General features: G+C 35.7%; 2 protein-coding genes across 2 annotated transcripts in view; both read left to right on the plus strand.

Annotated features, from left to right (window-relative positions):
- Positions 1 to 977, plus strand: part of GJE1 (gap junction protein epsilon 1) — a 3,849-nt gene extending 2,872 nt beyond the window's left edge. Inside the window, 2 exon segments of the mRNA XM_054568650.1 lie at positions 1 to 35; positions 585 to 977. The exon segment at positions 1 to 35 is cut by the window's left edge and continues 148 nt beyond it. Coding sequence (XP_054424625.1) covers positions 1 to 35; positions 585 to 977 — 428 coding nt within the window.
- A 4,198-nt stretch (positions 978 to 5,175) lies between these two features.
- VTA1 (vesicle trafficking 1) lies at positions 5,176 to 51,934 on the plus strand. Its single transcript, XM_054570042.1, has 8 exons — positions 5,176 to 5,328; positions 23,344 to 23,438; positions 25,884 to 26,011; positions 26,619 to 26,694; positions 37,179 to 37,287; positions 39,416 to 39,589; positions 45,784 to 45,864; positions 50,607 to 51,934. The coding sequence occupies exons 1-8, from the start codon at positions 5,217 to 5,219 to the stop codon at positions 50,750 to 50,752; spliced, it is 921 nt and encodes a 306-aa protein (XP_054426017.1). The 5' UTR covers positions 5,176 to 5,216; the 3' UTR covers positions 50,753 to 51,934.
- Positions 51,935 to 72,089: the final 20,155 nt, after the last annotated feature.

A 72,089-nucleotide genomic window follows, 5' to 3' on the forward strand; every position in this document is an offset into this window, starting at 1 on the left:
TTTGTTACAACCAGTTCAGGCCAATCACTCCACAAGTAATTTTTTGTGTGTGCCCATAAACCTTACTTATCTACATCAGATAAAATTTTCTTTTAAATGTAAGCTAATATCATAATAAAATAAAGAATACTTTTAACAGGTATTATTTCTAGAATTATTACTATTTTTTAACTAGCTGTTTATTTCAGGTAAATTAATTTGAGCTGGCTGAGAGTTTCCTCCAACTCCAACACTCTATTATCTATTCATGTTATCAATATAATTATACCTCAGGCCTGTAATTAGAAAATGGAAATTAGGTAGCTACTAAAATAAAGTACTTCATCATTATTAGAAATTGGTAGGTGATAATAGTAAAATATGACTGCATTTTCACAATTACTAAGATGTTACTAAGATGTTTAAAGTTTTAATTAAGAGATATGCTAAGGATTACTATCTTCATTATATTATTTTTATTGCTTATAAGATCTACAAAACTTGGAATTTTTAAGTTGGATTCTCTTGAAAATCAGTGTTTTTTTTTAGTGTATTTTTGGTTTTATGTTGATTGACTTGACTTGGATATTTCTGACATACTTTAGGTGTTCTTGGTTTTACAACTAGTGACTGTCCTGTTTGTTGGTGCTACTTTCCATTTTAATGCTGCATGAAAAAACATCAGTCAAGAATGTGTTCTTCAAAAGCCCATCTACACTGTAATTTATATCCTGTCTGTTTTATTAAGAATTAGTCTAGAGGTGATATCATTTTGGCTTCAGATTCATCTTTTTGATTTCCAAGTCCAGCCTCTCTGCCTATGTGATGCTGGATCTCTTGGGGAAAAACTAATTATAAAATGCATGGTGCCAGAACAGTTTGAGAAGACCATCTTTCTCATTGCAATGTATACATTTACTGTAATTACAATGATATTATGTGCTGTCGTGATTTTTGACATCCTATTTAAAAGAGTATGCTTTCTAACTAGGCAATGACCCAAAGGTTGATTACCTACTTTCTTGTCACAGTTAATTATCCATCACTTTATTTTTACCTTATCCAGTGAGTATCTCAATCTCAAACATAAACATTCTTTAAACTTATCTCAGTGTGTCTAAAATTTATGTCTAATATAAAATGTAATGCTAAGTTCTAAGGCAGGGATTCTTGAACAAACATTTCATTCTATTTTAATTTTTTCATGCATTAGAAAATATACAGAGAACTAATGTTAACTCATGTTTAAATAGTACATTTATAGAGTTCTTTCACCTACTATATCTTAAAAGATCATAGTATTTTGTGGGCAGAGAAACTTTTACTATCCCTTTTATACAGAGTGGAATATTGAGACTCAGGGAGGTTAATTCATGGGCCCAAATTCATACAACCAGACTAGAATCCAGATCTCCTAGCTCTAAAGCCATTTCTCTTTCCACAAAACCAGGCAGCTTAAACTCTGAGAATGTTATTATATTTGCAGTCATGTAAAGTATAGCTTATTTAAGACACAAGTTGTAATTATTAAAAGAGTCATTCCACATGTGATCATTAACTTGAAGAAATGGAGCAATTACATTTTTAATATTTTACTTTACTGTTTCCTTGAAAATTTAAATATTAAATGATATGGTAATATAGTCTCCAAATAAATTTAAAAATACTATGAAAGATATTGTGCAAGATTTTCTTGTTTCTTGTGAAAAAACTAAAACCTCTGTTCATAGATATAACTATCTCTTCCATATTCAAAATTATTGAAATGGAAAATTATATTTACAATAAATTAGACTTTCGTAATAGCCATGAAATTATTTTGAAGACAATTTTATATGAATTCAGTGCACTTCTTTTTATCTTCCTGCATTACTAATAATCATCTTCACTTGATATCATTTAAAATCTTTACATATGACAGTCTTATACTGATGACTTAGGGAAATAAGTAGAGCCAGTCAAATACTGAGGTTTTCAATCTTTTTCTCAGTATTATTCAGCTTCTGTTTGATGTCCTGAATTTTTAGATTTAAGAGTTTTAAATTAGTGAGGCTTTCTCCACATGAGTACACAGGAGAAAAATCCAACTTACCTCACTGAAACAGGGTGGGTTGGTATTACAGTAACACTAGAAAGACCAGAAATAGTTCTACAACTACACAGTTGATTTGTTGTTGTTTTTTTTTAATTTACCAACATAGTTCAATGGTGTTGAAAAAACAAGATATTCATGTTGGAAACAATGAACTGTGATGTTCACCTCCAGCCCAGCCATGGATGTGTAAATAGGCCTGGCCAAATCATCAAGGTCTTCTCTTTCAGTTTTCTGCAGAAACTTTTAAGGCAAAACAATATTTTAGAGCATGCTAAATGAATAAAAAGCCTCATGATACTGGAACCCAAATTTCTACCATATACAGTGTACCAAAAGATACAGCAATAGATACATATTACCTGGATTACATTGTTTGAGCCCTGTCATTTGCCACCAAAATAGTTGTGACCACAACTGGGACAGAAAGTTCCGCTGTGAGATGATCACACATGCACTGGAGTCCAGGGAGTCGTGCAAAAGATTGAACTTTTTCCATCAAAACACTCATCAGTTCTGGTCTCTCTCCCTTTTCTTCTTTCTGTGATTGCCCCCAATCCCTGTCTCAGCCTTCCCCTCACTGGCTCTATCCTAAAGGTAATGTTAGATTTTTCAGCAATTAATTAGAGCTGGATGGAGGAGAGTTTAGGTCTTTCTTCATAGTAAAATATCATAGTAAATTCTTCATTGTGAAACATTAAGATATACTAACCTAATGTTCTTGATTCATAGCACAAACTCAATACACTGTTATGCTAACAGTATCTCTGTTACTTTTTTCCTTCATATCAATTACCCTCTACTGTTGGGAGTATTGTGCTTAAGAAAAAAAAAAGAGCATGTGTTAGCAGATGGAGTAAAATCCAATTCTAATAATTGAAATTAATTGGAAAGTTTGCCCCTCCACTCCTAGGATGTATGCAACTGAGACAGGAACCTTGAGCAACCTTTATTCCTGAAGGGAAAGATTAGGAAAATAACAAAACATGTAGCTTTTCCAGAAAGAAAGAACAGCTGTGTTTTGGGCAAAGGATGATGCAATATAGCAAAGACAAAACAAAAGAATATTTTGGTCTAGAGAGCCATTCAAGTCATGTAGTAGTGGTTAGGTTGACAGACTCTGAAACTAAAGTACCTGGATTTTAATATTGAACACTCATACTTACTGGCTGTGACCTGGTACAAGTCACATAAATTCTATGTCTCATTTTTCTCAACTGTAAAATAATGAAAATAATAATTCTACCTTCATCATAGGGTTGTAATAAAAGATTAAACAAGTTGATATACAGCACCTAGAAACATGCATGATTACATAATAGATGCTCAATAATTGCTGGTTAGTTATTATTACTTTTTGAGGAAGAAGTAAGGTGAAACAATTTCTATTTGGTAACCTTGTTCTCAAGGGCAGTGAGTACAGCCTTTGACCAAGGCAATCAGGGTAGAGGGTCTGGCTTGAAAAGAGTAGAGAAAGCTTGAAGAATCAGGTGCATACTGGTGATTCACTAGGGCACTTGTCCTTAACCCCAGATATGCCATTAAAATTTCTTGAAGACTTTTTCAAAGTACTGGTATCCAACCCAGATCAATTGAATTTGAATTCCTGGAGTTAGGACCTAGATATGAATGTTTTTAAAAAAAAACTTGAGATGATCTTTAAGGACAACTGCAGTTGAGAATCAGGAGATACAAGAGAATAAATAAGAAATCATAGGACAGATAAAAGACATTTGGGTTATCCCACTCTGCTTTGCTTCATTAATTTCTCTCTCAATTCAGCAACTTCTGACTGAAAGCCAGGATAGTGGGAGTGAGAGAAAGAAATCATAATGTCTTTGTTTGTTCAGTCTGCTATAACAAAATACCACAGACTGGATAGCTTATAAACAACAGAAATTTATCACCTCCCACAGGTCCCACCTCATAATGCTATGACATTGAGCATTAGGTTTCTACATATGAATTTGATGGTGGGGAGCACAAATATTCACTTCATAGCAAATACATCCTCAGGTGGCAGTAAACATGTTACTGAGATTGGGGGGAACACAGAACTCAGTTTCTTGCTGGGTGAAAAAAAAATGGTTCCAGAGTAAGGTGGTAGACCCTGTAAACAAGAATAGACAAAGGACATGGAGTGGGGGTAAAATAGGACATAAAGCAGCTCCTTAGGGGATTGGGAGAGTTTAATGTTGATGAGGGACGAGTAGATAGAAGAAAATTTCAGAGCTTGAGATCTTGTTTCTTGGAAATGGTGTGATTTCAATGAAAACAATTTTAAGATGAACTCTTAAAATGTGGACTAAAACAAAATAAAGAAATAATGAAGGTAAATCGTGGAGATAAATAAAGTGAAAGATGATAGTATGGGATAGTGAGGAAATTGAAGTCACTGATGATGGAAGGAAAAATTGATGCCTACAATATTATGAGTCAGTAGCACTGAGCAAGAAATATATCTGGACACCTTCTCTGTACATTGACAAAATAATTAAAGTTCAAATACTTCGCAAAATTGTCATCACTTTCCAAAAATAAATAATTTACAGATTATTTATTCACTAAAGTATACGCTATCCAATTCAGAACGAAAGTTCAATTTTCAAGTGGAAAAAATTTCTGGTTACTTTATCCAGTATGTCGATATAAAAGTAATTTAAAAGTTTAAACACATCATCTCTCATCTTATGCAAGAATTGAATGTACAGTTTCTAAGATTAGAAAAGGTTCTGGTGGACGCTATTAATATAATCTGAGGAATTGGAAGCGATAATTCTTGAATGATGCCAACGGCAATTCACGACTTTATCCTTTTTTCCCAATCAATAAACATTAGTCTCTTTTTGTTTTTCCCTTTTTATCCTTCCTTTTTCCACAAAAGAGGTGAGCCAATAAAAATTTTTAAAAAAAATTAAAACAAAACAAAACTTCCCTCCTTCCTACCAGCAGAGTGCGCTACTACCTCTCAGACCGTGAGCCAAGAACTCTGAGATTGTTCCTACTGGGAATCCGTAGTTGACTTGCTGTTGCTGAGCAACGGGAGAGTAGGCGGGATTTACCCTGCACGCTGGTTCGCGTGATCTCCCCGCGGAAGCGGAAGTGCTGGTTGCGCGCGAGTAGGAAGTGGTGAGGAGAAGTAGAGATGGCTACGCTTGCCCCGCTGCCTCCGCTCCCCCCACAGTTTAAGAGCATACAGCATCATCTGAGGACGGCTCAGGAGCATGACAAGCGGGACCCTGTTGTGGCCTATTACTGTGAGTCTTTCCGAGTCGCCGCGGCCTCCCTTACCTGCTGGGGCCCACCCACCACTCTCTGGTTCTTGGAGCAGGCCCCGCCCCCTGGCTCTAGACCTGGGCTCTACCCTCTGCCCCGCCCTCCTCGGAGGTCCTGACCAACTCTCTCTGCCCCATCGCAGATCCCAGAAAAACAAAACTCCTAAAGCACCAAGATGTCCACCGCCTCCACCGTCTCCTGTCTTGGGCTTAAATGTTCCCAAAATGACTACATAGTCTCAGGAGCACCGAAAAACGCTGACCTAAGGTGTTTGGTTTGGTTTGATTTCTCTGTGTACACGTAATAGCCTCTCGTCTCCCTCCACCAGGAAAACCTGAAAATAACATGGGTAATTGAGTTGGGCCATCCAAGGTGAATGTCCCAAAGACAGCAGTACTGTGGACAAAAAGACTACAGACTAAATTTGTAAACATAGTAATAAGGGCAGGTTAATTGTAAGTGCAAGCCTATTCCAAAACTCATAAATGGTTAAACGGGGTTAAATGGAGAGTATCCGCTACTTAAACAGACATTTGAATTTAACCATTCCTACTTCTGCGTCCAAACAGCTCTCCTTCCATTGAGAATTTTTAGTCTTAGTACCTGGGTTGAGATATTTGGTATCAGTGTTCTCACTTTGATTGATTTTTATAGTTATAATCTATAGTTGGCAGAAATCGCGGATTAAATTTGTTCAGAGTTTCTTTGTGGTGAAGAGAGTAGTTCCAGTAGAGTTATGTCAACTTTATTTTATATTCCGTACTTGAACCTGACTGCAAATAAGTAACCCAGAAACTAAATCTTCTGAAAAGGATTCTTAGAGTTAAAGCTCAATGTGTCCTCAGTTGTTACAAGATAAGCTAAAATCTAATCCACTGTCACCCCTGCGGTAGGTACTGCAGGTGTACCATCTTCATTTGTCACGTGTGCAAGGCCCTTTCAAACCTCGGTGGTCTTCACCTTCTTGGAACGTCTACCTCTTTTCCTCCGCTTGTCAAATTCCACATGATCCAAGTTCTAACTCAAATGTCCTCTTCTGCAATCAGTAACTTGAATACTGTCTAGGCTTTACCTCATTCTGTTCAAATCTGACATCGTCTTTTCTATTGTACTTGTTATTCAGGTTCATCAAGAAGGGGACATTAGTCATTCAGTGTGTATTTATTGAGCTGCTACCTACAGTTCCTGCATTAATGGCGTGTACATAAAATGGGGTGGGGAGATTAAACAATAAGATGAGTATATTACGTAGGGTATTAGAAAGTTATGGAGAAAAATAAAGCAGGGAAAGAAAATAGGGAATACCAGGAACAGGGGGGCAGGGAGTGAGGAGGGAATTTTACTTCCAGAGTGCTCTGGTGACTGCTTCACTGAGTTCACATCTGAGCAAAGCCTTGAAAAGAATGGAAAGTAGGCTTTGCTTCATCTGGGAAAGAGTATTATATTAACTTTTCTCCAAGGAGGGAATAACAAGTTCAGAAGTCCCGAGGCACGGGTTGCTTGAAGGAGGATCAAGGAAGCCATTGTAACGGGAGTGGTTAGAGCAAGGAGAAAAAAGAAATGATGTGGACAAAGAGGTAGTCTCTTATAACAATGTAGTAGGAACTGTTGTTCCTGCCTAAAACTAATCCCTATTCATGGGCTTTCTGTTATATTCTGTGACTGCCTAGGGACCCTTTATTTCCTTTGTCATTATCCTCTCCCTCTCTCTTTTGCCATTTCTTTCTAAACTTGACCCCGTTTCCTTTATTTAAAAAGTAAAAATAATAGTAATAATAATAAAAGCTCTCGCTTTGACATTCCACTAAAATTGCTGTCCTGTCTGCACAGCCTCAGAGATTAGCTTGAAATAGCTGTCTGTAATTGTTTTTATATCCTTATCCCATAGAATCTTTTCAGCCCATTGGAGTCTGGTTTTCATGCCCATTACTTCAGGGAAACAGCTCTCAGCAGGGTCATGAACAAACATTTTTATTGCTAAATCCAGGTGGCACTTAAAAAATATTTTGTTATGAAACATATGCATATTAAAAACCATATATAATGTGTGTATATAGTCTGAGGTATAATAAAATGAACATTAATGTACCTACCATGTTTGATGTTATTAGACTTTAATTTTTGCCAATCTGGTGGGCATGAAATGTGTGTCTCATTGGAGCAAAATTTGCAATTCATTGGGTCTTAATGAGATTGAGTATCTTTTCATATGTTAATTAACCATTTGCGATTCCCTGTTAAAATACTGTTTGCTTTTGACCATTCTTCTAGTTCACCATCTTTCTTAATAATCTAAAGACTATTCCTTTGTTGTACGCATTGCAAATGTCTTCTCCTAGTTTCTAGCTCAATTTTCCACTCTATGAAGTCCTTTTATGTTCAGAATTCTTAGCTTTAAAATCTAGCCAGTTTATCCAGCTCTTCCCTATGATTCATATTCTCATTTTCTAGACCCTGTTTTCCTTTTGTGTAAGTAATACCTTGTTTGGGACGTTGACGTATTGCTCTTCCTCTGTTACCCCTATTCTCTACTGAAATTTTGATTAGACATGTGTTGCACTTTTCTCCTTTATTTCTTTGTCTCTTAATGCTTTCATGGTTTGCATACCTTCGTCTCTCTGAGCTACATTTGGTGTAATCTCTTTAGGTCTGTGTTCATCTCCATGTAGATGTCCTGTTGTATAACCCATTTATCGAATTTCTGCCTTAATTTTTTTATTTCTAGATGTTCAGTTATTTTTGTTTTCAAATTGGCCTAGCCATTTCTATAGTCTTTTGTTACTGTATTTTTTAAATACTCTTACTTCTTTAAATGCTTTAAATATATTTATATTCGTATGTGCTGTCTGAGAATTCCTGGGGTATTGTATTTGTGGGTATGAACATGCTGATAAACAGAAGATGGCTCATGGTGACTTTTTCTTTGTAACTGGTGTTCTAGACATACTAAACTAGGGCTTTTCAAACTTCTGTATGTAAGTAACTCTACAAGAATCATTTTCCCAGTTCTCAACTTCCCTGTTTTTTTCCTGACAAGGCTCCTCCAGTCACAGTAGCAAAGTAGTATGCTGCTTCTCTTTTCCTTCATCTTGTTCACAATTGCCCTTCTCCTAGTTAAAGAAGAAGGGCCTGCTGTTATGCATCATGAGTATTCTTATGGGTGTATTGCCCTGGAAAAGAAGGTGGAAAACCTCCTGGGTTCAGAAAAACAGGACAATTCAAATTACTAGTATTAGTGAAGCCTCCACTATTTAAGGTATTAGGTAAAGCTTCCTGTCTTTCCCTGTGTTGTATGGAAGAAGATCAGAGCAAAGAATAATAAGCCTTTATTCAAAATTCTGGGCATGAGAAAGGATGTCAAAGGAACATTGTAATTTAGGGGAAGAGGGTGGTATGTTTTTATAAGAGGGATGGGGAAGTCACCTAGAGTTTGACTCCTTTCAGGAATAATTGGTCAGGAAAGAATCTTAGAAGATGGAGGAATTGTTGGTCAAGATTCGCAGCTATTATTTCATCATTTTGGATTTTATCCAGAGGGATGAGAAGGGGCAGTTTGGGACCAAGGTCCTGTGAAGGGGCCGGGGTCGGGGGGGTGGGGATTAACTGTAGGGACAAAGACAAGGAAGGACACAAAGGAAAATCCTCTCTTCAGAGTCTCTAACACTCATACACATGCCAGTTCATGGTTAGGAAAGAAAAGAGAAAGAGGGAGAGAGGGAGAGAGAGAGAGAGGGAGAGGAAGAGAGAAAGAAAGAAAGAGAGAGAGAGAGAGAGAAAGAAAGAAAAGAAAGAAAGAAAAAACTCGAGTGTTGTAGTGTGCTGAATTCCCAGAACAGCAAGAGTTTTTATGAAATGACCTTACCTTTTAATTCTCTCTTCATTATTAAAGAATGTCATTTTTGAGATAAGAGAAAAAATGGCAAAAGAGAAATGCTTAAGGGGCCAGTGTCTTTTACCATCCAAGTGACAAGCTCATGTAAGGGTTCGTGGCTTATCAAACTTTTAGAATTAGAGTTCAGATGACAAGAGGCATGTGGGGACATGGTTAAGATATTTATTCGAATTGGAAAATTAAGTCGTATTTTTCTAGCTGATTGGTTTGGTATTAACAACAATTTTTGTTATTTATGTAATAAGGTAGACATTCTCCTTAAACCCAATGAACAATATCTTCAACTCGGAGGTCTTTTGGTTTTTTTCAGAAATACATTTAAAACAAGTGATAAAATTAGTTATTTATTTATTTGCCAGAGGGCATTGAAATAAACTTTTTCAGTTTTCCCAATCCTGACTTGGTTTCTAGGATAAACAAGAAGCCTCTGACTGAAAAAGAAAAAAAGGAGGACTCTTTGTAGGATCTTTTTTATATGCTTCACAAGAACTGATGGGGTGACAAATTCTTTTCTAGTTTTAAAACAAATTTTGAGGGAGACCTAATTGAATTTTCACCGTAGATATTATGAAAATGATTGGTAATTATATGGTTTTTAGCCTGTAACCCAGAAGGAATTTAAAGAATTTAGTGGTTTTTGCTATGACAAAACTTTCATACTCATCCAGTGCTTTACAAGAATGAATTTTATCCCCATGTTACTTTCATAAAAATGAAAGTGGAAATATATCCAGTACTCTATCATGGTTCATTATGACAGATCATATTGATTCATAGATACTCAATTTAACTCATCATTAGATGCTTTACTTTTATAATTAATGATTCAAATATATAAAATGTATGCTGTTTGACCATTTATGCATTACAATAATTATAAAAACTCAATTCCAGAAGAAAACTTTTAACACTTAGCACCTTACCTGACAGAAAATTTTTATTAATTTAAATTTTAACTTTTGTACACTTTTTTTGCAGAGAAGTATAAGTTAGGCGTATTGAGCTTAGAAGTATATTCTTTATAATAAAATTGTCTAGGTTAAGTAAATGGAAATATGGGTTAAAATAAAATACAACAATGTATTATTTCTGACTCTTTTTAAAAAAAGGGCTTTTTGTGTTTTAAAATAGATTGTGATAGATACCAAATAGCTACATTTCAATTGAAAGAATATAATTTTTAGATCTTATTATTTGATGTAATACAGTAGTTACATGTTTCTTTGTACCTGTTTAAATATCTGATGTGTGAAGGGATAGTTTTCTGTGATCTTTGAGAAAACAAAAATTTTCAAAATTTCTAGAGCAAGGAAGTTTTTTTATAATAAAAAAATTCCAGATTTTTTTAAAGTGCTTGGTGATTCATAAAAGCTTCACCTTCTCTTTTACTTATGGGACTATGTGTGCTGAGCTGCCTAGAATCCTCTTCGTCTTAACAATTTACTCTTTTACATTAAGTCATGGGTATGTCATTGTAGGATTTAGACATTGTATCAGGTCGTGTTCAGTATTAAGTGATTTCCAAAAATAATTTATTCTGGCTTTAATGGGAGTACCATAGTGTATTACAATTTTTTTAATTGTTGCTTTACTATTCCTATATCTCTGTGATGTTTGGTCCTTTTTCTTTTTAATCAGGAATGAAGGTTGAAATACTGTATTTTTATTGTCTATGCAAGTGCTGATATGCCTACTGTTTATTTTGAAATTATTAAATTAGTAATAACAAAATAGTAAATTTCCTCATATTTGAAACATTCCTGTGTTCCTAAAAAGAATCCCATTAATTTTTTTAAATTAAGCCTCTTATTTTAAGTTGAGTTGAGATTTGACATTCACCTGCCATTGTATGAATTAATCCAGAAAGGTCCGGTGTGCCCTTTAACGAGTCTCTTCCAATGATACACTTGCAAAACTATAGTATCATTTCACAACCAGAATATTGATATCAATACAGTACCTCAGTCTTATTCACACATCTCCAGTTTTACACGTATTCATGTTTGTGCATTTAGTTTAAATAGTTTTATCAGGTGTAGGTTCCTGTATCACCCTAGTCAAGGTAGAGGGCAGTTCCTTAAGAAGAGTCCCCTCTGTTATCTTTTACAGCCGACCGGTATCTCCTTCACCCCCCGCCCCCCGCCCCGCCCCTGACAGCACTAAACTATTCTCCATTTCTGAAATTTTATCATTTAAAAAATGTTGTATCAGTGAAACCATACATTATGCAACCTTTTGCAATTGACTTTTTTCACTCAGCATAATTGCTTGGAAACTCATCTAGTTTGTTGAGTGTATCAGTTTGCTTTTTTTAATGCTCTGTAGTATCCCATGGTATGTAAGTACCACAGTTGAACAACTCAACCTTTGAAGGACATTTGGCTGTGCTTCGGTTCCTAATGTTAGTCCCCAGTACCCCAGAAGTCCTGTTGAAATCCTAACGCGCAGAGGTGATGGTGTTAGTAGTGAGGCCTTTGGGAGGTGACGAGGTGATGAGGTGGCGCCCTCATCATTGGGATCAGTGGTTTTACAAAAGAGGCTCCACCAAGCTTCCAGCTCCTCCTGCCACTTGAGGATGCACCAGAGGAGTCTGCAACCAGGAGGAGAGCCCTCACCTGGCTGCACCAGCGCTACCAGCCTCTAGAACCATGAGCATTTCTGTTTATAAATTACCCAATTTGTGGTATTTTGTTACAACAGCCCAAACCGGCCAAGACAGTTGTTTCCAATTTGTGACTATTATGAATAAAGTTGATGAATATATGTATTGTTTTTTGTGTGAACGTAAGTTTGCATTTCTCTAGAACAGCGATTTTCAACCTTTTTCATCTCATGACACTCATAAACTAATTACTAAAATTCTGCGACACACCAAAAAATATACTTTTTGCCAATCTGACAAAAAAAATAGGTATAATTTTGATTTATTCATACGAGACAGCTGTTGTTGTGTTGGCCATTGTCATTTCTTTATTTGACAATCTAAGGGAAAAAGAGGTCAGGGCACCTGACTAAATTATCAGGGATTGCACGTTTTAAACATTCTTGTGGCACCCCAGTTGCCCCGGGGCAGTGGGTGAAACTCGTAAGTTTCAAGGTAAGTTTCTTGGGCTCTAGGTAAGTGCCCAAGAGAACAGTTGCTGGGTTGTGAGGCAATTACATGTTCAGGTTTATAAGAAACTGGGAACTGTGTCCAGACTGGCTGTACCATTGCGCATTCCTACCAACAGCGTATGAGTGATCCAGTTTCTCCACATCCTGCCAGTATTTGGTGTGTCACTATTTTTTCAGGCATTATTATGGGTTTGATTATCTTGTGGTTTTAACTTTTATCTTCCTGATGGCTCCTGAAGTTGACATCGTTCTTGTGCTTGCTTGCTGTCTGTATATCGCCTTCAGTGAAATGTCTGTTCATGTTTTAAACCCCTCCTCCCTTTTTTCCTAGCTGCTGGTCTTTGGTCAGGTATATGTTTTGCAAATATTTGCTCCAAGTCTGTATCTAGTCTTTTTGGCTTCATTGCAGGATTTCACAGACAGAAAGTTTTTATATTTAGTGTTGTCCAGTTTATCAGTTTTTCTTTTTTGTATTGTGCTTTTGGTGTTGTCTATATATTATATTGTATATTTTTCTTAATGTCCAAGTCTATTATTTTTTCTTTCTCTGTTTTCTGTTCCTAATCCCCCCCCCCCACTCCCTACACCAAATGGTCCCAAGTAAAGCTGGATCAGCTTCTTTTGTTTTTTTAAGAGTTATCATTGTCAGATTTTTGGTAACCACATTATGCTGGTTTCCTAAATATTGTTGAGAAGATTGCTTCTTTTTTTGTTTTTGTGGGGTTTTTTTTTAAGATTTTACTTACTTTAAGAGAGAGGGGAAGGGGAGGCAGAAAGAGAGGGAGAGAAACATCAATATGTGGTTGCCTCTCACATGTCCCCAACCGTGGACCTGGCCGGCAGCCCAAGCATGTGCCGTGACTAGGAATCAAACCAGTGACCTTATGATTCACGGTCTGGCTCTCAGTCCACTGAACCACACCAGCCAGGCCAAGATTGCTTCTTTTATCTCATATCTAACTTGATTTTTACAAAGTCATTGATAAAGCAGAACTTTGTAGGGTTTTATTTGGAGGTTCTTTTAAATATTCATCAGTTTCTTATATTTAAAAGAAATTTTGGCTTGAACCAATGTAGATATATTAAAGTTTTCTAGACTCTTCCACTTCTGTCAGATTTTCAAATTTAACACCTGAATTATAATAGCTTTTGTATTTTTAATCAAACTGAATTTCATTCTTTTTCTAGAACCTTGCTCATTTTCTTGTCACCAAATCTTTCAACATTCTATTCCCTTAGCCTTGACACCTTTTCCCTTTCCCTCCCCCTCCCCCCCCCCCCCCCGCCTCCATTTTTAACCTTCAGATACTAGCTTCATCTTCACTTTTACAGGGAGGCCTTCTTCCAGTTCCCCTGACTTTAAAGTGCTTTTTATGTCCTCATTGTGCCTTGTTTGGTTGTTACCTTAATTGCTTTTCCCTTGTCTCTCTGAAGGCTTACATCCTGCTGGGTGCTCTTTATTCATTCATTGTGCCAGGTTGTGCTATGCCACTAGAGATATTTACACAAATAAAGAACAGGTACTTAAGAAATGTTTGTTAAAGTAACTTGAAGTCAAAGACAATGGTGGTCCCTGGAGGGAACTAATGGCCATATAGTTGTTACTAAGTAAAGACAGACAGACAGACACACACACACACACACACACACACACACACACGCACACACCCCCCCCCCCCCCCCGGCATTTCTTAACAATCCTTTCTGTTAGGATTTGATTTGAACCTCAAGATCCTCCTGGTCCTTCTCTCAGTAAGTGAAAGAACCAGGACCTGAATAGCAGATTCTAGATGAAAAAGGGTTATATGGGAAATTATTGATAGCAGGTAGTACATAGAATACCAATTACAGGGTGAGTCAAGGCAAAGGGACTATTAAATTGGTGAAAAATGAAAGGGGGACAAAAAGCCAGTGCAGTAATCTGGGAGATTCCTACCTAATAAGTAGAGGGTAGAAATGAAGGGACAGGCTTAAACTCTATATGTCTCTCTTTTCTTCTTTTTTTTGCTTTAATGAAGCCAGAAAATTTTTCAGTTTCTACTGAAACACAGACACCATATGATAAACATTTTGATTCTATCAGGTTTGGTGTTATAGATAAAACCAAACCTAGAAAGATTTTCTTTTTTTTTTTAAATTTGCCTGATTAATGAGACAAAGTTTCAAGTTTAATTTGTTAAAGTTTCCGCTAGGGGGTGACATTGTACAATTAATAGGCTTTCAGTGACCTTGTATAAATGTTCTTTGAGAGCCATTTGTTTATATGATTAGAAAAAGTAAAACACAGTTTTAAGGAATTTGTGAATACATATGTGTACTTCAATTCTGGACAAGAAATGTAAAATTGTAGTTTAGTTTAAATAAAGACTAAATCCTGGATTCCTTTTTTGATGATGGTAAGCCACTTGGGTATTAATTAATCCTAATTAATAATTAGTTGCCTATTTATTGTTTTGTTAATCACACAGAAATTAGATTTTCTAAAGCCAGTCAGACAAGCTTAATTAAGCCAAAAATTAAAAAAACAATTTTTCTTTTTTGGTGATTTCTAAATCTCTAAGACCAACCGAAACCCATAGTCATGTTACCTAATTATTTTTATTAACTGATTAAGGATAATTCACTGTAGTGATGACAGGTTAATAATTAAAAAACAGAGAAAGTTGAACCGCTGATTTATTAGCATTACATTTATTTATCTTTTATTTGTTCTAGCAAATGTATATGCAAACATGAAATTTATTTTGTAAAAATACTCATTTTACTAGTTTTACTCCTTTTAACCCACTCCCTTATTAGGTTCTTTTAACCTATCCTTGAGACTGAAGGGATAGGGTCACTGGAATCAAGTGACTTGTCTTTATTGTCATCGCCTTTTCTAGTGGTACTCACGCAAGTTTAAACATTTTGGGTAAGGTTCATATTTTATGGCAATTGTGTTTGTTCAAAGCGAAAGCTTGATACTCTTGAGCAACACAGGAATATATATAATAAGCTTCAATGCTTGATAATTTCTTGCTTTCATGCAATTTGTCATTTTTCTGTGGCTTGGCAAGGTTTTATTGGTTTTTAAATGTCTTTTTAACCTCAGTTAATTATTATTTCTGTTTGGAAGCACTTGGATTCCATTGTACTTCCACTGTGGAATTGTTATTCTTTATTTTTGTAATTGTTGCTCTAGTATTTACAACTAACTTATCACAATCTATTATCATAATATACCACCTCACATATAAAGAACTTTACTTTCTTTTCTCCTCTTTTGTTCTTTGGTTATAATTGTCATACTTTTTACTTATACATATGCCAAAAATGCTAAGATACTTTTTTAAATGTACGTTTTAAAGAAATATGTAAAATGAGAGAATAAAATTTTTAAATATTTTCACATAATTACCATTTTTAGTACTCTTCATTGCTTTGCATAGATCCAAGTTTTTAATCTGGTTATCATTTTCTTTTAGTTTGAAGAATCTTTATCATTTCTTATGAAGCTTGCCGATAATAAATTCTTTTCATCTTCTGTTGTGTGAAATAAACATTTATTTAACTTTTATTTTTGAAAGATATTTTTGCTGGGCAAAAATTTTGTCAGTTTATTTTTTGACACTTTTTTTAAAAAAAGATTTTGTGTGTTTAGAAAGAGGGGAAGGGAGGGAAAAAGAGAGGGAGAGAAACATCAATGTGTGGTTGCCTCTGCACACCCCCCACCAGGGACCCAGACCGCAACCCAGGCATGTGCCCCAGCTGGGAATTGAACCGGTGATCACACTTTGGTTTGCAGGCTGGCACTCAATCCACTGAGCCACAGCAGCCAAGGCTGGTTTTTTGGGGTTTGGTTTTGGGGGGTTTTTTTCTTTTTTTGCCACATATTCCCAACCTTTTTGGTGGGGATCCAGTTGCACATGTCTAAGAACACTTGATATTTTCCCCACACCTCAATGAGACTGTAGTTTTCCTTTTGTTTTCAGTCCTTTTTCTCACTGCTTTTAGTAGCTTCTGTTCCTGTGTTCTGAAGTTCACTAATCTTTTCTCCTGTGGTTAAACTATTACTAATCTTATCCAAGTAAATTTTTTACTTCAGATACTATATTTTTCATCTCTAGAAGTTTTGTTTATCTTCTTTTGTGTATGTTCTATTTACCTCATTTTATTCGTGGTTTCCCTAAAATACTTTATAATGGCCTTGGCCAGGTAGCTCAGTTGGCTAGAGCGATGTCCTATCCACCATGGTTATGGCAACTCCATGAGAGCCAAAATTAAAATCCGGGGTCTTATTTTAATAATCAAATTGTTACTTAGTATTTGCTCAATACCAGCACAGTTTTTTCTTAGGAATTCAGTAGTAATGTTGTCTGTAAGCTGCTAATTTGTGTACATTATGACATGAGTTCCAAAAATATTTAGTGAAGGAATGATTGAAATAAATAGTTTTTAGTAGACGTTCATCAATGCTTTCTTTTTAGCCTTTGATTCAAAAGTCCCTACACAACAGACAATACTAACCATATAGCAGATATTTGCAATATAATTCTAAGTAGAAAAGTATGTTCAGTTCTATTCATTGGAATAAAATTTGCTTTTAGACATGAATCTACACCATAATGATTCCTATTTGAGTGCCACATTTACTAACATATTAAGTTACCACTCTTTACAACTGCTTTTCATATATTTTTGTTTATTTATATCATGCATTTTATATCTTTTTTATTTCTCATGTATAAATAAAGATGTTTTAGAATGTTGATATTTAGATTTTATGGAACTTTGAATTACACATACCTTCAGGATTAGTAAATGTTTGTCTCCAAATGCCTCATTAAATTAAAATTGAGTTGGAAAGTATTTAATCCTTTTGCAAACATACCTCATTACTCATCTTCAAATAATATTTATTCATAAAAATAAATATTTCCTTGATGAAATGAATCAAATATATCATCTTATAGTTGATTTTAGCTACACATTTATGCTGTTTTAGTGGGTAATTTCCATGTAGGACATCAATCTTTCATCGTACTGCTGCTGCCACAATGAGTTTCTTGTCTTAAACAGTTCTATATGAATGTGATCCTTTTTTTCCATCCCTTATGGCAAAAAGATCTTTATTAATTTTCATAAGTAGATTTAAGTTCTTCTCCCTTTTATTAATATTACAGAATGCATCTCGTGATACATTTTCTGTACTTAAGAATTATAAACCACATAAGATATTAGAAATGTAAAAGCCAGGCCAATATTTATTATAAATCTCCAATTCTTAGATGACTCAGTTCTTTAATTAAAAGTGTTACTCTACAGCCCTGGCCAGTGTGGCTCAGTTGGTTGGAGCATCATCCTGTACACCAAAAGTTTGGGGGTTCAATTCCAGTCAGGGCACACACCTAGGTTGCTGGTTCAATCTCCAGTTGGGGTGCATATGGAAGGCAACGATTGATGTTTTTCTCCCTCTCTTTCAAAAAAAAATTTTTTGTGTTACTATACAGTAATGCCCCTGTAATTGTAAAGATTCAACATGCATGTAAACCAAGAAAAAAATGCATTTGGAAAAACCAGTAAACTGTGTTGTCATTATACTGTATTTTGGGACTCAGCCACCTCTATTGAGGCTAACTTTTAAAGAATAAGAAGTTGATATTTGTCTATGTGTTGTGAGGGAGAATGATAATGATTTTGATGATAACGAAGTTGGAATAATTTGATTTTTTCTTCAAAGGAGATAGTAGACAGACTGACTCCATTTTTATTGTAAGCAATAGTAGAAGTAAAGAGTGACAAATTTGAAACTGAAAATTGTACTTTTTATATCAGATAAATTGCTTTCAAATGGTAACGAGAAAATACTGGATTAATTTTCTGCATATCTGATTAATGGTTAAGTTCTGAGATGGGTGCCAGTAAAGCCAAGGAAGATCTAGGAATCAGCCTCGTTTCATATTATCTGGGCTCTTACCTGTACTTGATAGCCATTTATCCCCAACGTTGGTCTGTCAAGTCGCTGACTACTCTTTGAATGGTAGGATTCGCATAGTGTTCACTACTATGGTTAGAAAATAAAGGAAAAGGACTAGGAAATGAAAATGTCGGTACTGTATTTCATGTGAGTACAGTACTTAATATTATCATGTTTTATCATGTTGGACACTATTATATATAGATAGCAAATAATGTCATAAGTTTTCTATGACTTTTTGGGTGAGATTGTTTTAATGAGATACACGTTGTTTGAAATAGTCATTTGGGAGATTGGGAAGGCAGGCATTAAACGTACTTGATAATTATGCTCTTTGTATGATACTAACATGCCAGTGATCTCTGCTGCTCGTGTGAGGCGCAGAGGAAGTGCATAGACGGCTTTATGAATGGGCGTGCTGTCACCAGAGGAGGGCAGAAAGAGTCAGGGGCAGCAATGTTTTAGAAAAATATACTGTAAAATCAGAGCTGGTTGCAGAGGGACATTAAAGGAGATAAGACTGTCACGGAGAGTTCAGGAGACACTAGTGAACTGGAAGCCGGGCTTAATAGGCATTGTTGAATGTTGGGGAAAAAAGGATAGTCTGTTTAGAGTGATTGCTTGATGTGCTGATTTTGGGGGTGTGTAATGTTAAGTTAATTATGGAATGATGGCATGTAAGGGAGACTACATACAATTACTGGAGGTTAGGGCCAATAGGAAGAAAGAGGTTGGCACCAGCTATGCATTAGAATTAGATTTGTGCTCTAATCACAGAAAATCCAAAATAAAAATAACTAAGGTAAATACTTCCTCATTTAAAAGAAAGTTTGATACTTGCAGTACTCAGTGTCAGCATGAAAATTTCATGAAATTATTAGGGATTCCCATTCTTTCCCATTTCAAATCTAGAAACAAACACATGGTTACTATTTCGAAGGTTGCTTGTGCCAAGGTGTCCACTAGAGTTTCAGTCATCCCATTTTTATAGGCCGCAGGGAAGAGAAATGGGGAAGGGTGAGATCGTGCCCCTGCCATCATTTCCCACTTTAAGGTGACTTTCCAGAAGTCTCTCCTAACAATTTCTCGTTGAATGATATTAGTCTTATTTTCATGGCTATAGTTTGCTTTGAGGAATACTGGGAAATGTACTGTTTTGGCTGGGCACATTACAGCTCCCTAAGATCATCTTGTTTGTAAGGAAGATGGGAAGAATGGATGTGGAACGGCAGCTTGCAGTCTCTGCCAAAAGTATTGATTGTCTGTGTGCACAGGGATTGTGTTGGAAGAACAGAGAGGTCTGTGGACGATTATAGGCATAACAAGAGCAAGTGGAAGAGGGTGGCATGAGCCATAGACCAGCACGTTTAGAAGACACTGAGAAAATACCAGAATGTAAGTAGCTATGGAGTACAAAGAGAAAACGAGCCATCCTTGCCAGTCCTGGGATAGGAGGAATATAAGGAAATTAAAAATTAGTACTCGAAAGGACTGCAAATGACTTCTAGAAGTGACATTCAGGTTTTAGTTAAGATAGAGAGAAGGAATCTGAGGAGAGGATTATGAAGCAGTAGTGCCAGGGGATACAGTAGAAGGAATGGGGGCTTGGGGAAGAGGCATGGGCTAGGTTGGGGCAAGAAAATACCATTTAGACTTAAAAGGAATGAGAATGCAGTGAACCCTGATTCTTAAGCTTTTGGTCACCTATCTACATGAGTTCTAAACAAAACAAAACATTAAACACAAATCTCTGATATGTTATATAAATTATTTATAAATTGTATGAGTGTACTGATGCTGTATATTATAAAAGATTATAACAAATAGAAAATTTAAAAAGCTAAGGTCAAAATACCAGCATTCCTACTGATGTTTTTTCCCACACCCCATCCAATTGTTTTGCCAATTCCTGGAGTTATATGGGTCTCAAAGGCTTCAGCCTCAATATAGCTTAAGGCAGAGTGGCTCTATTAGGGAAAGTAAGAGCAACCTTGCATGAAATTAATTAAACAGGAATCCATTCAACTGATGTGGTACTAATGCTGTGGCAGCCTATGCAGGCAAACAACTCTAAGCCTGTAAATGTCTGTTACCAAATCAAAATGCCAAGGCCAGCCAATGACAGGCAGCCAAGGAGGCGTTAGCTATAGCCAGTCAGATGATTTTCCCTCTCTGCTTCTGCACTTTCTCTACAGAAGCCTTTCCCCTGGCTTCTGTCAGTGGAGCGCTCCTAACCACTGTTAGCCTGGCGTTACCCTATTTGAATTGATTTCGGCTCCAGTAATTCCTAATTTTTTCAATATGCCTCACTTTATATTTTAACAATTCCTACTCTAACTAAAAGGCTTCCTCTTAAAAATAGGAGTAATAACACTTAAAATTCCTTAGAAAATTGGTAATACAATAAGACATAGTAAGATTAAGTTAGGGGGAAGAAAAAGTATATTTTCATTTTTAGATGTTATATAAGAAGACGTTTGATCTGAGATTTCAGCAAAGTCAAATGGGAAACAAAAAGTTAAATTATGTATATTAAAGAAGGAATCACAAATAATTAGGAAGGATTATTAAGTGATTTTTGAGACAGGTGCCAATAACTTAGGGGGAAATGCAAGTTACAGTAGATTAAAGAGTTAAGTTTGAAAAATTAAACCATAAGAATGACTAGGAAAATCATATAATTAAATATTTAGTCCCTGGAAATAAAAGACTGTCCCAACCTTAGAAGTGATAGGGAAAAGGAATAGTAACTTTGAGTATGTATTTGCAGCCTCTGTATTTTAAAACCACATGCAAATTGAAAGATGACTTAGTATTTACCGCCTATATGTTTATTTATCCAAAGAACTCATGATGCACTCTAAAAAAACAAATGCAACAAAATTAGTGGAAGAAAAGACCTAACAGCTCACAAAGAAGTGTTGGAGAATTCAATCAGTTTTAAGAAAAAAAGAGCTGACTAAAACAGTCACAGAACGTGAACAAGTCAAAAGAAGTACGACTAGTTTAAAAAGGGGAGGGCATTCACCTCACCTTAAAAGACCTGGGGAAATGGGGCCGGGGGGAATGAGGGTGTTTAAAACCTGGCAGGTAAATGGGAAAAAGACCAAGGCAAGTTGCTAAAGAAGTATGACTAGATAACGAAAGAGAAAAGACAGAAAATTTGGTCACACTTGTGATCAAAGCAATGGATATTTAAACAAAAATGCTTATTTTTGCTTTTTAAATTAGCATTTGTCTGTCTTTGTGTGCCAAGAGTGATACCCAGTGCTGGGTACTGCACAATGAAAGCACCATGTTTTTTATACTATGGGGCAGTGTATATCTGTACAGTAGTTTTGGAGCTCCATTTTCTTCTTCTCTTGTTAATCCCTAGATGGAGCAAACACTTAAATTAGATTTGTGGGAATAAATACAATAATAAGTTAAACCTTAAACTCTAAAACATAAGATAGCCCTAAAAGCCTAAGCATTAAAAAGAAGTTCCTTCAGATAAAATTATTAAAATTAAAAACACAGAATATGCACAGTATATTAATGCATTTTGAAAGAAGATACGATTGGGTAGACATCATTGAATTGGAAATCCTGAAAGTACCAAGCTATGTTATAAACTAGTAAATAAAACAGCAATTGACCCAGAGGACCAGGTAGACCAAGGAAGCAGCATGAACAATATAGAGAATTGGACCCTTTTATCTCATGGAAAGATAACACATGATAATGAATTATAAATGTGGCATTTAAATCAGTGGGGCAGAATGAGCTATTCTCTTATCTATTCAGAAAATGTTTCTAGAAGGCCAAGTACTAGTCTAGATGAGAACCAAATACTAAAATTGTAGTCATCGCGGAGTTTAAATTCTAGTTGAAGTAGAGACAGGATAAATAAATAGAAGATAATTACATGATGAGGAGAAAAGTAAAACAGGGAATGAGCATAGTGTTCACAAGATTCCTTTTTGGGGAAAAAAACATTATGTTCCTTCTTCATACTGTATAAAGTGCAACCACAGGCCAATTTGTTAAAAAGCAAATAACCCAATAGAAAATTTGGTGGAAGTTTTTTGTTTTATTTTGATAGATATTCCTAATTCATAAAGGAGGGCTATCCAATACACACCTAATTAGTAAACAGGACAACGCAAAAGCATATGAGATACCACTTTCAACCCTGAAATTGGCAGGAAGTTTAGTAGTATCAGTTTTTAATGATTTGGGGGAAAATGGGTGCTTTTATATGTTGCAGATATAACTATATTTAGTACAAGTACCCTGTCTGGGGGGGACAGTTTACAAGTAGCTGTCAAAATGAAAAAGGTATACATACTATGACCCGGGAATTCCACTTCTTGATACTTACTTCAGGGAACTCTCAGATGTATGCACACGAAATTATGGTAGGGCAACATGATTTGTAATAATTAAAATCTGAGAACTACCTACATATGCTTTAGTTAGAATGGTGTCTCCATACTGTGGAGCACTGTAGCACATAGACAGACCTCCAAAATGTAATGGTGAATGTAAGAGATAAATTACAGATGATACATGTACACACCAGTGGTAAAAACAATCATCACCAAACTGTTCACAGCTTTTGTCATTGGAAAAGCTATTAGAGAAGCCTTTAGTTTTAGCCTTATCTCTAATGTTTTCATTATTTTTTTAAAGGGAGTACATTTTATTGGTATACATAAAAATGATTCAAACAATTCTTTTTGTCAGTTGCGACTCAAATCACAGTTCCCGTTATTCCAGCACATACTATATTTTTATCAGCCGCTTTTATCTGACACTTGGTACGTGGTCTTCCACATGTGTGTTCTTTTTCTGAGTGACCCAGCTTACCAACTAAATAATTACAGGCCCCTCTGACAGCTTAGGACCTAGTCTTTTTTTTTTTTTTAACATGCCAAAAGAAAATGCATGGTAAAAATTTATTATCATCATCATGAATCTTTTGCATTGTTAGAACAATATTTTTTGTTCTTTATATTTGTAAATAAGATTCATTTCATTTTTTTTTTGTAGGCCGTTTATATGCAATGCAAACTGGAATGAAGATTGACAGTAAAACTCCTGAATGCCGAAAATTTTTATCAAAGCTAATGGATCAATTAGAAGCTGTAAGTTAAACAGTGATAATTTATTTTCTGATTAGTGTTTAAAATGCTTTTTATTTCATTTGTGTATTTATGTGTTGTCATTTTAGTTCTTTCCCTTGGCAGCAATTAGCAATGTTATTATAGCTGAGGAAAAAATAGACAGTTTGTTTTTTTTTAATCTTTTCTGTTTTTATTTTATCGTACTGCTATGGGAGTTGGAAGCAAAATTCAAAATAGGTCCGATTATCTTTGCATATACCATTATATCTTGTTCCATATTATTATAGATGGCGTTTGAGTCATCCATTCATAAGTGATGAACCCTTTCTAACCTTCCCTCATGCAATCACATGGATGATTGAAACGGGATATTTATTTAGTCAAAAGAACAATGAAGTAAGTATCAGTTGTCTCTCCTGTCTTTCTCCAGCTCTTGGTCACCTTGAATTTCACAGGTTATGGAGAGATACCAATGTATTATAATTTCACATATTATTTATAAATGTTGAAAGTTATTCTGATCAAAGCCTAGTTGTATTAAGCAACATCAATTCCAACATTAAATCCCTTTTGGACATTAATTTTTTTCTGTTGTAATTATGAGAATTTTTATTTTGCTGAAATTTGAAAAATCTTGCCCTAGCTAGTGTGGCTCAGGTGGAACGTCATCTCATGGACTGAAGGGCTATGGGTTCGATTCCTGGTCAGGACACCTGCCTGGGTTGTGGGTTCAGCCCTGGTCAGAGTGCATACAGGAGGCAACCAGTCAATGTGCTTCTCTCACATCCATGTTTCTGTCTCCCTCTCCATCTCCCTCTCTCCCCGCTACCACCTCCCTTTCCCACTCTCCTCCCCACACCACCTCTCTAAATTCAGTAGGTATGTCCTTGGGTAAGGATAAAAAAATAATAATTTAAAAAAATACCAGAATTTAAAAAAGAAAAATCCTAAAGTCTTTTTTAAATATAACTTTTTATTTTTTAATGTCTTTAAGAAAAGCAATTTTGAAACAGTAGTATGGTGCTAGGATTTAATATCTCAGAAGGTCATTTATTTCAGTGTGACACTGAGAAAAATGTAGGAATTTAGTTTGTTTTTTAAATACTTCATAGTATGTGTGAAAAAGGCATATACTGACTAAAAATTTACAGTTATAAATTGTGTTAATTTGAGGTTTATGTTTGTCTAAGTTATAAAAAAACATCTATAATCCAGTTCTCTAAGTTTGTCACCTACAAGGCCTGTCTGGAAAACGCCTAGCCATTAATAAATTAATAAAACGAGAACATTAATAAAACGAGAACAGATTGTACAACATCGATGTAACCAAGGATAGTGGACTGGAACATACATGTGTTTGTTCACACATGACAACCTCACTGCACTAGTCAGCAGCGGGCAGTAGATGCTGTTGAATGAGCATGTGTACTGTGTGGCTTTTGTTTTCAAAATGCCTAAGCAAGTAGAGCAATGAATCTGCATCAAATTTTGCATTAAGCTTGAACATTCCTCCATGGAAACGATTCAGATGATTCAGGAGGCCACAGCTGTAGGTAACTGGTGATTGGCAGCTTCGTCATGACAATACACCTGCTCACACATCATGTCTTGTGCAGACGTTTTAGGCAAAACATCAAATCACCCAGGTGACTCAGCTCCCCTGCAGCCCAGATTTGGCATCCTGAGACTTCTGGCTTTTCCCAAAACTAAAATCACCTTTGAAAAGGGCAGAGATTTCAGACCTTGAATGAGATTCAGGAAAATATGACAGGACAGCTGATGATTAGCAGAACTGTGTGAGGTCCCAAGATGCCGACTTTGAAGGGAACCACCGAGGCATCATTGTCCTATGTACAGTGTTTCTTGTATCTTGTATCTTGTATTCTTCAATAAATGTCTCTATTTTTCATTTTACATGGCTGGATACCTTCTGGACAGACTTCATATACCTTACTTGGAAAGACATCTCTTTTTTTTTACACATGTGCTATGAGAGATAGTATTTTAGGATGTAGTGCTTCTTTTAATCTTATTTTTTTAATTTGGCAAGAAATTGAAATGGGAATAAATTAAAATTTTAAATTATATATGGTTAGGAAAGAATTTTCTAATTCCACTTTTAGGATACCTGATAGTACATTGAAATATATTATTTTGAAATATTTGTGATGCTTTAAACACTTGGATATGGTATATTTGTATTCTTGGTTATTTTGATTTTTAGAGCTAAATTATACTTTCAGGTTTTCATATGCATGTTCCTTTAAAATTTTGTGGACGTTAGATTTTGTTTTAATTATTTTGGGCAGAGGCAGAGCAATTTTTTTCTTTGCAAGAGTTCATTGTTATGTCTTTTACTGAAATAAATATAAAATACTTAAAATGATTATTGGGATAATTTGTACTTAAGTATACATTTCTGTAAGAAGTCCAAAATTATAAAGTTTGTATTTGATTTTCTTTTAGCTTAAGAAACAGTTGGGTGATAATGAAGCTGTTAGTCAAGAAATAGTTGGCTGTGCCCATCTGGAGAATTATGCTTTGAAAATGTTTTTGTATGCAGATAATGAAGACCGGGCTGCACGATTTCACAAGTAAGTAAAGCAAAAGGAAAATACAAGTGATACGTTAAAGTACTCTAAGTCACTATCCAATTTTGGTTGAACACTTTCTGACTTCCTAATTAATGATTCAGATTTTTTAAAATTACTTTTAGAATCTTAGGATGATTCTGACACAGGGCAGATTTATGTTTTCAGTAAATATACTCTTAACTAGCCATTCTTTCATATTTCTCAAGATCTAAGTTGATTTTAGACGAAAACAGCCTAATTCTATGATGCTGATTTTAAGAATTCCCACTGCACTAATTCAAATGATTTGTCACTATTATAATGATACTTAAATGTAAAGAAATGCACATGGCTTTATATGCATATAACTAATACTATAATTACATTATCTAAAAGCAACAGTACACTATAAAGCCCTAGTATACCATATTTACCTCATATAGAGTGTTGATACTTTCTCCTAGTAACAGATTACAGGAGATGTTTATTATAGTCTTAAAATCTGATTTTACTTAAAATGTTAATTTCAGAATGCTTTTATAAACATTGGAAATTTTTCTTACAGCTACCTAATTCTACATCTTAATGTTTTTGCTTTAAACTAGACTAGCTCTCTTTTCTCTTCCAGAAACATGATCAAGTCCTTCTATACTGCAAGTCTTTTAATAGATGTCTTAACAGTGTTTGGAGAACTCACTGATGAAGTGAGTGTATATTCTTTATTATCTTAATAGCTGACATTCAGTATTGTTGCTGTTATTCAGTTTTATTGTGACGTGTTTATTTGGAGCAGCATGTCTATCTGAAATGTAATGTAAGCAAAAAATTTAATTTTAGATTTGCTCTACACTTTAAAAAGTATAAGCAAAAGATGACATTTTTAATTTTTTATATATATATCTATCGATAGATATATAGTAGTAAGTTCTTTAAATTCAAGTGGGTATTTTACCCTTTAGCAAATGCATGACTACTGTATGGAGCAGCGCAGGTTTTGAGTTGGATATTATGAAGTGTTTAAATATTATTAAACATATATGCTATTAAGTTCCTTCACTGCTGTCTGGTAAACACAGTCCAGACGAAGCCTTTTTTAGGACTTTTTTTCTATTTCATTTCTACTGAGAAATATCATGGTTTATGATTTGTCTCTATTGCAAAGTACATTTAGAACATAATATATATATTTTACAAAGTATTTCATATTTATTTGTTTTCATAATCATTCTAAGTAGAGTGCATATTCATTTTATACAAGAGCAAACTGAGGTGAAGTGACAAACATTGCTGTTAGTGTTGTTTACACTGTCACAAGAAAATTTGTTTTCTAAGAAAGGAGATATTAATCTGCAAAGAGATAGGGAGAAAAAAACCATAATGAGACTGAAAAAAAGACATGCTATATTGGTGATTTGAAATCTATGAAGAACATTGCTTTCTGTGATACGATTTTTTTTCAAAATGATCAACAGCTCATAGTAAACTTCCAAATAAAGCATAATCTATGAGCCGTTTGCATGTTTGTAAAACAATCAAAACTGTGCAAAAAATTCTTTATGTTTGTATGTCGAATGAAGACTTGATGGTTAAAAGCCGGGTTTTTACGTTGGCAGAGTTCTTCCAGACATTTCAAAATTGTGCCGACTTAGGAACAGCTTTTTGTGTGATTGTTCTTTTTGTTTCAAAAGACACGCATCCCTGGCCCTTGCCTCCACAGCATTCCCCAGCATTCAGACAACCAGAAGGCACGCCCAAGTATTTCCAGAACACCTTCTCGTGTGTGGGACAATGCCCATTGATAGCCACTGCTATGTAGTTTGAGACAGAGTAGTATAAGAGGAAACAGACCTGGAGTGTGGAAACCTGAAATGCTTCTCAACAGGTGGTATATTTTGTATTCTGAATGCCTGGTGGATCCACACTGTTGAGTTCCCTTTCTACTCCCATCTCCTATTCGTGATCTGCATTTCTTTTTCACTCTGTTGTAGTAGAGTGGGACACTATTCTGGATACTTGAGGATGTCAGGGTGATTTAAACGTGGCATTGTGGAAAGCTTTAGGTAGTTCAGTACAGTTTGGAGAGTATCAGGTAGGCGAACCAGAATAACGGACCTCAGCTAAGAAAAGTCAGTCAGGTCAGAGCACACCCCTGGTGGGAAGAAGGGAAAAGACAGGTAGCAGAACAGTGGGAGTCGTCAGTGGCGGAGTGAGCCTGCTGAACACCGGGGGCCTTCTCTGTGATATTTGTACGTAAGGATTGTTAGTCTTCTAATTAAATTCTTTTTACTTTTCTTTTTAAAAAATAGGTGTTTCTTTTTTTTAAGCCACTGGTTCACCAGCTGGATTACTGCAGCATACATATTTTTGTACTGTTTTCCAGCTCTTTTTCTGTGCAAGCTGTTCTTCGCTGTTGATATTTTACTGAAGAACCTATAGGGACTTTTCATTTCCAGGCATTGCAAGTTCACCATATTTCATGTTTGTCAGGCCAGTCTGCTTACCACTCCCCAGCTTTCACCACTGGAAACTTTATTTCTAGCCTGCTTTAAGTCTTACCTTCTCTTTGAGTCTTGCCTACATTGTTCTAGCCCTCACATGAGTTTCTCCATTCTCGGAACTCTTCCACGTTTAGAGGCTCAACTGTGTGAATATTACACAATAAACGTATTGACCTGAGTTTAAGTGCAGTTTGCACACTGAGTAAATATGGTGGCTAATTAGTTAGAATTTCAATTAGCTTTTTATTTTTCTATCTGTAGATGGAAATAATGTTCAGACCTGTTTACACAGAACATTCATAGCTCTTCTGAAATGTAATAGATCTCAATTACTCACAATATTTTGGTCTATTTCCTGAAATTTTTTTTCCTTTTAATTTCATGTCATTACTCATAGTTGCACAAAACTAAATAAAGTCTGTATTTTCTTTAGTCTTTAACTGTTTATATATGTGTATTTCATCTACCACTATTCTGTTTTTCAACTCTCCTGTTTAAGGTTCACGTTGAACTCTTTTAATCATGCCTTACATAATTCCATCTCAGTATTTAATAAAATTTGTTGTTATACAAACTTCTAGCATTCCTGTAGCTTCTTGGACTTAGTGTCCCAGTTCTGGCTATAGAGTCACCAGAATAAACTTCAGCTTTGTGTTGTAAAGAAAGAAATGTGGAAAATATATTTTATATTCTTACTGTAGCCTCTTGATTACTCTATTTGTCAGCATTGATAGACATCTCTTGTATTTCAGATTTTTTTTATTTCTGGTGATGTCTTAAGGAGCAGGTATTGTTTTACGTTTTTTCCTTTATTGTCTTTGGTTTAGGTTTAATCCTGCTAAAATAGGAATATGAAAATCACTTGTAAAAGATAATGCTGCTCTTATCTCTTGAGTTTCTGATAATTTGAAGAAATCAAATGAATATGATATGTTTTTCTGCCCTCACAGACCTTGTGTTCTAACTTGGAAAGAGAAGCAAAATAACTAACTATAATGATAGGTGGTCCAGTAATGTTAAAATACAGGGAAAGGGATGCACTTCTACCACCTGTCAGGCACTGTACTTAGATATTTTATATATTTTGTTTCATCTTTTGTAACTGCAGATTACATGAGAGGACTGAGAGTCAGAAAACACAAGTACCTTGTCTCCAGGTGCTGTAGCTCAGAACAATATTCTCAGACTCTGTGATAAAAGATCCACCTTTTTTTTTCCTCTTAATTTGCAATCTGTTGCAGACTGATTGTTTTGTAAAATACAAGTAATAATTGGATTACTAGAAAAGTGAAACAAAAAAGACATGCAGTGCCAGTCTAGTTTGCTCTAAGTTTCCTAAATACTCTCAATCTCTCTATTATTTTACCACAAACTGGTGCACTGCTTGCAGACTAGCCCTGGTTCTGGGGCTGTATTTTGTTTAGCGCTGATCTAGGTCCCTCTGGGAGACCCCAGTGAATCCTGTTTGTATCCCAGTCCGGGACTCTTGCTTCTGGGAAAACAGGGCTGCAACAGGGCTGGAGCAGTTGTGAACATGTGTAGCCATCTGCAGGGGGTGTCTGTTTCAAGTGCCATTCACGCTGTAAGTTTCTGAACATCTTATTGCTAACCTAGAAAACCATGGGCGAGAGGGAGAGATTGGTCTAATTACAAAGGCATGTGTTCTGTACGTACAACTGCACCTAATATTTAATTAATTGTGAACGGAGTGTTTTTGCATGCAGTGTTAATAAGAAGTGGTTAAGAATACTGCAGGCATGGGCTTCAAATTCCACATGCCACTTTATAACCGAGTGACTTTGGGTAACTTACTTGACTTACATGAGCCCATTCCAGCATCTGTAAGATGAAGAAAATAGTACCCACTTTATCACGTTGTCCTGGATATAGAATGAGAAAATGCATATAAAGCCTTTAGCAAAGTACCTAGCCATAGTAAATGCTTAAAAACTACTCATTTTTGTTTTTATTAGTTGATGGATGATGTTCTAGTGTAATACATTTAGAGAGGACGTCAGCAAATACATGAAAATTTTCATGGAAACTATTTAGAACCACTCAATCTTACATATTTACTTAGATGAGTTTATTTAGAAACAGATACGCATTATGTATTGCTACTGCCTATATTTGGATGTCCAACATGTGTGATTGGAGTCCCAAAAAAGAGAGCAGAAATAAAATATAAAAGAAAAGATTTTGAAGAAGTGATCATAGATTTTTCTAAATTGGGTGAAAAAACAGTTAGGCATCCAAGACGCTCATTAAACTCCAAGTAAAATAAATACAAGGGAAACCATATCTGAGAACATCATAGTCAAACCAGGGAAGTTCAGCAGTAGAAGAGAAAATCTTGAAAGAACAGTCTCGGGAAACAGCACATAGACAAGGTAACCATGTTTTGAAGGATGGTTGACTTCTCACTTTTTAAAAAAGTGTTTTCAGGAAGATAATGAAATTGACATATTTAAAGTACTAAAAGAAAAAAAAACAAACAAGCAAGTAAACCCTGTCAACTCAGAATTCTACAAAGAGTAAAAGTATCCTTCAAAAAAATCAAAGTAAATTAAAAAAACATTTTCAGGCAGATTAATTCATTGCTAGCAAATGTGCACTGAAGATCTGAAGAACTGGAGAGAACAGAAAGGAAGTTTTTCAGTTTGAAGGAAAATAATACCAGATGGCAATTCGGGTTTATAGGGAGAAAAGAAGTACATTGGACACAGTATGTAGGTAAATATTTTTTTTAAAAACTGTAAATATTTTTTATTTTTAAAAGATACAAACCTATTTAAATAAAAAATAATATAACTGTACTTTTTTTGTCTTTATTGTATTTTTTCTCCATTACCATTTAGTCCCCTTATACTCCTCTCCCCCCGGCAGTCACCACACACTGTTGTCCATGTCTATGAGTCCTTTTTCCTTTTTGCTCAGCCCAAAAGAAGGCAGGAAAAGAGAGGCAAGAGAAACAAAAACAGATGGGACTAATATAAAACTAATAGCAAATTTTAGGCCCAAATATAGCTGTATCAGTGAGTACTATAAATGTAAATGGACTACAATTTAAAAGTAGAGATTTTCAGACTAGATAAAAAATAAACTCTAACTTTATATTCTTTACAAGAGACACCCTTTAAATATTGAGACAGATGTTTTGTAGGTGGAAGAATGGAAAAAATATTCAATGCAAATACTAAGGAAGCAAAATCCCAAGTGGCCATATTAATATTAGACAAAGTAAACTTGAAGAAGATGTTACTAGAGGTAAAATTGGACACTTTGTAATGATAAGGAGTTCTGTTCATCAAGAAGATATAGTTCAAAATGTCTACGCACCAAATAGCAGTTATAAGCTATGTGGAACAAAAATTGGTAGAAATAAAAGAAAAATATACATGAATTCTTAATCATACTTGGAGATTTAACACCCCCCCACCAGTCATCAGTAGAATAAGTAGTTTAAAAACAGCAAAATTAACTAAAATGAATAGACTGGCCACATCAAATATTGGCTAGAATATGGGAAAACAAGAGCTTTCATACATTGCTTGGCAAAAAATGTTAGACGTTATAACCACTTTGGGAAAAGATTTGGCAGATTTTTATAAAGTTAAACATACACCTACCCTTTTACCCAGTAATTCCTGCTTGGTGTTTATCCAAGAGAAATGAAAACATATGTGCAGAGAAAGACTTGTTCAAGAGTGCTCATAGGAACTTTATTCATAATAGCCCAAAGCTGGAAACAACCCAGATATCCACCAACAGAAGAATTGATAAATAAATTGTGCTGTTATTAAAATATAAAAAGAGACTACTGATATACCCTACAGCATGAATAAATCTTGTAGTTATTATGCTGAGGAAAAAGACTGAAAGAATGGAAATTGTATGGTTCCTTTCATATAAAGACAAATTTATTTTAGTGAAAAAATTAGGGTTGGCACGGGTGTGGGGGGTGGACAAGGGAAAATTGACCTGGAAAGGGATATAAAGGAACTGTCTTGGGAACTAGGAATATTATATTTTGATAGGAGTATGATTTACAGAGGCATATCCATTTGTCAAAGCTCATCAAATTATACATTTAAGGTTTCTGCATATCAAAGTATACCAGTTTTACCAAAAATAGTTAAATATTGAACTGTTTTATATAGGTTTGCTTTTTCTTGATGATACTAGGTTGTCAATTCTAAAACTGCTTACTCCATATACTAGGATTGAGCAAGAGAGTAAATATATTGAGGGAGCCAGATTTCTCACCTCTGGGGGAAGAACATAAAATATGGGATGGGGAAGTACTACATTTTATTGTGTTAAATTAGAATTGGATTGGCGATGTCCATTCTAATTTCTTAGATTAATGGAGCAAAATTGCTATAGATAGATAGATAGATATAGATGGTATATATGTATACTACACATGTGTGTTTATACAATATATGCATGCATTTGTGTGTATACCACATATATCATAGCTGTGTATATATATGCACATGAAACATAGTTCCTATATCTCTGTACTGAAAGTATCTGGAAGCAGTGATGGGTCAATAGCAATGAGCACCCTAGTGCCTGATTTTGGGTTCTAAATACCATCACCTATAAAAAGAGCCAGGATTCTTATAGAACGGGCTGAATCTAGGGATGTGTCAGGACAAGTACTAAATGAAGCCGGACCTTCTTGTACCAGAAAATAAAGAAGTGTTCACATAATCACAGGAACATGTCAAAAGTATCCAGAAGCCAATTTGAAAGGATTTCCATTGTCCATGTCAGGGACAATTAGAGCATCAAAATAAGAATGATATTAATAGACAGTAAACATTTAATAAAATAAAAATCTATGGATCTATACCGAAACATGAAATGAAATATGGAATAACAGAAGTTTCTTTACAGTAGAATTCTTACGAAGAAGTACAGAAATAAAGTTAAAAATCATTAGTGGAGTTTAAAACTAGTAGGTTGAAAATTTGATAAAGAGGATATTTATAGTGGTCTCTAAATATCTTTCCTCAAATTGCTTATTAATTTTAAAGGGAAAATAGAGGAGAATGGAGAAACCTGTCTGGCACCACTTTAACCAAGGCATCAAACCTAGCTCAACCAGTACCGGGACCAACTGAGAAAGACACATCACTTCAGTGCCAGTCCTGCTAAAAATGTATGAGGAGACAACAGACAGATCCAAACTGATAGACATTTTACTAATAGGCTGGTAATTTTTTTTTTTTTTTTTTAATGTCAGGGTCAAGAAACACTAACAAAGGCTGTTCCAGATTAAAGACTGAAAAGACATGTCAACTAAATGCATGCTTCTTAAATTAGACCCAGGGGAGGAGTAACTTCCAAGAACATTATTTGGACAATTGACAGAATATATTGGGATGGTGGATCAGATAGTATTCTTCCCTAAGTGTTACATTTCCTGATTGTAATAGCCATTGTGTATAAGATTGTTGTTGATCTCAGAAAATGCGTAATGAAAGCATTAGGGTCACAGTGACTTCCCGCTCACTCTTAAATGGTACAGGAAAAAATGCATATTTATAACTAAACAGATTACTTATTATTCTATCATAAGTAGTATGCTTATATGTACAGAGTGGAGCAAAAGTAAGTTCACAGTTCGTATAGAAAATGATACAATAATTAATAATACAAGAATAAACTTGTGTACTCACAACTGTAAACCTACTTTTGCCCCACCCTGTATATATAAATTGATAGATTCATAAAACAAAGAAGAGCATAAACAATTGGGGAACTTGAGTGAAAAGCGTATGGGAATATCTTTTACTATTTTTAAACTTTTCTCTGAACCTCAGGGCGAGGGTGGGGGTTGGGGCGGTGTTGGTTTTCTGTTTGTTTCAAAAAATAACATTGGTTCCTTCTCTCACCCCAGTAGATTTTGCATTAAGCAGTTAATGTTTCTACCATCTTTGGTTAACTGAAGTGTATATTCCAAATATTATTATAAAAATAGAGTAGTTAAATTTAAGTATTTTTGTATTATGTATTTTTATATATTTATGGTTATATAAATTTGGGTATTTGTGTATTATGTTTAGGGTATTTTGATACAATGTTACTCTAATTTTTAAAACTTGTTTTATAAAGTGTTAGTTGCTTTGAAAAATATAAAAGTCAAAAAAGGCTGAATAAATCTTTATTAGAAAATACATGTAACTTGTGATTATAAATATTTGAATAAGTCATTATGATAATAAACTTGCTGAATATGTATTTTTGAAGCATTTCTTATTATGTCCAGTGTTCCTGGGCGTTTTATAGAGGCCTTGTTGTTTGCTTAATATACTTGGCAGAATTGGGGGACTAAGAGTATAAATGTGTTGTTACCACCAAGTTAGTGACTGACTATTAATTTCTGTTGTATCACTAACTACTTTGAAATGCTATGAAAGCTATAGATTCTCTCCCACATATATGTATACTGAATTTTTGCATATAATTCAGAGAGTTTCACAGACACCTTCAACCCTGTCCACTGACCCTCCCCTGAAAGTCTAGGTCAAACTGTGTTCAAGGTTACTAGTCACATTTCTAGATGCAAAAAAAAAAAAAAATGTACTGCAGTTCAGTGTTCTTCATAGTATGGTTTCGGGATAGCCATCTTCATAGTCATTCAGGGCACTGGATGTTTTTTTTTTTTTCCTTAAGAAAATCATGAAATCCATTCACTCACCAAATATTTGTTTACTATAAATCAAGCATGGTTTCAGGCACTAGTAATACCGCAATGCATAAAACCCCTGTCTTCGGGGGAATAATATTCCTGGGGTGGAGACAGGCAATAAACAGATTAATAAGTGCCATGGAGAAACTCAAAGTGGAGATAGAAGAGTTGGTTTAAATAAGGTGGTTGGGGAAGACCTCATTGAAAAGGCAACATTTTAGCAAATCCTTTAAGAAGATAAGGGAATGAATTTTACAGATGCCAGCAAGAAGCAAGAGAAAATACAGAGGCTTGAGACAGTAAAGGTTACCTAGTCAAGAAAGAGCTAATGCTGTAGGAATCTGGTAGGTAGTAAATAGCCCACTGGAAGGTTTTTTGTTGTTTTTTGTTTTTGTTTTTGTTTTTTTTTTAAAAGAAGGCAGCTGCTGCACTTTGTGAACTGGAGAGAGTGAACGAGTGTCACTGGATGTACGTTGGCCGAAGGAGACTGCCCCTAGTTCAGCGAATAATTACCAAGTAAACGTGGGCCGTGCGTTTCCAGGTCTTCCATTTTTTACAAGAAGTTTGGAATTGGGATTTCCTTTGACTTGTGTAGTATTTAATTATGTGGAAACCAATTCCTATTTAAAGTTCTCTGTGGGCCAGCATTGATTGAGTCTACGAGTTTAAAATCTTTGTTAGGGCAGGGTATGTAAGAGTTTTGGAGCCAGAGGGTTAGTTAAGAAAGGGCATAGGAGGGAACCTGGGAGACGAGAGTGTCATAAAAACCAGGAATAGACAGTGTGTTACAAATGTTGGAATGGTTCGGTGTTTTTTGTGCTACTGAGAAGTTTGGTAAGATGATGCCTGAGAGGTGTCCATTGGATTTACCAGTGTGAATAGGTTGTTGGTGGAATTAGCAAAAGGAGTTTTTCGAGTGAACCGATGACTAAATGAAGAGGAGGCTGGCACGTGTGGGATCCCTACCATTGGAAGGCATGGGCACGTTGAAATTCTCTGATTTTTGTTTTTTACAAAAATAGCCAAACAAATAAGAATAAAGAGAAACTTCTCTCTAGAATGAAGACTGTAAATACTTCTTTTGAAAAGCTTCTTTGTTAGTAGAACAAATTATAATCATACCTGGGAATTGGAAATCAATGTACAGAACCTTTTTAAAAATGTAATATATAAGAGGGTTGTTTGATAAAAAAAGAGAAATTAAATATGGCACAAATTCAGTTATTTGGGGGTTTACTTTTTAAGTTTCTGTATACTACTTATCTGTAGTATCTAGAGAATTTCACATAAAGTACTCAACTAAGGATCTGAACTGTATGCTGTTTTTGTACTCATGAGACTTAGGGGATCTTTGCAAAAGGCAAATAACAGTTGTTTTCAACATAATAAAACTGTATTCTCTCAAACTCTAATGTGCATACACATCCCTGGAGGATCTTTTTAAAGTACAGATTCTGATACAGGCTTGAAGACTCTGCATTTCTGACAAGCTCCCAGTTGATACCAGTACCACTGGTCCAAGGTCCAGTAACTATATCATCTCAGTTTTCCTAAAATCAATTTTTTCCTCTCTAGTGATAATAGTTCAGTTTGTTATTATCTTTCATATTTCATTTTAGAATTTTATCTAGCCTAGCTTTCTCCCTGTGCATAAAAGTCGCAAGTTTTGCTTGAAGGACTCTCCCATATTTCCATTGCAGACTTTCCCTGAAATTCAAAACCGTAAGAGAACTAGCATGTGTCTTGAGGAAGGTAGCTTTTCATGACACCTGTCGAGCCCTAGACAGTTGGTAGAATCCAACTGGTATTCTTCCCTAAGTGTTACATTTCCAGTTGATAGGCGGGGGTGGGTGCCAGAATCTTTCAAAAAACTGTTAGTGCAAATATAGGTTTTATTTAGAAACTATGACATAGGTTATCATAAATGTATATTTTTACTTGACTTTTTTACTGTAGTCTAATACTGATATAAAAATATTTCTTTTAGAATGTGAAACACAGAAAGTATGCAAGGTGGAAGGCAACGTATATCCATAATTGTTTAAAGAATGGAGAGACTCCTCAAGCAGGGCCTGTTGGAATTGAAGAAGATAATGGTATGTATTTATTTATCTAGTAAAATGACTTAGTAGAATCATAATTGTCCATTATATTCTTATTTAAAGTTTTCTGAAGGAACTCTACAATTTTGTGTCCCCCATCAGATCCAAAATTCATGACAATTGGATATAAAATCATAAATTTTGGATCAAACTCCTCTAATGTCAAACTTTGTCAACAAAATGGCTTGGCTGTCTCTTACTTCTAGTGAGATTTCATTCCTGCATAGAACAGACAATCCATTTGTAATTTTAAAAATATTTCCAGCCATGGTTGGTGCGGCTCTGGACTGAACACCGGCGTGCAAATGAAAGCATCGCCAGTTCGATTCCCAGTCAGGGCACATGCCTGGGTTGCAGGCCAGGTCCCCAGTAGGGGGCACACGAGAAGCAACCACACATTGAAGTTTCTCTCCCTCTCTTTCTCACTCCCTTCCCCTCTCTAAAAATAAATAAATAAAATCTTAAAAAATAAAAAATATTTCCAAACCAAAGGACACTCTAATATATTTGCAGGTTTGGTCCCCGGTTAGGGCATGGAGGAGAGGCAACCGATGGATATTTCTTTCTCATATTGATGTTTCTCTCCCTCTTTTTCTTCCTTCCTTCCCCTCTCTTTAAAAAATAAATTAAAAATATTTTGACATGAAATCTAAATTTTTACTGAAATTAGCACTTCAGGTTCTGTCTGCTTGGTATTTACATGGTATACCTATGTTCACCCTTTTATTTTAAAGATATATCTTAAAGCATATAGGTGTTTTTTTTTTCAGTCAACATCAATCTTCAAAATAGTGTTTAGTCCATTTACATTTAATGTAATTATTGCTGTAACTAAATTTAAGGCTAATATTTTTACCATTTATTTTTTGTTAGTTTCATCTGTTTCTGTTCCCTCTTACAGTTTTCTCTGGTGAGTTTTTCCTTTTTCATCCATTATGACTATATTTTTCTCTATGATATAGTACCTAGTTTTAAGTTATTTTCTGTTAATTTCAATATCTGGGTCATTTGAGGGATTTTTTTCTCTAGACTGTCTTTTTTCTCATGACTCTGGTCACATTTTCTTCTCCCTCCAAAATTTCTATTCATTTTTATTGCTGATAAATAAACAATCTTGTAACTCCTTTGCATTTTTTTATTTTTCTCTGTGAAGTCTTGATTCTTGTTATAACAGACAATCAACTTGCCTGAACTCAAACACTCCCCCTCTTTCTTTCCTCTTTAAGGTATTGCTTTTCAAACTTCCCAGAGTCTTCCCTGAGTGTGCATGCGTAGTTGAGGGCCATATAAGTATTTAGTTGGAGCTCACATACACATTTTAAGACCCACTTTTCTGCAACACTTCCCTTTGTACAGACGGTTAAGTGCCCTCAAGTGAAAAGCCACAAAAAAAGGAATTCTTACCTTGTAAGATTTCTTCTCCCAAGAGTCATCTTCCCTGTAGTTTCTACCAACTTTCGGTTATTCTTCATGCCTTTAAACAATGGGGTTTTTTTCCCTTCCCAGAACGTGTAAATGTTGGCGTTCTCTGACATAGGAGAAAATTATGGTGTTGTATATATAGGATGACTACATCTACAGGGTTACTTAGGGTTAGTAAAATGAGTATCGTAGAGTAGTATATAGATGATTTTTGTTTATTTAAACTTATCTATATTGAACATGGAATATGTTGATCAGAGAAAAAATGTTGATTAACTTAATAATTTGGACAACAAACCACAGCCATTTAATAGCTGATAAATAATAGCTATTGAATAAAAAAAGGCAGTGTCAGAAAATAGAGTTCATACAGAGCAACATAAAAGTGACATGTTTTGCTAAAAGCATCATTTTTTTTACATGTTTAAGGAATGGGTTTAAAGGAAGTTTATTTTTAGGAAGAATATACTATATGCAAAGATTTTATAGAATTGGAGTAAGTAAAAGAAATGATAATCATATTGTCAGGCATAACTTTAGAATATTTAAAACTATTATTTTAAAAGATAGAACGTGCTTATCAGCAGCATTAAATAGATTTGGATTTGAAGATCTGTCATGCCTGTATAGCAAATAAGAACATTCAGCACTTTTATTTCAGAATACCTAGTCTGACTTTGCCATGTATGTTCTTTAATAGATGTTGAAGAAAACGAAGATGTTGGAGCAACCTCTCTGCCCACACAGCCACCTCAGCCGTCATCGTCAGCCTACGACCCCGGCAACATGCCGCCAAGCAGCTATACCGGGATACAGATTCCTCCCGGTGCCCACGCGCCGGCCAACACCCCGGCAGAAGTGCCTCACGGCGCAGGTAGGAAACTAAAGTTCAGCGGGCTTGGAACTCTCCTTTCATAGATAAGAACGACACTGCTTACCACGTCTGTGCCTCATAATGACGGTCATGAAGCATGGCAAGGCCTTTAAATTCCATTTGGACCCACAAAAAAAACCAAAACGTTAAGTCATTTCATGGAAATATTAATATCAGTTGTACAGTGGAACTGTGGTTCTCAAACTTATTCCATTCCAGAAGGCTGTTTGAGAAGCAATTTGTTCAAAAACCAAATCATTTTTTTCCCATTAGAAATGCTGGATTAGCATGAAAGTGTTGCCAGGTTGAGAATCAAACTTTTCGACAACCGATATATTTTTTTTTCCGTGAACAACTTGGTTGAGAACCAAATTGTTTGAGATGGGAGATGTTTGAGATCAAGGTTTGACTGTATTTTAATTTTATGAGAAAAGACAGAACATTTACGTATATTGATTACTATATCAACCTTATATTAATAAGAATAGCTTCTATTCTTTTCATGTGTGTTGTTGATTTCTTTTTCTCCCCCCCCACCCTCCCCGGAACAGCACTGGGGTGAGAGGGACTCATAGGATATGTCAGTCAACGTCTCGCTGCAAAAGCAAGATTCAGCTTTTCTGCCTCAGCAACTGAGGACACTGCGCTGCCCTTGTGTTATGGATGAAGGGGAGGCACAGAATTTCAGTAGCAGTGGAATCACAACATAGTGAAAGGAGAGGGTTTGTTTTGTTTTTTTTTTTTTTAAGATTACAAATATGTGACTAAAAACAGGGAAGTCGTATCTACCATCTTGGAATGATTGAGGACTGCATGTCTGTGTTTTCATAGAAAAAAGATCTGACAAAATTAGCCTCCCATAAACTAATATCGGTAAAGTTTTTTTATAAATTGCAAAGAGATGTTCTTCCATCTACTTGCATTGTTAACATAGCATCACCCCTACTTCAAATAGAAGGTATTTAAAGCCATAATTTAAGTCTTTAATTTTTAACTTTTTAAAAATTTTTAATGAAAATTGTTATTAAAATTTTAACTTTCAGCATAAGGGTAATCTGCAGTAGTAAAGTACATAGCATTCCCAAACCTTTCATTGACGAAATGAATCATCCTTTGAGTCCTGATGTCTGCCATTTCTATTACATAATACAGGAGTACTTCATGACCTTCAGCTTCGGTTTACTCAAACCATTTAGTTTATTTTTAGATGAGTTGCATGGCATTTAAAAGTTTTGAGTGAATAAAAAAGCTGTGGTACATTTACACAGTTGAATACTACTCAGCCATAAAAATGAAGGAAATCTTACCCTTTCAGCAGCAGGGATGGACCTGGAGAGCATTATGCTGAGTGAAATAAGCAGTCAGAGAAAGTCTAGTACCATATGACCTCACTCATACATGGAACCTAATGAACAAAATAAACAAACAAGCAAATAGAGACAGACTCAGAGTTAGAGAACAGGCTGACAGCTGTAGGGGAAGAACTAGAAGGGGGCGGAGGGATTGAGCAAAAAAGGAAAAAGGGAGGAGGAATTCAGGGACATGGACAACAGTGTGGTGAAGGAAACGGGGTAAACGGTGATGGACAGAGACTCGGCTTGGGGTGGTGAACACACAACACAGGGCACAAATGATGTGTTACAGAATTGTGCGCCTGAAACCTGTTGTGATTTTATTAGCCAGTGTCACCCCACATAAAGTCAATAACAGTAAACTATACAAATATTTCAAAACATTTAATTGGTAGAATGAGTCGTCCTTTGAGTCCTGATTTCTACCATTTCTATTACATAATACACGAGTACTTCATGACTTTCAGCTTCAGTTTACCAAAACCATTTAAGATATTTTTACATGAGTAATAGTTTTAACACTGATCTCTTTTGTGTCATCCTTCATTCTGTGTATTTTACTCTGCCTTTTATTGCTCTATTGTCTATGTGATGGCATTAATAGCCAAGCCAATTTAAATTAGTTTGTAAGTAAAATTATATAGAACACTGTTCTAAATATTTCATCTTTTAGAGATACTGAAAATTCCTGTAGAATGATATAAGCAAAACCAGCTATTTAGGTGTATTAGTCTTAAATGGATACTGTTTCAGTTACACTACTAAATTTAACACTAATCAAGAGCTGCACACAGAAACATCCCTGTGGAAGGATGAAGTGGGAATAAAATGCATTTTGGAGTCAAATAATTTGGATATTAGTTTCTACCCCTTGCTAACCCACAAGCTCACTGTTATTCATCTGCTTTTGACCTAGGTTTCTCCTCTTTCTAAAATGAAATCAATCATACTTGAAATCAATCAAACATCTCATGGATGTTTTAATTATTAAAAGGGAAAAAGAATGAAAATTGACTAGTACTGTGCCTGACACAAATAAGCAAATCAGCACATTTGCTTCCTTTCCTTTTTTTTCCTCTCTTCCTTCCTATTTCTGTGCCAAAGAAAGACAGGGTGTTTATTAGCAGGTTAATGAACAATCAAAATCATTTTGTGAATCAAAGGAAGTGTCACATTTGGGGATAGAATATGACCCTAAAAAGATTGTCTGAGGGGCGTTGCTTTAGACAATATATCGTGGAGCACAGTAGTGGTATAGCTAAATATACATATTTTATATGTAGATGTCCTCTATGTACATATGTGAGGGAATGTATACTTCCAGTAGAAGGGTTATATCAAGTTGAACCATATGAAATTGCTATTTTTGTCCAACAAAAGTGATAGAATATTGGTAGTTTCATATATTCAAACTAACAGACAATATTTCCTGCTTAGAAAATGCATCACATAAAAATAGATGATAGGAGATAGTCTTCTATTAGGTGTTTTTCTGGCATGAATTGGTCATTTTGATCCAGTCAAGTTCTGACCATATTTCTTTTTTTCTCTCTTTTGTTTCTCATAGTAGAAGCAATAAAATTAAAAACCTGTGACTTTCTTAAGATAAGGTTATATCTTGTTACTTTATACACCCTTATAGACTTAGCATTTAAATAATTATAGCTATTTTATAAATATTTGTAAAGAAACTATATTATATATTTGTCATCCTTAATTTACGAACAGTAAAGAAATTAGGCAATTATCCCAAGAAAATTAAAGTATTAACTTACCTAGTAAATAACAGAACCAGAGTTTGAACTGAAGTCATCCTTATTTCATGTTTAGTACCTTCCTTTTTTCCCTTTCTCTAATCAAATCAAAACCTACTTTTCTGATACATATTCCCTGCCTAAGGTTGAATTGAAATTTAGAATCATCTCTTAGCTGGCAAAATTTTTTTCTGTTATATTTGAAACAGTTTTTAAAAAAGCAGTTTATTGTTGCCTAATAGAAAATGAAATAAGATTTTTAGTTTATAAATATAGCAGATGTTTCCCCTCTTATTCACTTTAAGAGTGATTTACTCTCTCTCATATAAAGGTCCAGGATGCACTTTTATCAAAGGGAAATCCTTAAGATAGCTGAAAAGAATAGTACGTACTAATATACAGTTTTTAGTTCTTCCACAAGAAAGTAATGGGAGTGCAGCGAGAGTAGGGATTGCGGTTGTTTAAAGAGGCTGTGAGCTTGCTCTTGTGCCTGACCATGGTAGTCAGATGGGAGCAGTACGGCGCGTACTGATTTCCTTCTCTTCAGACACTCACGTCTACAGTTGGTGAATATAGAGGAAGATTTCAGCGAATAATCTAAGTAGATTAAATAATAATTTTATAATTAATGCTAGTCTTTTAATTGTAAATGCAGCTTACCTCATGTAAATATTAAAAACTTTCACTGTTTCTAAATGTTAACAGTACCGCGTTTGAGTTCTAAACAGCTTTCAAACTTGTTTATATTCTGGCCTAATCATTTGGATCAATGCTGTTTTCTGTGATTATACTGATGTTTTATATGCAACCCAAACCCTCCTGTGTTCTTACCTTTACTTTAGTGTTCTTAATAGCTAGCATGTCCTGCTGCCTTTTCCTCTGCTTCTCCAAATGCTACTACTTTTCTCTTCAATTATACTTTTTTTGGATAGTCTTCTCTACTTATCAACACCTATTTTTCTCCACACCGTTTAGTCACTAGAACAATTTAGTACTTAATTAGAAATCTTGCAGTGTTTGATTCTTAAATGTGTATTATTAATTCCATCTAATAGGATATGTAACTATTTAAAACTTAACCAAAACTACTTTTTATAATTCTTTTTTGTTAAATAATAGAAAAATATTTTCAACTCCCTAGGAATGTTCACCTAACCTACTGCACTATGAGGGGGGGCTGCAGCCCATATGCAAATTGACAAATGAGACCTTTCCAAATGAGAAGGGAAAAAAACTAGATTTGGGCATATCAAAAAATAATGAAAATGCATTGAAAACAGTGTTTACAGATTTGACTGGTATGTATGCACTCAGAGTGGGCAAGTACTAGGATGCTATGCCCCATGGCAAGGCGTTACGGGGGTCGCCGAGAGGGCCGGCCTTGGCTCCTGTGTGTCAGGACAGCTGAAGCAGCATCTTCTCACCAAGGCTGGCAGCCTATGTTGCTAGTTCAAGGCTCAGCTCAATGACTGTGACCAGAATTTCTTAATTAAATGCAGACTACCTATTTTTTTGATACTGCTCAAATAAAACTTTACTACATAACTACATTTTTTCCCTGTAAATTCTGTTTGTTCCTGTAAATTGATACTGCCTGCCCAAACATATGGAGATACACAGATAATATTTAAAAATTGGTGCAGAATGCCGATGATAAGTTATGTGTGCCTTCTCCATAGAGAAAGGGATTTCTTTGGAGGATTTTAATTTGGGCAGAAACACAAGTTACTTAGCAAGGAATGGCATTGATATCTAGATGGTTCTATGAGAGGGTTATGGAACATTCATTTTTATACACATACATTGGGGTGGACACATACATGCTTGTATGTACATGGAAGGGTGCCCTAGAAACTGCCCAGAGCCCTAAAGTGGCCTTGAGTAGGAATAAGAAGTAGGCTGTTCATATGCATTTTTTTTACTATTTAAAAATTATATTTGACTCTTTGTATTCCTTTGTACTTTTAAATTTTTTATTAGTTCAATTTTTTGACTATTAGAACGTAATATTTTTATGACTTAAGAGTTCCAAAGGGGTAAAATGAAACTAATTTGCCCTAAATCAAAATTAAGTGAGATAAAATAGCATATATATTTAAGCCATTTTTTCTTTTGGATTGATAATAAGAAAGTCCTGCAAAGTAAAAACTTCAAACCGCAGACTATATTTTAGAATTTAAGTCAGACTTTTTGAAACCATTGTGCTAGGAAGCTCATTGGCTTTGTTTTTGTTTTCCTAAAAACTTGCCCATTTGTTTTCTCCTTCTTCTATTTCCTCCTTTTTATTTCATTGTTTTCTCACTTTACCCTTATTACAAATTGCCAATTTGAATTTAACCTATTAGCTCAGAGCAAATGAATCCTGTTTTCTACTTGAGTGCATTGATTTAGAGTAATCAACTTTCTTGTTCATTTGCTTTCTTACAGATTGAATCATTTAAGTTGAATCATTTAAGCCTCTCTGGGAAGTTTCAATAATTTGTGTTTTTTAAATGATTAGTGATCTTCTACTTTTATATTACTTAGCATTAGTCAGGAATGCTAGTTATTCTCTGAATACGACAGCCATAACAAGTTACAATAGTAAATCACAACTAATTTTTTATTGGATATACAAAAACATCATCTTAAAAATGTGTTAACTGGAAAATTAGGAATGTATAATTTTTAATTTAATGCAGAGAGTTGAAATGGGACTTATCCTGTAAGGTAAATTAAATCATAATTGTATCCCACCTTGACCCCAGATTATTTAATTGACCAGGAAATTAGTAGGTAAGAAAGGAGTGTCATTGCTTGTATAGATACTTGGTAGGCTTTAATTAAGAGGCACGCTGAAACATTAGACATGACAAACAAAATACATAAAAGGAAATGTATAGCCAATACATATATGTAAACACTCAGAATGTATTTTCCTGCATATTTTCTATACCAGTCTCCAACATCAAATAACTCTATCAAATTAGAATACATTAAAGGTTCAAGGAAGCAATGCAATTCCTCTGTGATTCTTTAAGTGCTTTCCTAGTATACAATTAAAGAGGTGTAAAATTTTAATACCATTCTGTGGTTTTCTGATTTGCAGGTGTAACAACTAATACCATCCAACCTACTCCACAAACTATTCCGGCCATTGATCCTGCGCTTTTCAGTACAGTTTCCCAGGGTAAGCCAGCTGGCTGTTTTATGAGTAATAGTGTATCTTTTGTTTTGAGGTGTGGTTTTATCATTTTACCTTTGGAATGTCTAGGTAATTTGAAGCTCGTTTCCTTGAATGTCCTTGTTCACTCTATTCTCCAGTAAACCAAGATTGTTTCCTGTTATCAAAATACCTAAATCCAAAGCCATTTAATTTTCTTTTATTTTTCCATTCTTTTTTCACATATTGCTGATATATAGTGGCACAAACACGTAGCCAAAGATATCAAGGAAGCTTAGATTAGTTTAGTTCAAGATTACCATGTGTTGTGATTATGGTATTTCTCAAGGGCACTCAGTGATTAGATTATTCAAGAAGAGAGGAACTGGCTATAATTGAAAATAAAAATCTCTTAGAGTAATTTTTTTTCTTTTTCTTTCTATTTTTTTTATTGTTGTTCAAGTACAGTTGTCTCCATTTTCCTGCCACCACTTTCCCCTGCCCCCCTCACCCCTACTTCCCCTACTCAATCCTTGCCCCCTTTGGCTTTGCCCATGGGTCCTTTATACATGTTCCTTGATGACCCTTAGTTCATAGGCTAGGTGACTGGTTTGTTGACTTTAATCTTTCCTTCTTTTCCAGCTTTTGTGTTATTTTTCTCCCAGTCCATTGTTGTGTTTATTTTGGTCCCGCTCATTCAAATTTTCTTCATATGTCTGAGGGGATTTAGTTTTTTTTGTTTAGAATGAAACATTGCTCTGTTATTTTTAGTTGTGTTACTGGATTTGCCCTGATGCCGTCTGCAGGTCCATTTTCCCATGGGATTTTCCGGTTCTCCCTGTGTGAATGGGGACTGGACATGAAGCTACCCGCCTCTCAGTCATGGAATGAGGAGAACTTTTTTTGGAAGGGGAATGGGAGGATGTATCACATCTACCTCGTTGATATCATTATGAACGTAACATGAATAGCTTAAATTGTGTTTTTCTAATTTTGTACTCAGTTGGCTTACTAGTATGGCAGCAAAAAGATTGATCTGTAGTTGGTTCAGAATTTAATGAAAGTTAGGGAAGATATGGCCAGAGATACATGCTTGTCTGAAGCAGAGCACTGTGTACTCTCTGCTGAAAGTAACGGTGTCTCCATGAACCAAGAACTGTGTAGGTGACTATATATTTAAATAGAAACAAAAAGATTTTAATTGATTTGTAAGTTACAGTGTTAATGAAAACGGAGAATGCCTCTTGTGTGCTGTTGGTGGGACTGTTAATTGGTAAAGCTTTTCTCAGGAGCATATGTCATTATCAGAATTGCAAATACAATTTTTTTTTGGCTCAGCTATTATACTTTTAGGAATCTATCTTTAAAAAATACTTAGACATGGGCATAAAATGTGTTTATATGTGTTTATATTTATGTCAACGTCATTGTAGTAATAAAAAACAGTCTTAAGTGCTTATTAGTGAAAAAGTGGTTAATTAATTATGATGTGTCTATACTAAGGAATACTGTGCACATATTTAAACAAACATGATAACTCCATGGGAAAAGATCTAGACATAGTAAAAAAGCAATTTGCAGAACATTATATAGTATGGCCCTCTTTAGGGGGGAAAAACATTTAAAACCATACTCTCCTATGTGTACGTGTGTATGTAAATGTAGAGGAAAAGCCTAGAGAGTCCACAGAAATAAATAGTGGTTTCACAACCACCATCTCTACCATCACTGCCACCTCTAGAACTTCTGGCACCCCCTTCCTGTCACAGTTTTCTGCTTAGTGTTTAGTACTTACTGCCTTTTAACAGGAGACACATAATGTATGTATTAGTATCAATATATTTTAAATATTTCTCTAATAAAACTTTGGCTTTCTCTGGAGAGGAGAATGAAATGGAAAAGGTAGGTATTTGACACACAGTGTTTACGTTTTTACCTTGTGTACCTCTATATAGTATCAGTATGAACATCAACTCACCTCATAAAGTTTTTTGAGAGGTAAATGGAATACCAGAAAGCCTTTAGCATAGTACCTGAGGCAGTAAAATTCTGCCTCTAGTCATTGCTACTGTTACTGCCAGTATTACGTGTCATGTCTTGGCAGTGCCTGGATTTAAGGTAAGATTATACTACTACGCTTTGCATTTACCTCCACAGCTGGCTGCAGGTCAGGTGGTTCCCCTACGATTCCGCCTGTGCATCCATAATGTCACAGAATCATAGGATGCATTAGGATCAGAGTGTCCAAGGTCCTTGACATGAATTTCTAGAACTACCTAGTTAAATAGGAAAGGACCTCTAAAGACCCATTTTGGAAATATTTACAATTAAGTGTTATTCCTTGGAAACTTGACAAGTCAGCCTTGGAAAATGATGCTTATGCCAAGTGGGCATGGAGGGATTTCCCTTTTCACCAAATGACGTTACCTTTGATCCAGGGCTGACCAGGGCCGTCTTTCCAGCATAACGGAGACCTTGCTGGATAGCTCCAGCTGTCTTCTGCCCCTGTTCTTGTCCTGCTCTGAGAAGGGAAAATTAGGTCTATGATACGGACAGTCTTATCCGAAGCCATCCAGAACTTAAAAGCACAGATTTCATAAGAGAGACTCTGTGTTAAACAGTCTCTCTAATCCTTTACACACCCTTTAGGGTCGCCATATTATCTACCTCTGGTTCTGATTCTGGCAAATTTTAACGAAAGGAAAACACCTTTTAGTTTTGTGCATTAGTCAGTATTTCCTATTTTTAATACAAAATCAGATAAAATGAAATTGAACTATTTTCCCTTCCTGTCTTTTCCACTTCTATTATTTAGTTTTTAAATGCTAATTTAAAAGAAAAATAATTAGGAGACATTTTATTTTTATTTAAAAATTATAATTAAAATGCTTTATTTTAGTGACTTGTACGTTATATTTTTTAAATGAAGGAAAGCCTGAACTGTTACAAAATACTAACAGTAACTATTTGAATGACTTAAGTTCTTTATATTTCTGATGGTTGAAAACATCACATCTCTATCTAAGTCTATAACTTATATTTTTTATCTAAATTATAAGTTAGTTATTATCTAGTTATATTTTAAGTTACATAATTTGTCATACATGTCTGTTTATTATATACCTTTAATTATATTTTTTGTTAAAATACTTTCACATTTTATAAATACTGAAATACTTGTAAGAAAAATCAGTATCTATTTTAAAATTCTTTTATAATTAGTAGATAAGTTTAGTTTATGAAACTAATATAATAACTGAGTTCTTGACACTATACACATTTATCTGAGTAATATATAAGTGATATGTCAGCAAAATAGTGCTAAAGCTAATGCTATAAATGTAAGATTAGTTCTGAGCATTAGGGCTTTCTTCCAGCAAGTCCAGTAAATTCTGGATGGATGCCTTATATATTTAAAGATTGTCCTATAATAGGAGGATAAGAATATTAAAACACAGAATGAGCAGTGTTAAGATAAACTAAAATGTTAAAAGTGTCTCAGTTACCTAGATATATGTAGTTCGGTGGCAAGAGCCTCTTAATATGCGTTGAAAAACCGTATATTAAGAATCGTGTAGGTATTTACAAGCAAAAAACAAAACCTGAAGTATGTCTGACTAAACTGTCCACAGAACTGCAGGATAATTTTTTTTTAGATTTAATGGGTAACAAAATATACTATCTGTTCTTTCTAGTCCATGCCCCTAGCCTTTTGATCAGTTCTAGAATCCTCAAAATTTTTAAGGAAAATGGTATTTCAGAAGACAAAATACAAAGTCAGTATTTAACTTCATCTGTAGAAAATTATATTCAAGTATATTCAAATCTTAGATTCTATGAAATGTATTTAGTGTAGTTTTTAATTCAAATTATTTAGAAAGGCCCTACACACATCAGTCACAATGTGTAAGTAGGAAACTTGTGGAGAAAATACATTTTGGAGAGATAATTTGTAAGGGTGATTTACTTGTTCAGTTGTGTAGTTTAATGATATAAAACCTCTGTTAAACCCTAAAGGTTTTTTACATGGGTAGCACAAAAATGTAATATCTTTTTATGCGTAAAAAAAGTTAAACAACTTACGTAATATTTTCACATAAACTGTTACTCCTTTTTTTTTAAGAGGGTTATATTTCCAGTTCAAATGAGGGTTGAGTGATTTAGTCTATGTGTATTGTTCCATGAAAATAGAGGCAGAGAGATGCTAGCATAAACACCAAAGCTGGTATCCTTGTCCTCCAGAGTATAAGTTTTTGTAATTAATTTGCCAAAATATAAAGGCTTCTAGTTTACTACTTCTGAAAGAAAAATCTTGCTCATGTAGGTTATTATGTATTGGTATATGTATGGTTTATATTAGTTTTTTTAAGATTTATTTATTTACTTACTTTTAGAGAAAAGGGAAAGGAAGGAGAGAGGGCAAGAAACATCAATGTGTGGTTGCCTTTCCTGTGCCCCCTGCTGGGGACCTGGCCCACAAACCAGGCCCCTGCCTTGACTGAGAATCGAACCTACAGCGCTTTGGTTCACAGGCTCACACTCAATCCACTGAGCCACACCAGCCAGGTGTATGATTTATATTAGTAAAAAAAGAAATTGATAGCATGAGAAAATTTATATAACTACAACTGGAACTGGAAAATTCCAGTTGTATTTATCTTGTTACATAACCTCTAATACTTTCTATAATCTTGAATTCAAGCATTTACCTATCCTAAACAGACAGCTTTATATTCTTATTAATATTTTAATTATTCTTTGTCTTCCAGGGGATATCCGTCTTACACCGGAGGACTTTGCTAGAGCTCAGAAATACTGCAAATATGCTGGCAGCGCTTTGCAGTATGAAGATGTCAGCACTGCTGTGCAGAATCTTCAGAAAGCCCTCAAGTTACTGACTACAGGCAGAGAATAACACCTTTGCACAGCAGATCCGTGCATTTTTGGCATAAAGAACTAACGTCCATTACTCTATCTTCAGCATTTCAGGAGCACAGTTCTAAGGAAGATTTCAGTTCCATTGCCTCTAACAGTGAAATCTGTGTCTGTGTATCAGATTCCTGTTGAAGCATTCATCAGCAGCCTCAACCAGTTTTCATTGCCCATTTAGTGGATCCAGTAATCTCTGGGTAAATAGGGCTGATGTTAGCAAGACCCTAAATCTGCCCATTGAACGCTGCTTGAAAAAATGAAAATACAGTTCTATAAAATGTAATGGGCATAAGCTTTGTATCTTAATTTACATAAATTAAGGAATATTTTAATCTATAATTTGGACAGATTACTTTGCTATAAAACTCTAAATTTCACATTTAATAAAATCTGCCAGAATATTATAGATTAGACGTGTTTTTTGTTTTCATCAGAAATTACAAAACAAATATGAACATCCTAAACTGTTAGATGAATCTGAAAGAGATTGTGTTCAAAATTCAATTTATATTATGTTAAATATTACTACATTAAAAGTTAAAATTTTTATGGAAAGAAGTAAGGTAAAGAGGTAGAATCACTTTTAGACTTAAGAATAATGTTGGTTTCCTAACTGCTTTCCCTTATCCATTGAAGCTTAAGATGAATTGGTATTTGCTTCATAGGCAGTTTGACTGCATGTATTAGAGAATGAAAAAACACTTTAGTAATGCCTGGAAACTTGGTGCTTTAAGTTAAGATTCTCCTCTGCTGCTACAGAATGGATTCTCTAGAGTGAATAGCTATGAATGATGCAGAAGATTATAAGAAATTAGATTCTCAGTTGTTACATTTATAAGTTTTGTCACCTGCATTTTTGCTCTGTAAAAAAAAATAAATCCCTGGATTCTTTTTACTAGTTCGACTTACTACAGAGCCAGATGTCTGTTTTGATTTGCATGCTAGAATTGTCATATTTTTAAGTCATTACTTTTAGTGACAGGAATATGATATTTCTGTAATAAGAATTTTCTTGATGATAGAGATATATTTGGCAAATTTACCTGTAATTTATCTGGTTCATTTCATTTATTCCACAAAGACTGAAGTACTTTAACATATGGGTTAGCGTACGATGGTCCATGGATTGGCCACTTGTTGTGTAAATAAAGTTTTATTGACTCGATACCATACCCATTCATTTGTTTTATCTGTGATTGCTTTCCACAACTGCAGAATTATATTTCCTACAAGCCTAAAATATTTACTATTTGGCCTTCTTTAAAAAAGTTTGATGACCTCTGATCTCATAGTCTAGCTGAAAGAAAATGAATTATTAACTCAATCATTTGTCAGTTTTTCTTTGCATAAGTGCAATGATGTTGTATAGGTTTGATAGAGTGAGTATTCAGACAGAATAAACTGTTGTAAATTATTGCAAGAACAAGCACCAAATAACATGCCTTCTGAAGAATGTTCGTGTCTTTCACAACTTAATTCCTGCAGCATTTGTAGAAATCCAGTGCTCTCATTGACTTTAGAACTCCCTTGCAATAGAAAAATTGCTAGAATGGTCATTACTGTTGTAAGAGGTAAAAATTGTAATACAAATCTGAATATGTCTGCACTAGAGGAAAAGTGGCACCTCTTACTTCACATCCTTTGTGTTACTCCCAGTGGGGAAAGCAAAGGGAAGGAAGAAGATAATGTGGGAACCCTGGAGTCTCCTGATGAGTAAGCCAGGGTGTGGCAGTCCTTATCTGTAAACCGGAAGCAATACCGCCAGCCACCTCAGAGCTGGTTATAACAGCTAAACAAGATGTAGATGTGAAGCGGTCAGCACATAGTAGCATTCTATACATGTTTATTGTTGTTAACAATGTGACATTAATATGAATTGTTAATTTATTGCCCAAATATCAGGAAGTCCAAGTTTTCTCTGTGGCCTATTGCTTAAAAATGCTCTCTTGCGTGAGGGATTAACTATAAAGATTTTTTTTAATTTCGTATTTCTTCATAAAAAAAATCTGAGAAGATAAAGTTAGAAATTTACTGATGTAACATTAAGATAGCTGTTTTCATTGAGTCATTCAACCTGTATTTATTGAGCAGCTGTTTTGTTCCTGATAGTGTCATGCATGAAGAAACTCTAAAACAAGGGAAAAAATGACTGATTCATAGACTATATTCAAATGAGAGGAAACAGATAAATTTAATAAAAACTATCATGTTTCCAAAGGGTAATTATTAGAAATGAAAATCTCGGCCCTACCCTGCCCCAGTTCTACCCAATCAGAAACCCAAAGTGTGGGGCCTAGCTTGCTTAAGTTTTAAGAAACACTTTAGGTAGTCTGGTGGTCCCTGAAGTTGAGTTTTTTAGCGCCACCCAAATCAGAAGCATCAAGAGAGAGGGAGAAGACAGGTTCTGTTGAAGCTGTGGTTCACGAAGTGTGGCCTCTGGGCCCCCAGTATCAGCAACACCTAGGAACTTGTTAGAAAGTTCTGGGGACTGCACTTTAGGAACTTCGGTATTAGTGATGAATGTTATGGAGAAAAACTAGAATATAGCATAGAAGATGCTTAGGTATGTGTAAATATGTGCATATTTACATAGGATAGGCATCACTGACAGGCATTTGAGCAAAGCAGGAAAGGGAGGTAGAGAAGAGGTCAGAGGAAGTGAGTGAGGAAGGCTTGTGAAGTTGCTAGCAGGCTCGGGACTAGACAGGCTTTTTTGTTAAAAAGTACTTTAAGGAAGATGGGGTACTACAAGGTCTTGAGCAGAGGAGTTATCTGATGTGACTTTTAGAAGCATAATAGCTAGTGTGGGAGGCTGATTAAAAGTATTGCAATAATTACAGTGAGATACTCTGATGGCTTAGGTCAGGGGTAGCAGTGGAGGTAATGTCATTGGTTTCTGGCTATTAAAGTCAAGCCACGGTATTTCTGGTCAACTGTATCTCAGGTATGTTCATGGAATTGAGCCATATGTGACTTGTATTTCTAGAAATATGGTAAGTGTTAAGGTTATATGCTGCTCTTTCTAAAGAAATTTATACTCTAACAGCAGCATTGTCACAAATACCTTTGAACAATAACGGAGCAGGGGTTGAGGGTTTTGCTTATCTAAATAGCTTCTATCCAAGCACCCCGCCCCCCACCTCTTTTAAACTTGACTCATATTATGTACCGAAGCTACTGGATCAGATCATCTAGCCTGGACCATAAATGAACCACCAGTAGAAAAATTCTGTTCTTAGATCACAAAATATTAAGAATCCCTCATGGAGGTACGCTTACCTGGTCGGTTGTAATCTTTGATGTCTACATGAAATTTTGAAACTGAAAACTCATTCATTGGAGTACACATTAAGTAGGACTAATTCCAAGTAAGCAATAGTCGAGTAATAGTAAATACAATAGGTAACATTTGAGTGCTTACTAAGAGCCAGTCACTCTTTTAAGTATTTTCCATGTATTCGTCTAATCCTGCCAATATTTCTAAGAGGTGGGTCCTATCATTCCTGTTTTACAGATGAGGAAACAGCAACAGGGTAGTAAAATTGCCTGAGGCTGCATGGATAATACTCAAAGCTTCTAAGCCAAGACTGCCTGTTTCAGATTTGAAGTATCATCCATGTAGGTTAAATTATCAGTTCACAAGAGGTGTAACAGCTGGATTTTTCCATTATGTGGGCACTGTGTTCCTATAACTGGGTGTTAGGCAGTGAATACAGGACATGAACACACACCAGAGCCTACGGCCTGACAGCAAATGGACCACAAATCCAGGGAGAAAATAGGGTTTGAAAGGCTGATACAATGGATCAATGTGTCATCTTGCAGAGGGTGTATCACATTGCCAGGGAGTCCTGAATTTCCCAGGCAAGCGTGTTGTTACCCTTTTTATTCTGAGTAACATTTTTGTCTTTATTTTAAACATACAATATTTATTTTAAACACTTTTATTTAAAAAATACATTAGTCTTCACCTTCAAGAAAATGGATTAAGATGTGAACTTCAATATAAGTGAAAGGATAATGTTTATAATTAGTTTTTCTTCAATTAAAATATGACTAGTATACTGGACCCTTAACAATGGTCCTTATGACCCCTGAATAAAACCAATCTTTTTAACAATGGGTTCATTTTTCCTTCTCTCTCTCTCTCTATCCCTCCCTTCCTCCCCCCCCCCCCCCGCCTCTTGAAACTAGAAACGTCTGTGTTCATGCTGCCTTTCACTACCAGAATGAACAGAGACAAGGATTGAATCTTTATGGGCGCTTTATTCAGATGCCAGTAATCTGAGAAGACAGTGGATTGTGTACCCTCAAAAACAATCAACTCATCTCATGCGACCTTTATTATAGGGAGAAGGAAAGGGTAGGTAAGGGATTTGGGAAAAGGTTAATCAGATAAGATTTGCAGTCCTGTGGCAATTTTCCTAGTAATTCTTTATCTGCTGGTCAAATTCTTTATCACAGTCATAACTTCCCTCCCTGGACACAATGTCTCAGATACCATCTCATTGCTTGTAGACCTCCTGGGGCACAAAGGTTGAATTGCTTGTCCACCTCCTAGTCAGGTGGGTCCTGCATTCCAGTTCCTGGAGTAACAGCTGCATTAATCACTTAAGCCTATCAACTATGACTGTTGCTAACATCTTTAAAACCTTGATTTCCCCTATCAGAGTGACTTCTATATATGGGATGATTTGAAAAGAATCTATGGACTCTGTTTTTTTCCTGAATGGAAATTTTATTTCTACGTGTCTGAAGATTGCAAACAACATGTCTGCCTTTTACGGTGCTGAATTTAAAGGGAAATATATGCATGTGTTGAGTTATTTACAAATGAGTAGATATATTTATTGAGTACATATACTTACTCTCTTTTCAGTACACTTGAGATACTATTTATAAACATTTCCTGATATTGTAAATATTCCCAAAATTAATTAGCCTGACAGGTTTTGCTATTAGTGAATTAGAATAACTTTTTTCCAAGCTGTTTGGCAAATTAATTCATTACCTATTGGTACCATTTATTTTTAAAATCCCAGTGTTGTAGTAGGATAACATAGAGAATCATGTTAAATGTGTGTGTGTGTGTGTGTGTGTGTGTTTGATATAAAGTGGTGGGCCAAAGTAGGTTTACAGTTCGTATTGAAAAAGACATGCAGGCTATGATTATTGCAATAACTTTATTAACTCAGAATGTCACAGTGCAACTGTAAACCTACTTTTGCCCATTCCTGTATTGTGATTCATTTAAAAATAACCTTTTATTATTGCAGAAACAGTTATCTGTCCATTGGGGAAAATGAGAAAATTTAGACAGGTTAAAATAAAATAAAAAATTATAATTCAACCATAGGAAAATCAGCAATAACACTGTAATACATATGCTTTCTGTGTGTTTATGTGCATTTTAACCTGAATGAGATCATACTTTATATACTGTTTTACAACCTGTTTGTTTGTTTGGTTTTTTGAGGTAGTGAATCTCCAGATCCCTTTTCAGTAAATCTTTGTCTCATCTAATACCCAGAACATATTCATATTTCCTTAATTGATGCCCAAATCACCATTATAACTGGTTCATCCTCACATTTCATCTGGTTATGTCTGCTATGTCTCTTTTATAATCAAGCCTAATCTTTTTTTTTTAATGACACCAATCTGTTTAAGAGACTAGACCAGTTTTGCCTATGTAAATATGAAAACTAGATACTTCTGGCTGTTTCTTTGGATTTGGGGCCTGTTTTTTTTTATCCCCAGTATTTATGGCAAAGAAGTTCCATTGCAAGGCTGGATTGGCATTTAACATTTTGGTGTTATCATACAGCCCAGGCCATGCTAATTGCTTTCCCTGGATATATCTTGTGTCACATCAGTCAGTTAAAAATGTGGTTGACCCTCCATTCATGATGCTAGTGGTGACCATTGAAACAGGATAACAGCTTTCCACTTCCTCCTTTTTCGCTTGTGTTTTTCTCCTTGTTGTTAAAACTTCACTTTGGCATTTTTAACAGTCCAGCTTCCTGTCAACCATTAAGCCAATGCTTGCTTTTTTTAATGCAAATTGGTATGTACAGTTGTGACTGAACAGCAAGTGGGGTCCTGCTGCCCGCCGCCACCCTCTAGGCAAAGTTCCAGAGACAAAGGTTTGGTGATAAAGGAAAGGAGTCTTTATTCAAAAACTGCACAATTTTGGAGTAACAGCTTATCACAAGCAGTCACTTAAGCCTATCCATTAAGACTGAACTTTTTAACTCCTGAGTTCCCCTATCCTTCCCTGGTTAGTTTTTTCTTACCTTATTTCTATAAGATTAGTTTATAAACTAAAACAACATAAAATACAACAGTTACACCGTTCTGGAAGACTGAAAGGCTTCTCTGTCGGAGCCCATCCCCTCTAGACACCCAGAGAAGAATAACCCTGCCACCCTCTGCCAGGCCAGCCTGATTAACTGCGCCCGGATGGTCTTCTCATCCAAAATACCGTCCGTTGGGAAAACAGGCAGCTGCAGCACTATCATCCAGGCATCCCTGGAAAAGAAGAAAGCCCAAGAGCCAGTCTCTGCCCTCCTTTGATTTTAAATCTTCTGGCCCATAATTCCACGCCCTCAGAGACGCTCAGCTTCTCCGCCAATCGTGTCCGAGGCTGTTTACTGCTGCCTTGGGCAACCTCCCTTCCTACTCCTCCCCAGTGATCTGATCAGATCTCCCCGTATCACTGTCTGAGACAATAATTAGGGTTTATAAAATCATATTGTCAGTTCTGTCTTCTATATTAGCTAGGTTATTGTGTAAAAGAGAGCTTTTTGTTTTTTGGTTTTTTAATTAACTAGGGATATTTGTTTACTATGTATGAAGTACGGTAAGGCAGAATAAACGCTAAACTCTTTAGTTACCAACTATCAAAGTAGAAGTTCCAGTACCACTTCCAATGGTAACAGTTTTTTTCTTCTTTTTTGAATATGATTATATGTTTGTATATTTTTGTCAATTCAGCCCCTCACAGTTGTTGTCTTTTTTTATTCTTAAATCTTCACACTTGGGCTCGTGGAATGATAGAAACTTTCCCGTCTGACTCCTCTGTTTCCTCCTACCTTTTTTTTTTTAGTTAAAACTTTTTCAGCTTTAATGAAGCAATAAATAAAGACCAGAAATGTTATATATTTAGAGTGTACAATTTGATGATTTTTGACATATACAAAAGTGGACAAAAAGTAATAAGGATACAAAATAATAGCAATAATAACATTTAGAAAAAGAAGATATAAATAAACAATACAATAATAAGAATAAACCATAAACCTACTCTTTTCCCACCTTGTGTATGTATCAGATATAATCCTCTTGAAAATAATTTTAGAATGATGTGGTGCAAAGAGCAAAGAAAAGCAGAAAATAATTTTCTATTCTAGTAACCTGAGGGCACAAAACTTCATTAGAATTCTCTGCTGCTCAGGAGCTAAAAATCTACCTCAGGATGCTGATGTGCACAAGTAAACATAACTGGAAGCATAGTTTTAATTGCCAAGAAGAAGTCATTTATGAATTGCTATTGGAACATAGTAATTTATTCACTCCAAACTGGGGAAGCTGGAGCAGGGCATTTCACTGAGATGGTGGTTTTTGAGTTGCACTTCATTCCAATAGAATATGAGATCGGTAATTAAGCATAAAAGGAAAATATATAATGTGTGTTGCTACAAATGAGTCTTTTGACAAAAAGGAATGAATCTGTGAGGAGTGGGTTTGATATGGTCACTATTTATCTTCTCAGGAAAGTCTCAGTGTTTGAGCACTTAAATTTTTAAACTACTTGGTGAAACTGAATAATACTGGAAACTTGATTTCAGTCCTAATGAAGTGTTAAAAAATTTTATTGATGCTGATGAAGGTGACCTAAACTCTTTGGTTCATGAACTCTTAAAGATGGAAGGACCCTTAGAGATGACTTCCAACCCTTCCATTCTACAAAGGACAGAAGTGAGGCCCAAGAGAGATGCAGTGGTTCAGGATCTCAAAGGTGGTTATTAGAAGCGAAAAAGAGGAAAAATTCCAACTCCCGGACCAAGAATCTTTTCTTAAAATATATCTTGTGAGGCCTAGTTCAAAAAGACCCTCAGCTAAACAGGAACGTTCTTGAAATTTACTGTATTACCAGTATATATATATATACACACACATACACACACACACACACACACACACACACACACACACACACACACACATATATATGTGATGTCTAATGGGCACCATTATTTTGTTAATTTGTCAATCGCATCGTAAATATTCACTCATTATTACCCTAAAAAGTCCTTAAACTCCACTACAGAACAAAGATGTATAGCATTTCAACTTACAGACATTCCAAGCTTTTCAGGGTAGTAAGAAAAATTCACATGAAAAGATAGGTAGCGTGCCAAGACAATGTGTAATGAAATTTCAAGTAATTGAAAGAGAAAATACCAAGGTTTTAGGCTGTTGCTGGGCATGGAAAGAATGAAAATGTGCTATGGAAAATCCAAGTTGGGAAAGAGAGCAAGAGGAGCTGGAAATATCTGAGGAGGCTTTGTGAGAAAAGCAGAGGTTGAAGATAACGGAATTTTTCTGGAATTGCTGCAACTCCCACTTAGCCTGCCATCTTCTTCGGGCGTGCTGCCTGAGGTCATTGACCTCGCTGGCCTGAAAGGGTCTGTGCGCTTCTCACCGCCGCTGGAGCTTCTTGTTTTGTGATGTCTCCTTAGCAGAGAGCCAGCCTCTGAAGCCAGGAAAGGACCTGTGATTTTGAAGGAGAAAAAAAGCACATCTTTACTTTTTTAATCTTCTCCTAAAATTTAGCATGTCCTAAAACTGAATATAAACGGCGAAGCACAGTTGTATTAGCAACTCCTGTGACCCTGGCACCAATTAACATAACAGATATTTTCATACCTCCTGACAGTTGTTTTAGTAGTTAACTGATACATTGAAAAACGAGTTATGCTCAGTGCTGTTTTGAATGTATGGGCATTATTAGATCTGCTTTAGCTATCATTAATGTGTTAATAAAAACAGACTTACTATATCACACATTTGGATTTTAACATATTTGTACTGACTTCCACACAATTAATTTTTTATCCATTATCCTAATCAGGTAGAGTAATGGTCCCCAAAGATGCCCGTGTCCTAACCCACAGAACCTGCGCATGTGTTCCCTCACCTGGCAAAAGGGGCTTTGCAGATGCGATGAAAGTTAAGGACGCAGAGGTAGTAAACCATCCTGGAATATCCAAGTGGGCTCAGTCTAATCACCTGCATTCTTCAAAGCAGAGACCCTTTTCTAGTGTAGTCAGTGAAGCAGGTGTGAAGAGGACCTGATCAGCCTCTGCACACCTCAGGTTGGGAAAAGGAGCCATGAGCCAAGGAATGTATGGGTGGCCTCCGGAAACTGGAGAAGATGAGGAAACAGCCTCCCTTACGTCCTCCGGAAAGGAAAGCAGCCCTGTGCACACGTACGTTTTAGCCCAGTAAGACCTCTATCAGACTTCGAGCTTCAAAACTGTAAGGTAATAATCAGTGCGGCTTAAGCCACAAAGTTTGTGCTCATCTATTACACAGCAGTAGGAAACTAGTACAGTTTATTTTATTCATTTAAAAACATTATTTTGAGAAACTTCACCAAAGGTGTTCACACCCATTAGGTTGAAAATTCCTACCTAGGAGCATCTATTGCTGTAGTGAAAAAGGAAAATCTCAGGTAGTTGAACACTCAAAACAGTCGACACCTATTGGTGCCCCAAAGGTTAATTTGACAATTGTTTTGACAAGTGACCAAACGTTCCAGTAAAAATTTTTGTAGCAAAATCACAAATATAGTTCTCATCCAAGCTTGGCTTTTTCTTCTCCCTTTCTTTCTCAGTGGTTCTTATTTCTTCTTGCTTCCACCTTTTCAGAATATGGATTGCATTCATATATACAATTCAGTCATACAGAAATGGGAGCCAAGAAGAGAGAGATTTTAATCCTTTTAATTGGCATTATTACTTTATAAGCTTCCAAATGAACCCAGCAGCTACTAAAATACCGTGCTAGGGAATTGTAGGAAAACGAAAACCCAATAAAGAGGACCTACGCCAGCGGAGACGCGATTCCCGTTAACAGTGCTTGTAGTCTCTGGTGATTGCTTTACTGAACTTCTTGCGATCAGTTCCGGATTTGTTAAAACGTGTTCATGCACAAAAGATTTTAAAAAGAGTTTCCATTTTCCTACCTGTAAAATGTTAAGTAGCACATTTTAAAGTGTCTGGTTAACTAAAATTGGAAATATCCGTAAAGTTCTAGGGAAATGCCTTATTTGACTTTACCAGGGCATTCTTATCATTTTGTTTGGAACCTAGCAGAAAAAAAAAAAAATTCTTTGTAATCCTACAAAGAGATGTTGCTTCACTTGTAGAAATACAGTCCTGAAGGAATCAAGGTGTGCCTGCTTTTGCCCAGAGCAGTGTTGCCTGTCTGCTGTTAACGCACAGCGTACAAAACATATCAACGCATCCACATGTTGCAACAAGCAGTCTTGCTAAATATGTGCAAATAAAGAAGTTAAAACCACCAAGGAAAACATCATAAAATTATAAATCATCAATGTGAATTTAAAAATACGATAAAACAATCCAATAGCTCTTTCCTAGGACTAGCTCCTTGAGGTAATGAAAGACACATGCTAGTTTTGTGAAGGTCAAGGACATACAGTGTACAGGAAGTATGGCACCTAGACCTTGGACAGAATGGAACGCCAGCACGAGACTGTTGCCAGATTTCCACCATACAAGGTCTAATGTAGGCACTACATCTGCTTTCCATACTTCAGGAAACTCAATGCAGTTTCAGACAGTTAAAGCTAATATTTCTTGTCAACAAAGGTGCATAAGTAGGAGATGTTTTTACAGGTGTGAGTATGCAATTAAAAACGCTATGGAACACTTCTTAATTTTTATGGATTTTTCAGCTGAATTTTTGCATCACTTTACTTTTTTTATAGTTTTGAAAACTATCTGCAAGACATTCTAAAGACATCCCATGTTAAAATAGATGTCATTGAACACAAAGTTATGTACCCAATGCCATATTTTTAAATATATTGTCTGCCTGCTCCCCACTATATATACCACTATATAGTCCCACCAAGGGCATGTGACAGAGCCCGTTTCCCCAAGCCATCCGCATTGTAGCCCTTGGTATTATTTACATATTCCATTTGCAATATGACAAGTGAAGCATATTTCATTTTTAAGTGACATTTCTTTTTGTTATTAGTGAAACTACTTTCAGTTCTTAAGAGCCATTTGTCTTTCATATCTTATGAATTCCATGCTACTGTTCATCGCCAATCATTCTATGGAAGTTTAGTTTTATTATATTACTACATTCCTTGGCACATGCTCTTTGCATAGGGATATCAATTCTTTGTTTTTCACATATATTGCAAATGTTTCCAGTTTGTATTTCATCCTTATTTATGTTTTTATATGTATATATTAGAAAAAAAAACTTTAGTAAGTCAAACATAATGGATTTTTTTCAACACCAGTTGTATTTAAATAAGTTTCGTGTCCACCCTTCTCAGTTCTAAACGACGAAGGACAAATTCACATGCTCGGCGGACAGGCTATCCAGGGCCAGCTGGCCAGCAGCTCTCCAAGGCACAGGAGAAGCACCCTGTGGACACAGCTCCCAGCTCCAGGGGGGCCTGTGTGGTTCGAAAACAAAAAGGCCAGGTCCCCAGGAAATTCCGAGAGCTCGCCTGTCACCCCACTCACGCACCTCATTCAGCGTCCCTGTGTATAAGGAGAGACGTTAGTGTCTGTTGCATTTTTAAAAGCTGTATCTGAGGAGAAACATGGTGTCAGAAACTTCTGGACTAGTCTGCTTTTCTTAGCAAACGTCCCTCCCCTGCCCTGGTTCCTCCACTCAGGCCCCCTGACACGTGAAGAGAAGAGAATCCTAGTGCAAGAACTCCGTATGGACCGAGACCACTGTTTAGATCTTTCAGAAAGAAAATCAGGCACCCTTGACAGTGTCCTCCTCACCACACTGCTCTGGGTTCTTCTAACTCTCTCCCCACCCCACTTTATCTGGCAGCCAAGCTTCACTTACTCATTTCCTTGCTGATGACTTCTAATTTCATTACTTAAGCTCAGTACTTTCTTCTGTATCCCACACTTTACTTGCTAATCCTATTGGGATGACTCTAAAGGTACACAAATTAAACATGTCTGAAACGAAATGTTCTCTCACACCCTTCACCAGCTGATCCTCCACCAGTGTCTCGAGAAATGCCCATGCCATCTGCTCGGTTTACTCAACTGCGTAATCTTGAAGTTATACCTGACTCCTGCTTCCCCTTATTGTCCACATCGAATATTTTAAACCCTGTAGCTTTTAATTCCAAATGTCTAATTTGTGTATGGCATGCTCTCCGATACCCACTGCCATGACTAATCCAAACTACTGTCTCTCTCACCTGGACTGTTCAATAGCACCCTGTGCCTCCTCCTGCATCCTCTCCTTGCCTCTCTGTCTACGTTTCACCGCAATTAGATTCTTCTGTACCATTGTTTACCTCTCCTCAGTACGATCCCGTCATCCTCGGGATAAAGACCAAAATCCTTCATATTTCCTCAAAAGTGTTCCATCATCTGCCACATACCACCTCTCCAGATGCACTTACATCACCCCCTTCTTTGCTGTATGTGTTTAAGCCACCCCCAGCTTCCTACAGATCCCTCAGTCGTTACTTGCTCCTGCCCCAGGGCTTTTGCACATGCTGAACCTCTGCCTAGAAATACTTATTTTCTCAACCCCATTTTATACTTTACTTACTTTTTTAATACTTTACCTACTTTCATACTTAATCACTTTTTTTAACCTCAAATCTATTGCACATTGAAGCATGTTTTTAAAACATACTTTGCAAGAAGAGATCCCCAAGTTTTAGATTTTATAATTTGAAAAGTTTCGACAGAGCATATATATTTTATTAGTGGTCTAAGTGTTTTTCATACTTTTCTATGTATACAAGGAAAGTGGATGTTACATTACGAGAATAAAAAATATTGGGAGTATATTTACCTAGGGAAAAGACATCCAGTCATTGGTGCAAATGAGCACTGCTTTATCAGAATCCTCAACAAGGCTACCCTTAGGAAGAGTCCTCAGGACTTTATGTCATAGAACAGGGGTCAGCAAACTATGTCCCACAGTCTAAATCTGGCCCACCACCAGTTTTTATCAATAAAGTTTTATTGGAACATGGTCAACCTCACTCACTGGTATATTACCTGTGGCTGCTTTCATGATGAAATGTGAGTAGTTGAATACTTGTGACTGAAACCATATAGTCAGAAAGCCTAAAATATTTTCTTCCTGGCCTTTTACAAAAAAGTTTCTTGACCACTGTCATAAAATATAATGGCAAAGATTTTAACTTAGAGGGTTCAGTGCCAGGTAATACCAGTAATTCTGCAAACCATTCAGTATGAAGTCTTTAAAACATCTGGTTTAAACTGCATTCTATTCTGATGGACCTGCCCGGAAGAGTTATCTGCAGATTGTACTAAAGTAACAGAATCAATTGATTTGTCTGAAGAGTGTCTTGGAATTGAACATTAGAAAATATCTTCCAAATTTATCTCTGTGTGTGTGTGTGTGTGTGTAGAAGTTACTGTTATGATGTTAAATTGTTTTTTCAGAGAGTAATTTATCATCAGGCCCTTTTCTTAAGAACATCTTAGATTACGATAGGAAAAAGGCATTATCATTGAAGAAGAGAATGTTTTTTGATTGCATTGACAAGTTGCCAATGGACAACTTACCTAAAAACAAAATCGTTTAGATGTTAACAAGAGGCAGGCTTGTGCCTCCATCTTTTCCAATACTTACCATTAAATTCTGATCTGTCAAGAGATTATTTACCGCCATCTATAGCTGTAGCATTTCAATACTTCCTGTGAAACAGATAGTAAGAAAGCCTTTTTCTAGCCTTTGGTAAGTTCATGCTTATATGTATAAACTAACCTCTAATTCTGTGTTTTTGGATATGTGATAAATGTTGCTAATAATATCCCATTGTTGAGATAAATAAACAAATAATAAAAATACAGGCCCTAAGGCCCAATCACAAGAATAAAATCAAGCCCAGAAACTTCCTGGCCATACTGCCATGGACAAGTTTCTTAAAAACAACAAAACTTTCATTTTCTTGGTCATAAAATGAGGGAAATAATAATACAAAAGTAGTACAAAAGTTTCACATAAATAAAAATAGAATATCTGTGAAGCATTTACATGATCTCTAGTATAAAGTAAAATGTAAATGGAAGTGTTTCAGTCTTATGCTTATGATGAATCAGGCAGGTGGGTCTATATACCTTTCCATCTCTGGATGTTAAAGTTGATGATAGGTTAACAAATGATACAAAAAGTCCTGATCAATGAGTGGTGGAAAGGGTATTACATCTTCTGAACCTGCTTCTTACTGAGAAGAAAAACACAGCAATGATCACTAGTGGAAGAGCTACATCTAAAATCTGCTTCTTTTTAATTCAAGGTATTGAATAGACATCCAAAACTGTATCATCTTAAGAAAAAGATGTTAAAATATGAGTGATGTCTAAATAAAGTGGGAGGTACAATTTGTAAAAGACAGAAAATTATGCTTTTGAAAATAGAGTAGATCGATGCTTCTTGAATGCTCCTTTCCAGGAGACAAAGGAGAAGGAATGGAGCAGAAACCCATGGATATCTCTGAATCACGTGATGTGACTTACGGTTCATTGCAATGTCTACATCTCATTTTTTATATTTGTTATTTGTTATTTTAAAAATTTCCTACACATCTTAATAAAGAGATGCACCTTGTACAATACAGTTGAGAATTTCTTGCCACAGTGGTACTTACCAGTTAAGAAGCACAAACAGTAGGGGTCTGTATGCATGTTGAGGGAATTATCTCTAATGAATAAATGAATTTGTGAGGGAACAGAACCTATTATCTTGAAGAGCATCCAAACAATTATAATAATATTTTTTTCCTCAACCCTATGAAGTTAAAGTGATACTGGAGAAACACTATTCCAATAATCCTTTGGGTGGTAATCATTTTGCAATATATATGTGTAGCAAATCAATACAGGGCATCTGAAACTTACCCAATGTTATATGTCAGTTATATCTCAGTAAATCTAGGAAAAAAAGAAAATAATCATCTTTTCACAATATTGTTAGATTTTTATTTAAGTCAACCAGAAGCAATCTTGATTTTAGGAAACTATTTGTTTAAAAGAAAAAATGAAGATTTTGCAGTCAGTGTATTTGAAACCTCTACCTTTTACTATCTGAAGTCTGAGTCTAGATTTCATCACCTGAAAAAGAGAAAAACAATGAACCATTGTTTAAATGATCAGAAAATACATGTTTAAAATGCCTAGCTTGGTTACTACACGAAGTAGATCTCAGTGTGATAGAAATGGTAGTACTTCATAAGGCTTCACTTTACGCTTTATAAAGTTTTGTTCATTCATTTATATATTCACTTATCCTTTTGAGGACTGGAGTGTTGCTGAGATGAGGAGAATAGTAAATGGAGGACTATTTTTGACACACACTTTACGAACATTCACTGCAGAGGTCTCTCCACATATAAGTATAGAACACAGTGTACACTACCCACTAATAGACCAGAACAGTTTAAACAACTTGTTTATCTACAAAGCAGTGAGGTTCCAATTCCATTAGGGTGAGTGTGCACATAGGTCTATCTAAAAATAGTTATTGAGCTTTTTGCTATGCAGAAAAGCATTAAACTAGCCTTAAAATGCAAAGTGCTGGCATAAAATGGTAGTATAAATTATAAAAAGCAAAAATTGCTGTTTCTAGCTTCTAAAGAGCTCACCTTAACACGAATAGAATACTTGCTAGGTTATTCAATATGAAATTTTGACATAAATGGAAACTCCCAAATAAAACTCAGCAGTGTCACCTCCAAAGTTACTATATAGTTGGGGCTTAGAGAACATCTGGTGGGAAGGAGAGCCAGACAAACTTGCCCTAAAGCTTGGTTTATCAGGGCTCTGACTTTATTTGGCAAACATTTGGTAGTGGTGAAGGAGATCCTGGAGCAGATTTAAGTATAATCCTCTTCCATCCCTCCCACCCAGTGACCCCCTTAACACCACCTCTGACATCCGGGTTTTTGAACTGTTTTTTAAAGTATCATTTATTGATTATGCTATTACAGTTGTCCCATTTTTTTCTCTCCTTTGTCCCCCCTCCGCCCGGCACCTCCATTCCTTCCAGCATGTTCCCCCTTAGTTCCTGTCCATGGGTCATACGTGTAAGTTCTTTGGCTTCTCTATTTCCTATACTATTCTTAACCTTGCCGTGTCTATTTTGTACCTACTAGTTATGCATCGTATTCCCTGTACCTTATCCTTATGTTTGGAACCTAGATATAACTTTTGTTCTTGAATGTATAGTGAGTGAATTGTAAGTTCTGTACCAAGTACCAGGCAAAGACACGATGTCTTTTTTACAAGGGGTTTAGAGACTGGTTAAGGGACAGGTACCTGGAAACAAACAAGTGGAGCAGTATGACAAGCATCCCCCTGGACTTGATTCTTACTAAGGTGCTGTAAATGGGGTAGAAATCAAGCCTCCACTCAGGATAGGCAGGATAATAATCATCACAGAACTGGGCTTGTTGGACATAAATTCTGAAGGAAATCTTTCTCCACGGCACTATATTTGTTAAATAAAATGTTTATTTTCAAAACACATGTTTATTATAAATATTATCTTCATCAGTACATTTTTTTTTAAATGGCTCAAAATACAAAGATCTGCATAGAACTCTCCTGAGGAACCCACGAACTGGAAAAACAAATTCATTAGTGCCTTGCCATTGCATTGGGAGGAAAAAAAGTTACTCTGAGCTTTGCTAATTCAGTTATTTAGTGCCCAGTGAAAGCTGAGCCTTGTTTCATAAAAAGCTGAAAATATTGAGTGCGTGCCATGACTCATAGACATTGCTGGGTGACTTCCATATATTATCTCTAACAGAATTCTTCAGAATAGCTCTTCTTATACAAATTTACATCGAAAAGCCTTGAATTTATTCTTCCCAACAATAATTTTGACTTCGAGGAATAGCCTTACCTTCCAAATATCACTTCAAGGGCAGAGTTTGAAAAGCAAAACCCTAAAAAGCTTAGTTTCCTTTGATTTTGGTCTTTGTGGGATTACAGATATTTGGTTTAGAATTGATAGCTTCTAAGGTATGTTGAAACAGCCAAATTCTGATGTGGGTCTGACTGAAATATTTGCCAAAGGCTTGAGGCTGTCAGAGTAATATTGACTTTATTTAAAAAAAAATGAATTCCACCTAAGTAAAAATGTGCTCTTCTCCTTTGCCCAAAGAGTAGTTAGTTCAGGAGGAAAATGCTTAATAATATATTGAATAGAATATTTCTTTGTATCTCAAGTTTATTCAACACGAAATCATGTATACTTCAGATCACACAATGTAATGGGTGGGCATAGGGTACAACTAGCCCAGTGTGCTCACTTTATAGAGAAAGAGGCTCCATGGACATCATGCAGCATAAAAGAAGTGCATATAGGGCTGGAACACATTTCACTGCATTTTCCTGCCTTTCCCACTGCATCTCTGCTTCTCCTTTTCCTGGTACATGTGATATTTGTGTATAGAGTACCCAAGGAGCTCTCTATCAATATATCTTGCTCATTATATGCCTGCTGTCTTGCATCCCATTGTTTTCTTAAGGACCTTTAAACATAAATGAAAGTCACTAGAGAAAATAGTCTTTCATAAGAGTGTACTATCAAAGCATGCTGACAGTTTTTTATGTCAAGAATCCTCAAATCCCCCTGGATGTGGTGAAATGCAAATCTGTAGTAACAGTAACAAATAATTTATTGAAAAACGGAGATAACACATAACCAGAGTTAGTTTAAAGGGAAGAGCCCTGTCAACCATGGGAATGGCTGAGCTGGTAACAGCAGAAGCTCAGAAGAGTACACTGCAGTTTCTGTTTATTGATAAGGGCACAAAATTAATACATGGTAAGAAATAATCAGTAGCTTTCTAGTTACCAAATCTAAAAGCTTCTTTAGCTTCCTTGCTTTTTTGGTACCATTTATACCATTGATTATCCCCTTTTTGAAACTGTTTTCCATTGGCTTCTAAGACTCTGTTCTATACCTCTTCTCCCTCTACCCCACTGATTGATCCTTCTGACTCCCTCCTTTTGGTTCTTCATTTTCTAGATACCTGCTGAATATCATCTCTCTATCACACTCTCTTCATCTCTCCTCTTCCTATACACCTCTCTCTCTCACTCTTTCTTTTGCCCTGATTTTCTATGGATCTAAAATTTTGTATATTTTAACACTCACAGAATTTCCACTCCATTTTTCTGAGGCATTTCAGATTCTGTGTGTTAACAATGAATGCATTTCATGACCAAACTTCCCCTTCAAAGAAGTAGATCATAATTTTCCCTCATTTATGTATGAGCTTTGAAGTGACTTCTTTCCAAAGAACACAGCATGAAAGAAGGGGAAAAGAGGAACTTTATGGTGGACAAACATTAGCTCAGCCAGATGATCAAGATCAACATCCACAATGAAAGTCATGTTGTTAGTTTATACTCTTATTATGATGTGATGAACAAGGTACTTGTCCTCTGTGGTCTTCCTCCCAAAACTTATAACCTTAGCCTACCCATGAGAAAAACATCAGAAAAATCTCCATTGAGGGGAATTCTACAAAATATCTGATCAGTACTCTTCAAAACTATCATAGTCATCAAAGACAAGGAAAATATGAGGAAGTGTATAGCCCAGAAGAGACTAAGGAGATATGCCAATTAAATGTAATGTGGTATCCTGAAAGGATACTAGAACGGAAAAAAAAATTAGATAAAAACTATGGAAATATGAACAAAATATATATTTAGTTAGTAATAATGCATATTTGTTTATTAATTATGACAAATGTACTCTACTGACATAAGAAGTTAATAATGGGGAAATTGGGTTTAGGTATATGGAAACTCTCTGGACTATTTTACAATTATTCTGTGAATTTTAAACTATTGTAAAATAAAAATTTTATTTAGAAAATGAATCTAACATTTTCTTCCCCCAGAATTTTTTCTCCTGTGTTCCCTATTTATGTAATTATCCTGGGCAACCAAGACTTTGCCTTGGGTATCCATATTTATTAGCCACATAGATTTTAGTTAATGATGTTTTATCGCTTTTAATACTTAATATCTACATTAAGCATCTGCACATTGAGGAAAAAATTAGTTAAGATAAGAAGTTGCCAGGTAACCCCTGCTTGCTAATGACACAAATCCCAGCACCATACCATGAAATACAATGTGGATTTGAGGCATTCTATAGTGGAGAAGTCAAAACAGACCCCATATAATGCAGATTCAAAAAACTGTAACCTTATTTTTCTATAACTTACCTAACTGTCTTATATAAAGACCACTCCACCAGACTTTCCTTCTTTTTCTGCTTGTCAATTTAAATGTGTTTACATCAGCCCAGTTTAAATCCTAGACCTCTCTTCAGGTTAAACCAGTGTCTGTGGAATAAATAATTAGCCCTCAAGTTCTTCTTCTCCTTTCTATTTTTCTGACCACGGATGATGTAATGGCTCAAGTACCCAATGTGCCCGTTGCATGAGAAGTAGCGCCTAGTCTGCTGCTATCCCCTGTCCTAGTGGCCTCTTCTGTGGTCATCTGTTGGTCACTAACACCCTGAGTTGTTATCGACACCAGGAGCACAGCTGGGCCCCCCTTTTCTCTCAGGATCCACACTTCTCTCCTGCTGACCTCTCTGCAGTAGCCTCTAGTGCTGCTCTTCTCGTTCCTCTTCAGCCTCTGCTTTCTGACCTCTGATCTCACCCAATTCTCTTACCATTTCCACATTCCTTTCCAGGACTTAGAGTAAATAAGTTCTTTTTCCCTTGCTCTCTACATATAGGACCTGAGACCCAGGAATGGTACCTAAAGGCCATCCACCTAACCCCCTTCAGGGCCATTGGTAATTGCTGTTTGTTCCCTGCTGTATCCTCGGGGTGCTGTGTTGCCGTGGAATTATGCTGAATGCAGGCCTTCTCCCAAGGGCCATGCCAGAGGAAAAAAGGAGCAAACCCTCTGTTTTGGGGGTTATTCCAAACCTATTGTGGTTTCTTTATCCTGTGCCTAACGCCAGAGCCTACATAAACCAGCTACCTCACAGTGGTTTATCTCTTGCTCTTCTTCTCATGCCTAATTGTGTTGTGTTAATTGTATTTACATGCTGTCTTTCTTGCTGTCATTTTTCTCTCTCCTCCATCCACTTTCCCGCCAGCTCCTCTCCTTACACATAGAAAGAATGTTTATTTCTTTTCCCTGCATCATTGAAACTGCCTTCATGGCATAACCCTGTTCTTTCCTTTTCTACAGTTTATATTAAAACTTCATGCTGCAGTCCTCTGCATATAGTTCTTAATATTGAAAGCCTGGATTTAGAAATTCTAAGAAAACCCTTTAACTCCCATAACGCAAGGCTCTTGCTAAGCAAAAGCCTTTTTTTTTTTTTTCCTTTTCAAACTATCATCTCATCATGGACTTCGAAAATCGCTTTTTTGAAATTCACTTTTATTTCTTTTGGTTTCTTTGTGTAGTCTATGCGGTGCCTGCCCTCTGCTGCCATGGTGGAATAAGGTCAGGCTTAGGCCTCAGCCTTCAAGGCAGAAGAGCTGCCCTGGCAAATTTCAGTTACTCAGAGAAAAACTTACAACAGGTTATATGAGGGTATTATCGAAAAATAATCTTTTTTCTCTGTTTGGCTTTGATTCCCACAACACAGACCAGGACTCTGGACAGAACGCCCACTGTCCTTAATCACCAAGATTGACAACAGTGGCTTTGTCTTGACTTCTTTCTTTGTCCTCAGATTCAATAAAATGTCAGACGTTGTCAATTCTGTCATTGCAATATTTCTATCATTTTCCTGTCTCCTCATTTCCCATTACTTCACCCCATACTTCTCACCTAGGTTATTTCCAGAAACTTTTTCACTGCCTGAAGCCTCTCCTCCTTCAATTCCTTTTAGACATTTGTTTCTTAGGTTGGGAACACAAATGCTGCAGGAAACCTGAAATTAATTCTACTCTGCATTTGCTTGTTTGTGAATTTGAGCAAGTCTTAGAAGACTGTCATAAGGATGACTTAAGGTAATATATGCAGAGTGATTAGCTG

This window comes from Pteronotus mesoamericanus, unplaced genomic scaffold (assembly GCF_021234165.1).
Source record: "Pteronotus mesoamericanus isolate MK-2021 breed Mesoamerican mustached bat unplaced genomic scaffold, CSHL_Meso_final contig_20, whole genome shotgun sequence".
Lineage (NCBI taxonomy): Eukaryota > Metazoa > Chordata > Mammalia > Chiroptera > Mormoopidae > Pteronotus > Pteronotus mesoamericanus.

What these genes read in the sequence shown, in the direction of transcription:
- VTA1 (XM_054570042.1), top strand. Translation starts at nt 5,217, where the DNA reads ATGGCTACGCTTGCCCCGCTGCCTCCGCTCCCCCCACAGTTTAAGAGC. An exon ending in TTGGAGAACTCACTGATGAA is followed by an intron (nt 26,695 to 37,178) that starts GTGAGTGTATAT and finishes TATTTCTTTTAG; the next exon opens with AATGTGAAACACAGAAAGTA. An exon ending in TGGAATTGAAGAAGATAATG is followed by an intron (nt 37,288 to 39,415) that starts GTATGTATTTAT and finishes GTTCTTTAATAG; the next exon opens with ATGTTGAAGAAAACGAAGAT.